Source organism: Armigeres subalbatus, unplaced genomic scaffold (genome assembly GCF_024139115.2).
Source record: "Armigeres subalbatus isolate Guangzhou_Male unplaced genomic scaffold, GZ_Asu_2 Contig2026, whole genome shotgun sequence".
Classification (NCBI taxonomy): Eukaryota; Metazoa; Arthropoda; class Insecta; order Diptera; family Culicidae; genus Armigeres; species Armigeres subalbatus.
The window spans coordinates 1-67,932 of NW_026942865.1; the positions used below are offsets into that span (position 1 = coordinate 1).

Here is a 67,932-nt window from a genome sequence, read left to right on the forward strand (position 1 = left end):
ATACAAGCCCTCCGGCGGTTCACGGCCAGGAGAGGAAATGTGCAGATGTGTACTCCGACAACGGTACAAACTTTGTCGGAGCGCGAAACAAGCTGAAGGCGTTGGGCGAGTTACTGAGAAGGAAAGATCATCAAGAAAATGTAGCGAGGCACTGTTCGGAACAAGGAACACGATGGCACTTTAATCCGCCAAGTGCCCCCCACTTTGGAGGCCTGTGGGAAGCCGCTGTACGATCCGCTAAATTTCATCTAATGAAGGTAGTAGGAGAAAGTCCATTATCACCGGAAGATTTCAACACGCTACTCATTCAGGTAGAAGGTTGTCTTAATTCCCGACCGTTGACACCAATTTCGGACGACCCCACTGATCTGGAGCCGTTAACACCATCCCATTTTTTAATTGGCTCAAACCTACAGAACTTGCCGGATACAGATTTCGAAAATGTTCCGATTAACCGTCTGAACCGCTTTCAGTTTCTGCAAAAACTGCTCCAAGATTTTTGGAAGAGATGGCGGCGTGAGTATTTGTGCTTGCTTCAAAGAAGAAACAAGCGTTGGAAGTCACCAATTCAAATCCAGGTTGGAAAATTGGTCGTTATCAAGGAAGATAACCAACCTCCGATGAAATGGAGAATGGGTCGTATAATTGCCACGCATCCGGGCGCTGACGGAATAGTAAGGGTGGTTACTTTAAAGACGTCCGGCGGTATTTTCAAACGCGCAGTGGAAAAACTTTGTTTCTTACCGGCTTTGGAGCCAATGTGTAGTCAGCTAGCCCAATGATTGAAAAACCCCACTTCCCATCCTTTCCCGTCGAAGAGGAAATTTTATTCTCATTTCAGAAATTGAAGCAATTTCTGGGTGGGTGAGGATGTTGCGTAATCACATTGCCAAATCCAACGCGAAATACAACCCTAGCATCGGGATTCAACTGCGATCCTCACTTTGTTGCTGCACCACAAAACAATGGGTTTTCAATCGTCCAGCTACGAAACTGTCCAGCTACAGAAAGCGAAAGTGATCTGGCTGATGTAAATATTCGCTCGTACCTATCAATACCGTCTGTGCGATAAGATGAGAGCTGCAGTCGTTAGCTGAGAACGTTGAGAGGTGCCTTATCTGGGATTGCAGTGGTGGGTATGTTGGCGGAGATATAATCAGCGTATAGGAGAGGGATATTTCTGTCTCTGAATGACTCTGCGGATGACGGGTTGTGACAGTCAGTCAAATTCGGTTATCCAACCCAACAACAGGCACGCGGTTACAGGCCTTCGCACGGCCCAACTTTTATTCGTATTTAAGTTAAGAACGAAATTTGTTAGTTGTAAGCGAAATAAATTTTAATTGTGTAATGGTTGTGATTTAGTTAAATATAGTGATTTTTAATTTGTCCGCGAGTGTGTTGTTAATTGAATCAGAAGGAATCCATATCCGGAAATTATCAGTGCCGGTAAACCAACTGTTCGCCCAGTTCAAAAAAATTTGTCCTCTGCCAAGTTGACCGATCGAGTGTTGGGGAGCCACCCACTTATCGAAGGAGCTAATTACTCGGTTCCACAACACATCCCTAACCAAGTAGATACAATCCAAATATTGATTACCACAACTTCCCGAAAAATGCCACGCAAATTGAAGCTTGAATACGGTTTTGTGGACATAAAAGTGAGTAGAAGCAGAACCAAGGTATTTCTTCAGAGCATTTTGAACCTGAGCCCTTCGATTCGAGGTATCAAACCCGGTATGATGTTGTAGGTGCAAAATTAGTCAGGTATCTAGTACCGCATAGTCTACACCGTATCGAATGCTAACGGCCAACGATGCATAAACTTCGTAGCCTCCCGCGGAATGGTAGTCCGAAGCACCTTCTTTCCCCGCAAGAATATCCACAAGGCCACATGAAGATCACCTAACCAAGAAACGGAAAACCAATTCGACCTTGTTCTAATCGACGGTAAATTCTTCTCCGACATCACGAACGTCCGCACTTACCGCAGTGCAAATATTGTATCCGACCACTACCTCGTTGCAGTATGCCTGCGTTCAAAACTCTCGAGGGTGTACAACACGCGTCGAAGACTAGCCCAAGGATACATGCAGCAGCTGGAAGTGCCACTTCCAACGTAAAAGCAGCTAGGCGCAACGTCTCTTGAAGATGTCTGGAGAGATATTTGATCCGCCATTGGAAGCACGGATCAGAGAAACGACTGGTATGTAGGCGAATGTGAGCAGTTAGTTGAAGAGAAGAATGCAGCATGGGCGAGATTGCTGCAACACCGCACGAGGGCGAACGAGGCACGATATAAATGGGCGTGGAACAGACAAAATTAGATTTTCCGGAGGAAAAGGCGTTAGCAGGAAGATTGAGACCGTGAAGAGACGGAGCAACTGTACCGCACTAATAATACACGAAAGTTCTATGAGAAGTTAAACCGTTCACGTAAGGGCCACGTGCCACAGCCTGATATGTGTAAGGACATGAACGGGAACCTTCTTACGAATAAGCGTGACGTGATCCAAAGGAGGCGGCAGCACTACGAAGGACACCTGAATGGCGATGTGGCAGACGAAGATGGCGGTATGGTGATGGACCTGGGAGAACGCGCGCAGGACATAATTTTACCGGCTCCGGATCTCCAGGAAATCCAGGAGGAGATTGGCCGGCTGAAGAACAACAAAGCCCCTGGGTTCGACCAACTACAAGGAGAGCTATTTAAACACGGTGGTGAGGCACGGGCTAGAGCGCTGCACTGGGCCATTACCAAGATTTGAGAGGAGGAAATTTTCCGCAGGAGTGGATGGAAGGTGTCGTGTATCCCATCTACAAAAAGGGTGATAAGCTGTATTGTAGCAACTACCGCGCAATCACATTGCTGAACGCCGCCTACAAGGTACTCTCCCAAATTTTATGCCATCGACTAGCCAATTGCAAGGGAGTTCGTGGGGCAGTACCAGGCAGGTTTTATGGGCGAACGCTCCACCACGGACCAGGTGTTCGCCATTCGCCAAGTACTGCAGAAATGCTGCGAATACAACATGCCCACACATTCCCATGCCCACACTTCAAAGCCGCATATGATACAATCGATCGGGACCAGCTATGGCAGCTAATGGACGAACACGGATTTCCGGATAAACTGACACGGTTGATCAAAGCGACGATGGATCGGGTGATGTGCGTAGTTCGAGTTTCAGGGGCATTCTCGAGTCCCTTCGAAACCCGCAGAGGGTTACGGCAAGGTGATGGTCTTTCGTGTCTGCTATTCGACATCGCTTTGGAAGGGGTAATACGAAGAGCAGGGATTACAACGAGTGGTGCAATTTTCAATGACAATCTATAAAACGCTCATTAGACCGGTAGTCCTCTACGGACAAGAGACCTGGACGATGCTCGTGGAGGATCAACGCGCAACTTGGAGTTTTCGAAAGAATGTGCTGCGTACCGTCTATGGTGGGGTGCAGATGGCGGACGGCACGTGGAGGAGGCGAATGAACCACGAGTTGCATGAGCTGCTGGGAGAAGCATCCATCGTTCAGACCGCGAAAATCGGATGACTGCGGTCGGCCGGGCACGTAGCCAGAATGTCGGACAGTAACCCGGTGAAAATGGTTCTTGACAACGATCCGACGGGCACAAGAAGGCGAGGTGCGCAGCGGGCAAGGTGGATCGATCAGGTGGAAGATGACTTGCGGACCCTCCGTAGACTGCGTGGTTGGCGACGTGTAGTTATGGACCGAGCCGATTTCTATATGTAACAGACTCTTATATACCGCACAGGCCACTTCGGCCTTAGTCTGAATAAATAATAATAATGCTTTGTTTGGAAAACAAAGTTCCCCTAAAATAGCACATTTTGCCCAAGAAAATTTTATTATTAGAATTTTTAAACTTCAAATACTATCAATAAGAAATCTATAAATGCCCTATATTTGCTTGAGTAAATAAGGACTTAATAGTTAGAAACAAAGCAATTCTAATTACGTATTTAATTATTAGTTTTATTTCCAGAAGTTTTGAATAAACAAATTGATAATAATTATACACAGCATAGAAGTTGTCGTTTTCAATTTCAATACCTATGTAAATGTAAATACGTTACGATTATGCAAGTCCTACGTCTACTCGCGGTTATGTTAAAAACATTACCCATTGCCCGTTTTGTTATTATATGTTCCAACAACGCTGCACCTGGACTGGGAAAAATTAGCGAGGAAAAAATAATGCTAACTGAATTATGCACGGAGAAATGAAATAATGATTCAAAAAGCTGAGGTACATTTTACGGAATATTTTTATGAATCTACTTAGATCCACCTAAGATTTATATACGTAACAAAAGAGTAAAAGTTACTGAAGCTAATTATATAAATAACAGCTGACACAATCTGTTACCCTGAGAGGTGTATTAAACGGTGTACTGTTGAAAAACTATAAAAGCTGATATAGCACTTTAAATGAAGAGATAGCGATTTGCACTCTTCTACGACAAAATGTTTTCTCGAAGCACCAACAACTTTGCAGAGCATTGGTAAAGATTAAAATGGAAAAGAGAGAGTTTCGTCGATAATGCCGATGTCCCACTTTTTTCAAAACCATCAAACTGTGCGTTGGAGGATCAGAACTTTCTTGCCGATACATGCAGCTTATATTTATACATCTACAAAGCCCATTGTCGAACCCCACCACGTCCTAGGCCCACAACTCGCAGTGGCCTGAGGATGGAAGCAAAGAAACTTCATAGTCAACTATCGTACTAAAATTTTACGGGTTGGATAATAACTGTGGAAGTGCTTAGAGAACACTAAGCTGCGATGAGGCAATATCCCAGTGGGGGATGAAGTGCAAATTAGAAGAAGAAGAAAAAGAAGACGAAGTGCTCCGAAAGCAACCCGCTCTACCGTAAACTCCTTTACCATCTCGATTTCATCGTCATCGTAACCATTTTTTCTTTTATTTGGTATTTTCAAGTGGAATAGGGGAAGTGGGGGTAGCACGCCCATAGGGGTTAAAACGCGCCACCCCTGAATAAGGTTAAATATCCCCATTTTGATTATTTTCAATAGTCTATACGATAAAGCAATGAAAATATTGCCATTGGATACATATATTTCATGATTTTTCTCTAGTTATACATGAAAAACTCGAAAAAACGATTTTTGCGTGTTTTGATGCAATTCTAGCTCGGTGGAATTTAGTCTTTCTGTCGCTGTTATACATTGATAAATTAATAATTGAGCCATGAGCCATGCTGCTTACTCGTGTTCTTTATGTTCCACACGAAATCGTCGTCAAAAATGGTTTTAAAACGATTTTATGGGCCTTCAAACTTCTGAGGTCGGTGTGGGGCATTACGCCCATGCTCATTTCGTATGACCGAAACAGCTGAAACATTCGGTTAATTGCCTTAATGTAGGCAATTAAAATGAAAATCAGTACGATAAGCACATGCGCGTTTTAACCCATTAACTGGCGCATCTCACCCCGCATGATTTCAAAATCATTTTTTTTCGGGTGCTTTTTGAAAATCAAATTTCTGTGCAATAAAATGGACAATTAGATATCTGTTATCGGTAGTCAGTCGCAGATATGCTGTTCTTCAGTATGCGCTGATGAAAACTGGCTGAAATAGTGGTTTTCATTGATAAAAATGGCATTTTCCTTAACGTGGGCGTCCTACCCCCAGTTCCCCTATAATGTGATGATACTGACACAGTCATTCTAGTGATTGGTTTTGTTAAGTTTGACGCTGTAATCGGTTTGCAAATCAAATTCTTTAGTCTGTTGTTGATTTCTATTACTCTCATCCAAGATTTAGACTCAAGATGGCATGAGGGCTCTTCAACATCGTTTACTCAACCTATCTCTGTTAATGCGGATAAAGCTTCCATCTTCACTTTATTCCAATGTTTATACTGGCCTGCGAAGTAGCAATCAATTTGAATTGCTATTGAGATGGTAAGCCGTCTACAATATACTTCAGACTTTATTTAAACACCGCATCGGAATGTTCCTTTCTTCTTTTGAAACGTTCTTGCTACCAATATCCGCGCCTATAAAAATGGCCGTTTTATTAGTTGTAAATGTTCAACCCAACAGACACCGTCGTTGTCGCTGCCGATCGTAAGACTTAATTTTCATGTCCCCAATTGAACTTAAAATGTTTGGCTTACGGGTGTCGCTGTAGTACCGACCGACCGACTTCTATTATGACGAGGAAAAAAACTGCCGCCTCAAAGTTCTAACGCCGCCGGAAGGAAGCAAAAGCAAAGCGTCGGCGGAACAGCAACCAACAGCACACAGCACGCTGACAGTAACGATGGGCCGTATTTTAATTATTTTCCTCTATCCGCTTCTATCTCTTGTCGTTTCAGGGCACGCACATTTGACCGACTTCAATATCGCGACCCGGCTGCCACCGGATGGGTTGGCCTGCAGCATGTCTGGCACCAAGCCGTACATGGCCCCGGAGGTGTTCATGTGTGCCTTAGAGGAGATCGGTGAGTATCATGGGCCATGTGTGCGTGTCAGTCACGAAGATGGGGGAAAACTACTGTGGAAAATGCCATAAATATGGATTATTACGATCCGGACTGAAATGGGGCTACAAACTGAAAAAAAAACTGGAATATGAATGAAAATCTAGACGAATGGTAATGGGAATACGTGCGCACATGGGCTTTCACAACGGGGAATGGGCCTCCACGGTTATTACTTCGGATCGAGTATGCCCACACAGAGAGCTAACGAGTGCTCCAGCAGCATGGGATTGTGTATATGTTGTGCGCCGTGCGGAGCCCGGAAGCGATATTAAATTTTTGCATTTTAATTTAATAAACAAGCGATGTCGAACGATGATAATGATACGGAATAGCTTCCGCATCCGTAAGTTTCCGCGGGCAATATTTGCAGCTGGAGGCAGTCGAGGAAATTGATGCTTTGAAGTTTGGCAAAATCGATGGTTTGTGTGGGCGGGGAATTTGATTAAGTAGCGCTTCGACGTAGATGAATTAATTATGGGTGTTTAGTTTAAAATTAATATATTTGAACAGCAGCATTAGCATAATAATAATTTTGCCATGCCATGCCTAAGATCATAAGATTTCAATAATAATTCTTGGTAGATTTGACAGGACATTAGCATACTGAGCTGCAAATAGCAACCGATTGCCTTCACAACCTTCCAAAACTGATGAATTCGTTGAATTCGCAATCAACGGGCATCAAAGAGAACACACTTCTGAATTGAGTATATAATATGTATGGAAGAACTAGCTTTGAATTATTTATAAGCAACAACATAATAATATCCTTGCTGGACTGTCAGTGGAGGACATACAGAATTTTAGTGCAATATTTTTTTATTCCTCAAACCATTGTTGTAATGACGAAAATGGAATTGGTCTTGGTTCAGTCAAGATGAATATAGTAGTAGGTGCTCCAACCTGCCAAGTTTATGGAAGAGAAGAAGGCGGGGGTGAAAAATTCATTTTCGGTGCAAAACGACAACAAACCGGCTGGCTTTCCCATACTAAAATCCAAGATGGCTGAATCGTGAATTTGGCAGATTGGAACACCTAGTGGTGTATTCATCTTGGGTTCAGTCTTCAGATTTTTTTTCCTAATGAACATTTGCTATCCAACTTTTATGCTAGCTATAAACTTTAATCATGACAGATGGATTTTATATTATAATCGAAGTAGGCTTGAATTCTAGTTTGTTTTGCTATCTGTTAAAAAATTTCACTTACGGATAAAATAAATGCTACAAATCGTGGTAAATTTATTGTGGTATATTTGTTTTATTTTCGCCTTTCTCGTATACTAAGTATACGTAAAGGCTCTATGATCGCTCCCAAAAAAACTTTTTATAGAAGGCCCGGAGACCCATAGTGTTATATACCGATCGACTCAGTTTGACGAATTGAGGTGATGTCTGTGTGTGTGTGTCTGCTCAACAGACTTCCTGGGTTGGACATCCAGAAAGTGCGGAGTTAGGGACCACCTCCAACAGCAAACGAGGAAGGCAGGACTACATCCCCGACCCGCTAAACCGTTTCCATTGCCGCCGAGCCCATCGTCCCTTCGGTACAACCAGAAAGTAATGCTTCAAAGGGGGGCCAGTGCACAATGCACCCTCGAGGTTAACTGCGTGTCCTTGCAGCACGGAACATCGTGACTCGCTGTTTTAGAAGAACACCATGGTATCGTGCCAGCGCATTGCCAGCTTTCCAGGTGGCCTTATCACGCCCTATGTCCTCGGAAGGTGGGAAGGGTCGACTTCGAGGCTGCTTCCTTCTGCACGGCACGCATCAAGAATGGTGATGCCGCGTGCACTCCGAATTGACCTCAGAGGGACAGAGGGACTTGCAGACGCGGTGCCTCCGCCTGCTCCAGCCTTGACGAGGACTCCTTTCCGTCCATGAAGCCGACTCCGAACCCTTGGACCACCTCTTATTTACGCCTGAACTAGCCATTCCTCGAGTCCACGCGCCACCTTCTATGTAGCTCCGAGACGATTTGGACGATAGCCGATAAAAAGGCGTTCCAGCCAACTACATCTTTACACATCCTCCGAACTAGGTTGTCCGGAGTAGTGTCCAGACCACATGTGGCAAGCATGTGATCACGCATTGTGCGAAAACGTGGGCACACGAACAACACGTGTTCCACCGTTTCCTCTAAACCTGCGCACACCGGATACTCAGGCGAGTCTGAGTGTCCGAACCGGTATAAATAATGTCTGTAAGAACCGGGGTCAGGTGGTTCCTATGTGTCCATCTACTCTTAGTCAAAACTGTCCCACGCACGCTGCTATTTGACCATTGAGGCCAACCTGACAGTCCTACGGATGCCTCTCGTGCCGCGCATTTCGAAGCACTCTATGTCTTCACCGATAATGATGTCAATAGGCATCATACCGGTGATGACTCAAAGTGCATCGTGCGGCACGGCACTGTACGCGCTCGCAACTCTTAGGCACATGAGCCTATACATACTTTCTAACTTCGTTCTGTAGCAGTTAATACGCAGGGCCATGCCCCAAGCTGGCCCCCCCCAGTGACCTCAGTGTGGAAAGAACGAAACTAGGCAGAAGCTTGCGCTTGCTTGCATAAACCGTCAGCGAAGCCGACGATTACCACGCCCACCGGGAACTTGAACCTCAAAACACCGTTGTAAATGACGTTCCATAACACCGGACCCAGTATGGAACCTTGCGGAACCCTGAGGTTATGTCAACGCAGTTCCGACCCGCCTCCCTGTCGTATACCAGTACTCGATTCTGGAAGTAGCTTCCGAGAATCATGTACAGGTACTCGGGAATTCCAAGACGCAGGAGCGCATCTGCAATAGCTGCCCAACTGGTACTATTGAATGCATTCCTCATGTCGAGAGTCACTACTGCACAATAGCGAAATCCCCTCCTCTTACGCTGGGTAGCTATCTCCGCGGATTTGGTAACCGACAAGATAGCGTCTACGATCGACTTACCCTTTCGGAAGCCAAACTGGTTACTCGATAGACCATCCGCACCCTCCGTGCGTATCAACAACCTGTTGAGGATGATCTTCTCGAGCATCTTCCCCGCCGTATCAAGCAGGCATTTTGGTCTATATGCCGACGGATGCTCCGGTGGTTTTCTCGCCTTTGGCAATAAGACCAAGCTCTGCCTTTTCTATGCTTCAGGGAAGACTCCCTCGTCCAGGCATCTCTGCATGACAGATCTCGGAATACCATCCGGTCCTGGCGCCTTACCTACACTAAGGGACTGTGCAATCCCCGCAAGTTCCGCCACAGTTACTCTTCCCTCGGCGGCAACCCTGGCCTCTGGCAGCTCCACAAAGTGAGGCCTGGGACTTGGGTCGTGACGTGGGAAAAGCCCCGCGATGATCCTCTCCAGCATCTCTGGAGACCGCTCTGTAGGGGCCATCGCCCCACGTGTCTTGGCCATTACGACCCTATAGGCGTCACCCCATGGATTCGCGTTGGCAATTTGACACAGGCCCTCGAAGCAGGATTTTTTGCTTGTCTCAGTCTTCAGAGTGGCTCTAGCAGCCACGAACGGCACCCGTCATTCAACACGCTCCTCTTCTGTGCATGCTTGCTGCATCCACCTCCTTGCCCGTAGGCAGGCGCGGCGCAGGTTCGCAATTGCTTGAGTCCACCAGTAAGCCGGTGGCATCCCATTCCTAGGGTGAACTTTCCTAGGCATGGTCGCATCGCATGCACGCGAGAGTATTGTTACCAGCTGCTCGCCGCTCAGACTGAGAGTATTGTGCTCGCGGCGGAGCGCTTCCTTAAACACCTCATCGTTGAAGTATGATGTCTTCTACATACGAGGGCTAGGCCTCACCCCTTCTTCCGTCCGTTGAATGCTGGTCGTATGGTCGATACTGTAGCGAACCGCCAGGTGGTAGCTGTGAGTGTAGCCATCATCTACCCTCCAGTTAGAACTACTCGTTTGGCCAGGGCTCCAGAACGTAACGTCGATAATCGACTCGGCCCCGTTCCAGCTGTAGCTACTTTTGGTACCGACATTAGCCAAGTCCACATTCAACATAGCCAGTGATTCCAGCAGGATCTGTCCCCGTTGATTCGTGGATCGGCTTCCCCATGAAGTCCCCCGCTATTACCACCGGCCTACGCCCCATCAAGTTAGGCGTCAAACAATCTAGCATTCGACCGAACTGCTCGATTGACCATCGAGGAGGCGCATAGCAGCTGCAGAAGAAGACCCCATTGATTTTGGCAATGATGAAGCCCTCGTGTGTCGAAGACACCAACTCTTGGACTGGGTATTTCCCCGTTGTCCATATCGCCGCCATTTTAGACCCATCGGTGACCCAATTACCGTTCCTGGCGAGTACCCGGTAAGGATCTGCTATGATGGCGATATCCGTCCCCCATTCAGCAACTGTCTGACACAGCAGTTGCTGGGCTGCATCACAGTGATTCAGGTTTAGTTGCGTTACCTGCACTGTGATTTTTCAGCACGCTTAAACACCGGGCACTTCGAACCCCCCATGGGGTGCTTGCTGTTCGCAGTTTTGCTAGAACAAATCAAACAATTGGGAGGGCAGTATGTTCCTCCAAAGCTGTGGCAGAGCTTGCTTCTGTCAGGACCTTTGCAGTCCCATTCCAGGAACGGTTCCAGGCACTTGAAGCAAACTTCGGGTTGCTCGTATATGCCCACAGGGCATACCGACCATCCCACCTTGACGCTCCCTAACTTGACTACCTTGGAAGCGTGCGCTGCAGATAGCCGGACCAATGCTACCTGTCTCCCTGCCGGACCTTTCCGTAGTCGAATGGCTGCGGTGGGCGTCTCCACTTCACACTGTTGTGACGAGCTCTTCGACTTCGATGATCTCGTCCAGGTCTTTAATCCTTCGATTCACCTCCGTCGTGAGTGCCCTCTCGCCTAGGACTTCCTTCGCCAACTTCTTGTAGGTGGCGCCCTTTGCGAGACGCCCCGCTTCAGCTCGAGGATCATATCGCCCATATGGGTACGTCTTATTCGACGTACATCGGTGCCGTGTTCACCGAGCTTGACGACACTTCTCATTGCCTTCAGGACGTCCGAGTACTTAGCCTCGTCCGTTTTGATGACTAGGGCATCACCCCTGTAGCGATTGGCGCCTACCCTAGACTTCTTGCTACCCTCATTCGCATGGGCCTGCTTTTCGGCCCTTGACGTCTTCGGTTTCCTCTTGTTCTTGACCAGGGTCCAGGAGGCGTCATACCCCTCTATTTCCCTGGTCTGGTGCGGCTGATAGCTCTCAGCCTGTTGTAACCACTTACCACCGTCTTTCCTGGGTGGACGGACCTTTCCAGGTCCTACCTCCCCGGGTTTTGGGGGTACCTGGCTGGGGCTCAGCTTTACAGCTCCACTACCCTTGTTCGGGGTAGTAACCCTCCGCGTTTTGGAGCGGCCCCCAGGGAGCTAATCCCCTGGAGACTGTCTCCCCCGTTTTTGTGTCTGCTCCGTTGGAGCAGTGACCCCGACGTGCTGGGTAGACTTTGGCACCACCGTCTTCGCTGGCACGCCCTCGGTCGATTCGACCTTGCCCGAGTCGGCGAATCCTTGGGCCTCAGTCTGGGTAGACCTCGAATCAACGGATTTCACGGGTTTACACATCGACTTTCAAAGTTTCAGCAAGCTCCTCTTGGGGTCCTTACTGATATTATGCTTCGATGACGTAAAGTCGATGATGGCGTCCAGCTGTTCCGTCGCCACCTCGAAGGCCGAAAGCCCATCGCGTTTGCGGTTCATCGCCCCCACAAGCCATGGGCCGTCCATAACCTCTACCGGCGTAGCCTGGGAGATGGTTAGGTGACCCACGCTGGTGCTGCGCACTGGGCTGCCGACTATTGCCTATGACCTCCTAGGCGGAGACCTGAAAGGTTGTCACCTACACTACTACCACTAATTGAAGAATTGACTTGGTTTTCCATTTTGGTCCCACGAGTTGCTCGGGAAAAGAGGTCCACCACGCCAGAGCCCAGCATGACGCGGTAAGGGACAATTGCTGTGGAGGGTGCCCAGGTACCCCACAGGCTCCGTTAAAGGCCTAGCTCATTATTTCACCCCCCTGGCCATGCATCCGCTCGGCACGGGTCGCTTAACGCCTTGGGATTAGGGGTTAGGGACGATGGTCCCGTTGGTCGCACCACCTCACTCTAGCTGATGTTAGAAGGACAACAGTGCCCAGGCTGCACTACCAGCTAAGTACAAAACCCTTAACAGGCGGTCGATTGTCATCAGAAGAACCGTGGAAGCGTGAGATTGGAACTTGTGAGGACCAGAGCTGTGTAGGTCGCTCCTTCTCAGATGTCAACTCACCATTTTGGCAGCCCGTGTGTATGTGTGTGTGTGTGAGTGTGTATCTGTGCGCACCCACCCAAAAAAATGAAGCAAAAGTGTCACTCATTTTTCAGATACTTATCCTTAACCGATTTGTTTGCAACAAGTTTCATTCGATGCAAAATATTGTCCCATTGTTTCCCATTGAAAATTGGACAGACCGGACTATGGACTCAAAAGTAAGGGTCAAAATACATTTTTTAATAATGCACGCGAAAGGTTAGGTGGATTATTCAGGGTTTTATATATTATGTGGAGTGTGTCGGTGAACCTCCGGTGGTCTATGGCAGCCACTCTCGTCAGCGGCTTTCTCGAGCCGCAGGCCAGGGCGCCTTTACTCCGCATTCGACGACCGCTAAGACCAGTGACATCCTTGAGCCGCACAATCTGGCCACCATCGTCGCAAAAGCAACACACGGCGGCAGCAATCCATCGGCCTTTATCGATTACCATGATTACCATCGCAGGCGAAGTCGAAGCGTCCAAGTTACCATCCGAAGAGTGTAACACGTTATTCGATTGATAACCAAAGTGTTGTCTATCCCAAATTTGTCGATTTATGGTTTGTGTTACGGTGGATAATGCCGAACCCATCTAGGCGGTGTAACGGGATGGATTTTTGACAACCCGGTCACCGCGGTGGTTATATAGTGTATGAACTAGAGGCCTGAATAAGAGAAACGCGGATAGAACATATGTCTCTGCCAACACTGCAGTGAATCTCACTGCCAATTATGTACGGAAAAGGACACGGAAAGGATGGTTAGCTGCGGCGGCTGCAAAACGTGGTGGCATTTTGAGTGCGTTGGTGTCAACGACAGCATTGCGGAGCCGGACAGAACATTCACTTGTCCGAATTGCCAGCAGCCTTCGCTGGTCATTCCTACGGTCGTGGAAAATCCCGACAGCAAGTCGTATAAATCGGTTAGTTCATCCGGCAGGACCATGTTCCAGTGCTCGAGCGAAGAGAGCACTACTACAGTTAGACAAGCTGGAGGCACAGACAGCTCTAGCTCTGAAGCGTTTGGAATTAGAGAACGAGAAGCTGCAGTTGGAAGAAGAAATACCTGAGAAGTCGTTTCAATTGCGGGAAGAGATGGTGTCGGACGATAGAAGCGATACACGGAGCGAGCTCTCGGAGCGCAACTCTCGCAGGAAAGCAACACTCGAACAAAACGGATACCGGCATTCCGATTGAAACCACGACGACGTCCAGAATAGAAGAAAGTCAGGGCGGCGATTTGCAGCCGACTGGAGTCATTTTGGACAGGATATTAATCTTGAAGATAGTGCTAGGGCAGTTCCGCTAGGAGGTATGATAGGGAGAACATCAGAGGTCGTTAAACATACAGGCGCAATTAGAAAGTCAATATTGCCCGTTGCTCCCCCTGTGTCTTCCTCACCTATTTTGAGCGGGAACAAAAGATACTCTCTTGAATTCGTTTCTCCACCTCCCATTCTTGATAGTTCTCTGAATAATCTCAATAACAATGACATTACGAACTCCTTGCCTATCTCCAGTCAAATTATCAGTTGACTTGATAGTGTAAATCGTGGTGTTACTTCTAACAGAGTGGCTGCAAATCCGCCCGTTAGGGAAGGACTTTTGTCAAAGCGGTTCGAGCCATTGCCTAGTAAAGCCTGTCCACGTTAAATTTCGGACACTCATTATCCAATGCTATTTTTTGAAGTTTTCACAAACCACTGAGAAGATTAATTTACATTACAGCTGAATCTCTCCGCTTTATGTGATTCTTCGAGCATATTTTCATTCTTGTCAAAGTGATGAAATGTCTACAAATCAATTGGACATTGTCTCAGTGTCCGAAATTTAACGTGGACAGGCTTTAGTCATCAACAGGGTTGTAAATGTTCGGCAGCACTGGATGAAGGTGATGTTTTTTATATCATGTTTTTATTTTCTTCCTGCTTTGAAATCAACCTCACATTCCCGGAGAGGCAGAAAAGTAAACAACAGAACTCACATCACCCACTGCGCCGCGAAGATGAAATTTACCACAGCAAAATGTACACATTCACCCAGCAAATTAAAAAAAATCACCACGCGTTTAAATGGGCCACTCACAGTCATACGGTAAGGCGCGAACATAGCAGCTTGTCAGAGCGACTTGTGAGTGGCTGAATGCGAAATTGAACGGTCAGTGTTAGAAATGATTTTTCGGCTGTACCCAGTCGCACTCACCACGGCGGCGATGAAGGCGACTGCAGATTATACTGAGATCCATGTTTTTCACTGCATTGACTGTGAAATATTTCTACCCTGGTCATCAAGAACTGCCGCCGGCGGTTCTTCAGTCGGAGCGATACCATGGGGAGAGGGTGTCAACCATAACAAGGCAACCAATGCTGGATCCAAAAATGGGATCCAGGCCGAATGGCTGAGGTCCAAGTCCGCAACAAATCGCAGCCAGGCAGGTAATATCCAAGGATCTGCTGACTGACTGAGCTTTTCATCAGCTCGTTTATCAACTCTACCGACGCGTGTGGGTACTCAGACGCGGAGAATCTGGCTAGGTTGCAAAGGTGCTTGAAAGAAAATGCTCTTGAGGCGGTGGGCAGTCGATTACTGCTCCCGTCTTCGGGGCCCAGTGTTATTGCTACACTAGAGACTCTTTACGGTAGACCAGAGGTACTAATATATACGCTGCTGCAGAAAGTACGTGGAACTCCGGCTCCGAAGCAGGATCGAAGCAGGATTGGAGACTTTGATTGGATATGGGATGGCGGTGCAAAGCCTCAGCGATCACCTAGTGGCAGGAGGGCACCAAGCCCACCTCGATAACCCGATGCTGCTGTTCGAGTTAGTGGACCTAGCAGGCATGAAGCTAGACTGGTCACTGTATAAACAACGGTGTACGGTCGTGAATATACTGTCATTCTCGCAATACATGGCAACTTTGGTGAGAGCAGCGACGGACGTAACTCTACACTGCGAACCGAAGCATCCACAACAGTTGCAGCAACGCGGTAACAAAGATATGAATTTTTGTGGCGCGCGTTCCACTGAAGAGGCAACTAAAGTGCCGCGGGAAGAAGATGTCATCTGCAAAGACAAGACGGAATCACAGTGCCCCCTGTGCGTAATCTATAAGGACCCTAATCATCGAGTGAGAAACTGTACCGTGTTTGCGAGGAAAATGTTGGACGAGCGTTGGAAACCCACGGAACTTCTGAGATGGTGTGGTATCTGCTTGGGTTTTCATGGCAAGCGTCCGTGCAGAACTCGGCAGGAGTGCGAGATCGATGGATGTCAGCTTCGGCAAGAGAAAATGGAATCGAAACCAGGCCAGTCTAGCGCGATTCCCAACCACCACTTTGTTGGGAAAGCGGCACTGTTTCGTATTATTCCGGTGGAGATGCACGGCAATGATCGGTCTGTGACAGCCTACGCGTTTCTGGACGACGGATCGGCAAAGACCTTGGTGGACGAGGAGATCGCGAAGGAGCTGGGAGTGACTGGTGAAACGCTGCCGCTGTGTCTGTAGTGGACTGCCAACGTAAAACGAATCGAAGCGAATTCACAGCAAGTTGCATTAGAAATATCAGGCGAAGGCGGCGAAGCTTGATTTCTCTTGAGAGACGTGCGGACGGTACGCAAGCTGGATCTGCCACGACAATCACTGCGTTACTCGGAGTTAGCACAGGGATTGCTGATTAAAGGATACAGAACGCTCTGCCTCGAATCCTCATCGGAAACGACAACGCGCATGTTACAGCGATGCTGAAGGTTCGGGAAGGCCAGCCAGGAGAACCTATCGCAGCTAAATCGCGACTCGGGTGGACCGTCCACGGATCCCAAATCGGAGGTGTTACTCACGTGCACAGCTTCCATATTTGTGAATGCCGGGATGACAAGAAGACGCTGCAGGATCTATTGAAGCAGTACTTTGCGGTAGAAAGCCTGGGTGTCGACATTGTGACATATCCGGAGTCGGAGGAAGTGCGGCAGATACTGGAAAATACTACGAAACGAGTAGGGCAACGGTTCGAGACCGGACTGTTATGGAAGTACGAATGTTTTGAGTTCCCGGACAGTTACGCAATGGCGGTTCAACGGCTGAAATGTTCGGCGTATTAGTAGAGACCCAGTGGTTGGCGAGAGTGTTCTGCAGCAGTGGTCCGAATATCAGGCAAAGCGTTACATCCATAAAGCGACCCCGAGGGAGCTCGAGGAAGCAGATCCGAAGCGGACGTGGTATCTACCGCTAGGAATCGCTATTAATCCTAAAAAACCTTCGAAAATTCGAATATCTTGCGACGCGGCGTCTAAAGTAGACGGCATCTCGCTAAACACGATGCTCTTAAAAGTACCGGACCTACTGAACACGCTATTGGATGTCCTCTTCGGATTTCTAGAAAAACGAATCGCTATTTGCGCCAATCTGAAGGAAATGTTCCATCAAATTCAGATTCGGCCGGAAGATCGCCACTCTCAACGTTTACTATGGAGAGAAGATTCAACTAAATCGCCGGACGTGTACCTTATATGGATGTCGCGACGTTCGGAGCAGCATGTTCACCCTGTTCGGCACAGTTTGTTAAGAACCGAAACGCCAAAGAGCATTCGTTGAAGTATCCGAAAGCGGCTGATACCATAGTACGGAAACACTACATGGATGATTATCTCGACAGCGTGGACACGATCGAGGAAGCAGTGAAGATAGCATTGGAATTTAGGCATGTTCACTCCCTCGGGGGATTCCACTTGCGAAACTGGCTGTCAAATTCCAAATTGTACATTTTCGTCGATGCCAGTGAAGAAGCGTACGCATGCGTAGCGTATTTCCGGGTGGAGTTTCCAGGTGGAGTGGAGCTTGCGTTAGTTGGAGGGAAATCAAAAGTAGCGCCTCTGAATACAGTATCGATCCCACGACTCGAACTGGTGGCTGCAACGTTTGGAGTACGGTTCCTGAAATCCATTCGGAACGGGCATTCGCTAAAAACCGACAAAGCTGTTTTATGGAGTGACTCCGAGACTGTGCTGGCATGGATAAATGCAGATCATAGGAACTATCGACAGTTCGTCGCATGTCGCGTGGGTGAAAAACTGTCTAAGTGGGACGTTGGGCAATGGCGATGGGTGCCGACTAAGGAAAACCAGGGGAAAACCCGCCTATCTCCTAGTGACTTATGGTTTAGAGGACCAGCTTTCTTGTGTTTGCCGGAAGAGAAATGGCCCAATGAAGTGGAGCCGTCAAAACAGACGACGATGGAAGAGTTGCGGCCATGTCTCGTGCATACGGAGACGACTGTGGATTTGGTGATCGACTGGGCGCGCTTCTCCAATTGGACACGTTTACTACGTTCTGTGGCATTTGCTCTCCGATTTTCCCAAAATCTTCGAAAAAAGGTGAATAAGCAGTCGACGACGGCTGGACCGTTGACATAGCAAGAGCTGGTGCTAGCGGAGCTGGTTATATTCCGCTTGGTGCAAAGCGAGCAATATTCCGACGAAGTAGCCGTCTTACACAAGGAGCGAAATCAGCAGATGATGCCGAGTTCAGCAATCTTGGAGCGTACGAGTAAGATCCGAAATTTAACGCCGTACATAAACGACGACGGAGTGCTTCGGTCGGAATCGAGAATCTCCGCTGCGACGTTCGTGTCACATGAAACCAGATTTGCGATCATCCTTCCGAAGGAACACTTAGTGACCCGACTGCTACTACAATGGTATCATCGGAGATGGCTACACGCAAACGGGGAGACGGTAGTGAATGAAGTGAGACAACGCTTCCCTCCGTGTTCAGGTGCGCAAGGCGGTAAAATCTTGTCATGAGTGCAAAGTGAAAATGGCGGTTTCAGAAGTTCCCCGAATGGCTCCACTTCCTGCGGCGAGACTAAAACCGTACGAGCGTCCATTTTCTCACGTGGGCCTCGACTACTTCGGACCGATCGCAGTTCGGGTAAACAGGAGCACGGTGAAGAGATGGATAGCATCAAGATGAATACACAGCTAGGTGTTTCAATGTGCTCAATTTATGGACGAGAAGAAGGCGGGGGTGAAAAATTCATTTTCGGTGCACAACATAAACAAACCGGCTGGCTCTCCTATACTAAAATCCAAGATGGCTGAATCATGAATTTGGCAGATTGGAACACCTAGTGGTGTATTCATCTTGGATAGCATTGTTTACTTGCCTCACTACGCGTGCCGTTCATCTGGAGATAGCCCATTCGCTTTCTACCGACTCTACTACTGCCACTTCCACTCAACCAATCAAAACTGTCAAAACATACTTCAAAATATTTATAAAATAATTTGACACTTTAAACTAAAGATTGAATTCAATCTGCATAAAAAAAATAAAAAATTCAACCCCCGCCAACAAAGCCGACATCTGTTCCACACACCGTAATCACTTTTCCGGCGGTACTCGGAGCTGCCATCTCCCATTCACCTCTCCGAATCCTAATGCAAATGCATCGTCCCCCAAACTGCGTCCGTATGCACGCTGATATATTGCCGCACGCTCAACATGGATCCATTTTTCATCCGTCCTGGCCGTTGATATTATTGTTGTCCAAAGCTGTTATGCTAACTAATCCTATTTGGAATCCCCTCGTTATGCTCCTTCGAGCTGGCTCACTAAGGCACATGGCTCAGCCAGCTAGCACCGAACCCAATATTGAAAACCGGTCAAGAGTCCGGAAAAAATGCAACGTCAACCAGCACACACAACACGTCCTGGAACGATAAATATGGAACCTGGTGTTTGTCGTCGAAGTATGGACGAATGTGGGCGGTGCAGGTAAAAAGTGCATTTTTCATTCGGACAGCCAGCCCGACCCTTTGGATGGGAAAGTTTATTTTCACAGGTGAAAATGCAAATGAAGAAGCAGTTGTTGCAACATTGACCACCGACTAAAAAAAACGTAATTCATCTCTTCTGCTGTGGGACGGAACTTCTCTTACGCGCTGGAATTTCCGCCAGTCATGTTTCCCACACCAACCCATACCGGGGCAAATCAAAATCCATCCAGGTTCACATAAATACCAAAACCGCGGGAAAAACTATCCTCCGGGAAATCTGCTCCAGTGTGTTTTTCCATTTTTCTCGCTGCGAGTATTCCAAGCGCGCCAGCACCAGACGCAGCCTCGTAAAGTGAATTAAATCCCACCGGCGGGCGCTGGCTTTGAAGTGCATTAGGAAATGAGGCCAAATGGATTTGTTGCGAAGTGGTTTTCCGGCATGCATGGGTGAGGCAGAGTGGCCCGAACCCATCGTCGTCGTAGTCGTCCCTTTAACGGACAACTTTTTCCCTTTGTTCTTCACTTGTTTGGGAAATATGACGAGTGCTCTTTGTTTTTGGTTGTTGTTCACGGAAACAGGACACACGGGAGCGGCCAAAAGGTTGAAGCTTTTTACCGATGGGAACGAAACGGTGGTATTAAGTCGAGTGGGTGAAAGGTACAAGCATCCTTATTGAACATCGGTGGAAGCCACGAGGAAAACTTTGGTTTCTGTGGAATTGTTGACCCTTCAAAGAAGCACAATGCAACTAGCTATATGCCGCTTTTATTGGAAGTTTGGAAGGGAATTCCGGAAAATTATAGAGTGGGTTATTGGAGAACTAAATCAAACAGTTTGGTACGATGTTTGATATGGTTCGTCGAAAGTTGGATTATGCTTTAGACTTCGTTCTAGTTCTTTGTTATAGGCTGACTTTATAAACTTTATAAAGAAGATTTAAACGTTGTTGAACGAAAGCGAGTTGGATACCGAATGGAATGGATTTTGATTGGATTGGAATGACCTGAACTGACCTGGACTGTACCTGGACTGATTTGGATTGGACGGATTGGATTTGGACTGACCTGGACTGACCTGGACTGACCTGGACCGACTGATCGATGGACTGGACCTGGACCGATTTGACTGGACCTGGACTGACTGGACTGGACTTGGACTGACTGGACCGGACTGAACCGACTGGAACTGGGATTTGATCTGGATCTGGACCGACCTTTGGATTGACTGGACTGACCTGGACCGGAATCTGACTTGACCTGGACTGGATTTGGACTGACCTGGACTGACCTGACCGACCTTTGACTGGACCTGACTGGACTGACGGACTGACTTTGATCGGACTGGACCTTGACCGGATTGATCGGATCTGGACTGGACCTGGACTGACCTGGACTGACCTTGACTTGGATCTGGACTGACCTGGACTCTGACCTGGACTGACCTGGACTGATCTTGACTGGATCTGGACTGACCTGACTGGATCTGGACTGGACTGGACCGATCTGACTGACCTGGACTGATCTGGACTGGACTGACTGACCTTGGAAATGACCTTTTGAACTGACTCGGATCGGACTGACCTGACTGGATCTGGACTGGATCTGACTGATCTGGACTGACCTGACTGACCTGGACTTGATCGACCTGACCGACCTGGACTGATCTGACTGGACCTGGACTGACCTTGACTGGATCTGACTGGACTCTGACTGACTTGACTGGACTGACCGGACTGACTTTGACTGACTGGACTGACCTGGACCGATCTGGACTGGACCTGGACTGACTGGACCTGACCTGGATCTGGACTGACTGGACTGACCTGACTGGATCTGGACCGACCTGGACTGACTGGACTGGATCTGGACTGGATCGACTGACCTGGACTCTGACCTGGACTGGATCTGACTGACTGACTGACTGGATCTGGACCTGACTGGACTGGACTGGATCTGGACTGGAATCTGACTGGATCTTGACTGACCTGGACTGACCTGACCGATCGATCTGGATCGACTGACCTGACTGGACCTGGACTGACTGGACTGACCTGGACTGACTGACTGGACTGACGATCTGGACTGATCTGGACTGACCTGGACTGACCTGGACTGGACCTGGACTGGACTTGGACTGACCGACCTGGATTGACCTGGACTGACCTGACTGGACCTGGACTGACCTGGAACGGATCTACCTGACTGGACTTGACCTGATCGACCTGACCGACCTGGGACTGGACCTGGACTGACTCTGGACTGACCTGGACTGGATCTTGGACTGACCTGGACTGACCTGGACTGATCTGACTGGACTGACCGACCTGACTCGACCTGGATTGACTGGACTGACCTGACGACTGGACTGACCTGACTGGACTGACTGACTGACCTTTGGACTGGATCTGATCGGACCTGGACTTGACCTGACTGACCTGGACCGACCTGACTGGACTGGACTGGACCTGACTGGACTTGACTGGACCTTGGACTGACCTTGACCTGACCTGGACTGGACTTGACTGGATTGGACTGGACTTGATCTGACCTGGACTGATCTTGGACTGGATCTGGACTGACCTGGACTGGATCTGACTGGATCTGGACTGGATCTTGGACTGACCTGGACTGACCTGGACTGACCTGGACTGGATCCTGGACTGACCTGGACTGATCTGGACTGATCTGACTGACTTGGACTGGACTGACTGATCTTGGATCGACCTTGGACTGATCTGGACTGGATCTGGACCTGGACTGACCTGGACTGGATCTGGACTGGATCTGACTGACCTGGACTGACCTTGGACTGACTGACCGACCTGGACTGACCTGGACTGACTGGATCGATCTGGACTGATCTGGACTGGATCTGGACTGATCTGGACTGGATCTGGACTGGATCTGACCGGACCTGGACTGGACCTGGATCTGACCTGACTGGATCTGGGACTGGACTCGACTGGACCGACCTGGACTGACCTGACTGGACCTGGACTGGATCTGGACCGATCTGGACTGACCTGGACTGGATCTGGACCGATCTGGATCTGACCTGACTGGACTGACTCCACCGGATCTGGACCGACCTGGACTGACCTGACTGGATCTGGACTGATCTGACTGGATCTGGACTGACCTGACTGGAACCTGACTGATCTGGCCTGACCTGACTGACCTGGATTGATCTGACCGATCTGGACTGGACTTGACTTGACCTGACTGGATCTTGGACTGACCTGGACTGGACCTGGACTGGACTTGGACGGATCTGGACTGGATCTGACGGACTGACTGACTGACTGGACCTGATCTGACCTGACCTGGATCGACTGGACTGGATCTGACTGACTGGACTGACTCTGACTGATCTGGACTGGATCTTGACTGACTTGGACTGACCTGGACTGGACTTGGACTGATCTGGACTGGACCTGACCTGACCTGGACTGACCTGACTGGATCTTGACTGACCTGACTGACCTGGACTGGATCTGGACTGACCTGGACTGGACTTGGACTGGATCTGGACTGGATCTGACTGGATCTGGACTGGATCTGGACTGGATCTGGACTGGATCTGGACTGACCTGGACTGACCTGACTGGACTGGACTGACTGGACTGATCTGGACTGGATCTGGACTGGATCTGACTGACCTGACTGACCTGACTGACCTGGACTGACTGGATCTGACCCGACCTGACCTGACTGACTTGGAAACGACCTGGAACGATCTGGAAACCGACCTGGATCTGGATCTGACTGACTGGACTGATCTGACCTGACTTGGACTGGATCTGGACTGACTGGACTGGATCTGACTGGACTGGATCTGACCTGGACTGGATCTGACCGACCTGGACTGACCTGGACCGGATCTGGACTGACCTGGACTGGATCCTGACTGACCTGGACTGACCTGGACTGATCTGGACTGGATCTGGACTGGACCTGACTGGACCTGGACCGACTTGGACTGGATCTGGACTGACCTGGCCTGGATCTGGACTGACCTGGACTGGATCTGGACTGACCTGACTGGATCTGGACTGACCTGACTGACTGGACTGGATCTGGACTGGATCTGGACTGGATCTGGACTGGATCCTGGACTGACCTGGACCGGACTTGGAAACGATCTTGACCTGACCGATCTGGACTGGACCTGGACTGACCTGACTGGATCTGACGACCTGGACTGATCCTGGACTGGACCTGGACTGGATCTGGACTGACTGGACTGACCTGGACTGACCTGGACTGGACTGGACTGGATCTGACTGACCTGACTGGACCTGGACCTGGACTGGACCTGACTGATCTGGACTGACCTGGACTGACCTGGACCGATCTGACTGGACTGACTTGGACTGGACCTGGACTGACCTGACTGGATCTGACCTGGACCGACTGGACTGGATCTGACCTGACTGACTGGACCTGACCGATCTGGACTGATCTTGGACTGGATCTGGACCTGGATCTGACTGACCTGACTGACCTGGACTGACCTGGACTGGATCCTGGACTGGACCTGGACTGACCTGACTGGATCTGGACTGACCTGGACTGACCTGGACTGGACTGGACTGGATCTGGACTGACCTGGACCTGACCTGGACTGATCTGACTGACCTGACCGACCTGGACTGACCTGGACTGGATCTGGACTGACCTGGACTGGATCTGACTGGATCTGGACTGGATCTGACTGACCTGGACTGACCTGAGGATTGACCTGGACTGATCTGACTGACCTGACTTGACTGGACTGGACTGACTTGACTGACCTGGACTGGATCTGGACTGACCTTGGACTGACCTGGACTGGACTTGGACTGGATCTGGACTGGATCTGGACTGACTGGACTGGATCTTGGACTGGATCTGGACCTGCTGGACTGACCTGGACCGGATCTGGACCGACCTGACTTGGATCTTGATCTGGACTGGACCTTGGACTGGACCTGAAACGGATCTGGACTGATCCTGACTGACCTGGACTGGATCTTGACTGACTGGACTGGATCTTGGACTCGATCTGGACTGACCTTGACTGGATCTGGACTGACCTTGGACTGGATCTGACTGACCTGGACTGACCTGGACTGGATCTGGACTGACCTGGACTGACTGGACTTGACTGGACTGACTGGACTGATTGACTGACTCTGGACTGACTGGACTGATCTGACTGGACTTGGACGATCTGACTGGATCTGGACTGACTGACTGGATCTGAACCGATCTGGATCTGGACTGACCTGACTGGATCTGGACTGGATCTGACTGGATCTGACCTGACCTGGACTTGACTGGACTGACCTTGGACTGGATCTGACTGACCTGGACTGGACCTGGACTGGATCTGACCGACTGACTGACCTGGACTGGATCTGACTTGGACTGGATTGACTGACCTGGATCTGGACCTGACTGACTGGACTGACTGATCTGGACTTGGACTGGATCTGGACCTGACTGACCTTGACTGACTGGACTGACTCAATGATCTGGACTGACCTGACTGGATCTGGACTGGATCTGGACTGGATCTTGACTGGACTGGATCTGACCGACCTGGACTGGATCTGACCGACCTTGGACTGGATCTTGAACTGACCTGGCCTGACCTGACTCGGATCCTGGACTGGATCTTGACTGACCTGGACTGACCTGACCGACCTGACTTGACTGACCTCTGGACTGATCTGACTGGATCTGGACTGACCTGACTGGATCTGGACTGGACCTGGACTGACCTGGACCGATCTGACTGACCTGGACCGATCTTGACCGATCTGACTGACTCTGACTGGATCTGGACTGATTGACTGGATCTGACTGGATCTGGACTGGATCTGGACTGACCTGACTGATCTGGACTGACCTTGACTGGATCTGACTGGATCTGACTGACCTGGACTGGATCTGGATCTGACTGGATCTGACTGGATCTGGACTGACGACTCCTGGACTGGACCTGGACTGGATCTTGACTAGACCTGGACTGATCTGGACTGACTTGGACTGGATCCTGACTGATCTGACTCGATCTGACTGGATCTGGACTGGATCTGACTGGATCTGGACGATCTGGATCTGGACTGACCTGCCTGACCTGACTGACTGGGACTGACCTGGACTGGACTGATTGGACTGATCTGGACTGACTGACTGGACTGACTGGATCTGGACTGGATCTGGACTGACCTGGACTGACTCTGACTGCCTGGATCGACTGGATTGACCTGACTGACTCGACCTGGACTGGACTGGACTGGATCTGACTGGATCTGGACTTGACTTCGACTGATCCTGGACTGACCTGGACTGGATCGGACTGACCTGGACTGGATGACTGGACTTGGACTGATCTGGACTGGATCTGGACTGATCTGACTGACTCTGACTTGACTGACTGACTGACCGGGACTGACTGGATCGACTGGACTGGATCCTGACCGACCTGACCTTGGACTTGGACTCGACTCTGGACTGGACTGGACTGACGGATCTGGCCTGGATCTGACTGATCTGACTGGGATCTGACTCTGGATCTAATTGACCTGACTGACTGGACTTGACTTGACCTGGACTGACTTGGACTGGACTTGACTGGATCTGACTGACTGACTGGATCTGACCGACCTGACTGACTCCTGGACTGGATCTGGACTGACTTGGACTGACTGGACTTGGACCGATGGACTGACCTGGACCGATCTGACTGGACTGACTCCTGACTGGATCCTGAAACCGACCTGACTGGATCTGGATCTGACTGGATCTGGACTGATCTGGACTGACTGGACCGACCTGGACTGGATCTGGACTGACTGATCTGGACTGATCGACTGACCTGACTGAATTGACGATCTGACTGGATCTGACCTGACTCGATCTGGACTGACGGACTGATCTGGACTGACCTGGACTGGATCTGGACTGATCTGACTGGATCTGGACTGGATCTGGACTGACCTGACTGGATCTGGACTGGACCTGGACTGGATCTGGACTGGATCTGGACTGACCTGACTGGATCTGGACCGGATCTGGACTGGATCTGGACTGACCTGACTGGACTTGGACTGACTTGGACTGGACTTGGACTGATTGGACTGGATCTGGACTGACCTTGACTGGACTGGATCTGACTTGATCTGACCGACCTGACTGGACTGACTTGACTGACTGGACTGGATCTGGACTGGACTGACTGGACTGGACTGACCTGAACGGATCTTGACTGGACTTGACTGGATCTGGACCGATCTGGACTGACCTGGACTGGATCTGGACTGGACCTGACTGACCTGGACTGGATCTGGACTGACCTTGACTGACTTGGGACTGGATCTTGACTGACCTGGACCGATCCTGGACCGATTCTGACTGACTGGATCTGACCTGACTGACTGGATCTGACTGGATCTGGACTGGATCTGACTGGATCTGACTGACTGGACTCGACTTGGACTGGATCTGGACTGACCTGGACTGATCTGGACTGATCTGGACTGACTGACTGACTTGGACTGATCTGGACTGATCTGGACTGGATCTGACTGGATCTGACTGGATCTGGACTGATCTGGACTGGATCTGACTGACTGGACTGACTGATCTGGACTGACCTGACTGACTTGGACTGACCTGGACTGACTTGGACTGATCTGGACTGACCTGGACTGGACTGGATCTGGACTGACCTTGACTGGATCTGGACCTGATGACCTGACTGGATCTGGACTCGACCTGGACTTGACTTGACCGACTGGATCTGGATCTTGGACTGGATCTGGATCGACCTGGACTGACTTGGAACGACCTGGACTGACTTGACTGACTTGACTGGATCTGGACTGACCTGGACTGACCTGACTGACCTGGACTGGATCTGGATCGGATCTGACTGGACTGACTGACTGGACTGGATCTGACTGATTTGACTGGATTTGACTGGATCTGACTGATTTGACTGACCTGACCGATCTGGACTGACGACTTGGATCTGGATTTGACCTGACTGACCTGACCGATCTGACTGACTGACTGGACTCGACCTGACTGGATTTGGACCTGGACTGACTCTGGACTGACCTGGACTGATCTGACCGACCTGACCGACTGACTGATCTGACTGACCTGACTGATCTGGACCGACCTGGACTGACTTGACTGACTTGACTGGATCTGACTGATCTGGACTGGATCTGGACTGGATCTGACTGGATCTGGACTGACCTGACTGGATTTGACTGACTCTGACTGGATTGACTGGACTGGACTGGATCTGGACTTTGACTCTGGACTGGACTTGACTGATCTTGACTGGATTTGACTGATCTGGACTGACCTGGACTGGATCTTGACTGACCTGGACTGGATCTTGGACTGACCTGGACCTGACTGGATCTGACCGACTGGACCGACTGATCTTGACTGGATCTGGACTGACTGGACTGACGATCTGGACTGGATCTGGACTGACTTTGGACTTGACTGGATCTGGACCGATCTGGACTGACTCGGACTGGATTTGGACTCGATCTGGACTGGATCTGACTGGATTGACCTGGACTGACCTGGACTGACCTGACTGATTTGACTGACCTGGACTGATCTGGATCGACCTGACTGGATCTGGACTGATTTGACTGATCTGGACTGACCTGGACTGACTGACTGATCGACTTGATCGATTTGACTGATTTGACCTGATTCTGGACTGGACTTGACCGACCTGACTGACTTGACTGGACTGGACTTGGATCTGACTGACCTGACTGATCTTGACTGACTGGATTGGACCGACTTGACTGGATCTGGACTGACTTGGACTGGATCTGGACTGACTCACCGATCTGGACTCGATCTGGACTGGATCTGACTGGATCTGACTGACTGACTGACTGGACTGGATTTGGACTGACCTGGACTGACTTGACTGACTCTGGATTGATCTGGACTGGATCTTGACTCGACTCTGACCGATCATGGACCGACTGACCTGGACTGATCTGACTGGACTTTGGACCTGGACTGGATCTTGGACTGGACTGACCCGACTGATCTGGATCTGACTGACCTGGAACGGACTGGACTGACTGGATCTTGGACTGGATCTGACTGGATCTGGATCTGATTTGGGACTGGATCGACCTGGACTGATCTGGGACTTTGACCTGGATCGATCTGGACTTGGATCTGGACTGATTGACTGATCTGACTGGATCTGGACTTTTGATCGGACTGACCTGGACTGACCTGGACTGGATCTGGACTGGATCTGACTGGATCTGACTGACCTTGACTGATCTGGACTGGATCTGACTGACCTGACCGATCTGGACTGGATCTGACTGACTGGACTGGATCTGGACTTGACCTGGACTGGATCTGGACTGACCTGGACCGGACTTGACTGATCTTGGACTTGGCCTTGACTGATCTTGGACTGGACTCTGACTGACTTGACTGGACCTGACTGGACTGGATCTGACTGGACCGACTGGACTGGACTGACTGACCGACTGGACTGGATCTGGACTGGATCTGGACTGGATCTGGACTGGATCTGACTGGACCTGGACTTGGATCTGGACCGACCTGACTGGACCTGACTGACCTGACTGATCTGGACTGATCCTGGACTGACCTGACTGACCTGGACCGACCTGACCGACTCTGGACTGATCTGGACTGGATCTGACTGACCTGGACTGACCTGGACCGACTGGACCGACCTTGACCGATCGGACTGGACTGACTGGACTTTGGACTGGATCTGACTGACCTGACTGGATCTGGACTGGATCTGACTTGGACTGACTTGGACTGACTTGGACTGACCTGACTGACTTGGACTGGATCTGGACTGACCTGACTGGATCTGGACTGACCTGGACTGACCTGGACTGGATCTTGACTGGACCTGGACTGACCTGGACTGACCTGACTGGATCTGACTGACCTGGACTGACCTGACTGATCTGGACTGGATCTGGACTGGACCTGGACTGGATCTGGACTGGACCTTGGACTGGATCTGGACTGATCTGGACTGGATCTGACTGGACTGGATCGACTGGATCTGGACTGACTGATCTGGACTGATCTTGACTGGATCGACTGGACTTGACTGACCGACTGGACTGACCTGGACTGATCTGGACTGGACCTGGACTGACCTGGACTGACCGACTCTGGACCGATCTGGACTGATCTGGACTTGGATCTGACCGACTGGATCTGGACTGACCTGGATCTGACTGGACTGGACCTGGACTGGATCTGACTGGATCTGGACTGGATCTGACTGGATCTTGGACTGACCTCTGGACTGGATCTGGACTGACCTGACTGGATCTGGACTGGACTTGGACTGGATCTTGGACTGGATCTGACTGACCTGGATCTGACTCTGGACCTGGACTTGGACTGGATCTGGACTGACCTGGATCGACTGGACTGGACCTGACCGATCTGGACTGGATCTGGACTGGATCTGGACTGGATCTGGACTGACCTGACTGACCTGGACTGGATCTGGACTGATCTGGACTGGACTGGATCTGGACTGACCTGGACTGACCTGACTGATCTGGACTGGATCTGGACTGGATCTTGGACCGACCTGGACTGACCTGGACTGACCTGACTGGATCTGACTGGATCTGGACTGGACCTGACTGACCTGGACTGACCTGGACTGATCTGACTGACCTGGACTGGATCTGGACTGGACTGACTGACCTGGACTGGATCTTGGAATTGACTGGATCTGACCTGACTGACTCGACTGACCTGACTGGATCTGATCGACCTGGACTGACTTGGACTGGATCTGACTGGACTGGATCTGACTGGATCTGGACTGACCTGGACTGGACTCTGGACTGACCTGGACTGGATCGACTGATCTGGACTGGATCTGACTGACCTGGACTGGATCTGGACTGATCTGACTGGATCTGGACTGACCTGGACTGACTGATCTGGACTGGATCTGGACTGGACTGGACTGATCTGGACTGACTCTGGACCGGATCTGGACTGACCTGACTGGACCTGGACTGGATCGGACTGGACTTGACTGGATCTGGACTGATCTGACCGATCTGGACTGGATCTGACTGACCTGGACTGGATCTGACTGACTGGACTTGGGATCTGGACTGACGGATCTGGACTGACCTGGACTGACTGGATCTGGACTGACCTGGACTGGATCTGACTGACCTGACTGACCTGGACTGATCTGACTGATCTGGACTGACTGGGATTGATCTGGACTGGATCTTGGACTGGATCTTGGACTGGATCGACTGGATCTGGACTGACTTGGACTGGATCTGGACTGGATCTGGACTGGATCTTGACTGGATCGGACTGGACTGACTGGATCTGACCTGGATCTGACTGGATCTGGACTGATCTGACTGACCTGACTGGATCTGACTGGATCTGGACTGGATCTGGACTGACCTGGAAACTGGATCGACTTTGGACTGGACTGGATCTGGACTGGATCTGACTGACCTGGACTGATCTGGACTGATCTGGACTGGACCTGACTGGATCTGGACTGACTGGACTGGACCTGACTTGACCTGGACTGGACTTGACTGACTTGACCGATCCTGGACTGGATCTGGACTGACCTGACTGGATCTGGACTGATCTGACTGATCTGGACTGGATCTGGACTGGACTGATCTGGATCTGGACTGACTGACCTGGACTGGATCTGGACTGACCTGGACTGATCTGGACTGATCTGGACTGACCTGACTGACTTGGACTGGATCTGGACTGGATCTGGACTGATCTGACCGGATCTTGACTGGACTGGACCGATCTGGACTGACCTGGACTGACCTGGACTGGATCTGGACTGGATCTGACTGATCTGGACTGACCTGACTGACCTGGACTGGATTCGACTCGACTGGACCGGATCTGGACTGGATCTGGATGGACTGGCCTGGACCTGACTGACCTGACCTGACTGGACTGACTGGACTGACCTGACCGACCTGGACTGATCTGGACTGGATCTTGACTGACCTGGACTGACTGGATCTGACCTGACTGACCTGACTGATCTGGACCGACTGGATCTGACTGGATCTGGACTGACCTGATCTTGACTGGATCTGGACTGACTCTGGACTGACCTGGACTGGACTGGAACTGGATCGATCTGACTCTGGACTGGACTGACCTGGACCTGACCGATCTGGACCTGACCTGACCGACCTGGACTGACTGACCTGACTGGATCTGACTGACCTGGACTGGATCTGGACTGACCTGGACTGGATGGACTGGACCTGGACTGACCTGGACTGACCTGACTGACCTGGACTTGGATCTGGACTGACCTGACTGGATCTGACTGGATCTGGACTGGATCTGACTGAACCTGACTGACCGACTGACCTGATCTGACCTGGACTGACCTGGACTGGATCTGGACTGGATCTGGACTGACCTGACCGATCTGACGGATCTGACCGATCTGGACTCGACTGGACGGACCTGACTTGGATTTGACTGACCTGACCGACCTGGACCGGATCTGACCGACTGACTGGACCGACCTGGACTGGATCTGGACTGATCTGACTGACTGACCTGACCGACTGGACTGGATCTGGACTGGATCTGACTGGATCTTGGACTGACCTGACTGGATCTGGACTGACCTGGAATGACTGGACTCTGACTGACCTGACTGACCTGACTGATCTGGACTGGATCTGGACTGGATCTGGACTGGATCTGGACTGATCTGGACTGACTGACTGGACTGACTGGACTGGATCTGACTGACCTGGACTGACCTGGACTGGATCTGACTGGATCTTGGACTGGATCTGGACTGACTTGGATCGACTGGACTGGATCTGGACCGGATCTTGACTGACTCTGGACTGACCTGACTGGATCGGACTGACTCGGACTGGATCTTGGACTGGACTGACCGACAATCTGACCGATCTGACCGATCTGGACTGGATCGACTGACCGATCTGGACTCGGATCTGGACTGACCTGACTGGATCTGGACTGGATCTGGACTGGATCTGGACCGACTTGGACTGGGATCCTGACTGGATCGACTTGGACTGACTGACCTTGGACCGACCTGACTGACTGGATCTGGACTGGATCTGGACTGATCTGGACTGGATCTTGGACTGACCTGGACTGACTTGGACTGACTTGACTGGATCTGGACTGACCTGGACTGACCTGACTGACTTGGACTGATCTGGACTGGATCTGGACTGACCTGGACTGACCTGGACTGGATCTGGACTGACCTGGACTGACCTGACTGGATCTGGACTGACCTGGACTGGATCTGACTGATTTGACTGACCTGACTGGACCTGGACTGACTGACTGGATCGGACTGACCTGGACTGGATCTGGACTGGATCTGGACTGACCTGACTGGATCTGGACTGGACTGGACTGGATCTGGACTGGATCTTGGACTGGACCTGACTGGATCTGGACTGATCCTGACTGACCTGGACTGATCTGGACTGGATCTGGACTGATCTGACTGGACTGGATCTGGACTGACCTGGACTGATCTGGACTGGATCTGGACTGGACCTGGACTGGATCTGGATCGGACCTGGACTGACCTGGACTGGATCTGGACTGGATCTGGACTGGATCTGGACTGATCTGGACTGGATCTGACTGACTGGACTGATCGGACTGATCGGACTGGATCTGACTGATCTGACTTGGACCGACTGACTGACTGGATCGACTGGATCTGGACTGACCTGACCGATCCTGGACTGACCTGGACTGACTTGACTGGACTTGGACCGATCTGACTGAACCTGACTGGATCTGGACTGGATCTGGACTGATCTGGACTGGATCTGGACTGACTGGACTGACTGACTGGACTGACTGACTCGACTGGATCTGGACTGGATTTGACTGGATCTGGACTGACCTGGACTGGATCTGACTGGACTTGACTGACCTGACTGGATCTGGACTGACCTGGACTGGACCTGGACTGGATCTGGACTGACCTGGACTGGATTTGGACTGGATCTGGACTGATTCTGACTCCGACTGACCTGACCTTTGGACCTGAATCTTGATCTGGACTGATCTGGACTGACTTGGACTGACCTGACCGACTGGACTGACCTGACCGACTTGACCGACTGGACCGACCTTGACTGACTGGACCGACCTGGACTGACTGGATCGATCTGGACTGGACCTGGACTGGATCTGGACTGATCTGGACTGGATCTGGACTGATCTGGATCGATCTGACTGACCTGGACTGACTGACTCGATCTGGACTGGACCTGGACTGGACCTGACTGGATCTGGACTGGATCTGGACTGACCTGACTGACCTGGACTGACCTGGACTGGATCTGACTGACTTGGACTGACCTGACTGGATCTGGACTGGATCTGGACTGACTGGACTGACTGGATCTGGACTGACTGACTGGATTTGACTGACTGGATCTGGACTGGATCTGGACTGACCTGGACTGACCTGGACTGACCTGGACTGACCTGGACTGACCTTGACTGGATCTGGACTGGACTGACTGGACTGGATCTGACTGGACTGACCTGGACTGATTGACTGGATCTGGACTGGATCTGGACTAGATCTGGACTGGATCTGGACTGACTGTTTTCTGCCTTGGATCTGGATCTGACTTGATTTGGATTGGATTTGGATTGCTTTTGGATTGGATTTGGATTGGATTTGGATTGGATTTGGATTGGATTTGGATTGGATTTCTGTTCGTCTGTTTCTTCTGTTCTTCTGTTCTTCTGTTCTTCTGTTCTTCTGTTCTTCTGTTCTTCTGTTCTTCTGTTCTTCTGTTCTTCTGTTCTTCTGATTTTCTGTTCTTCTGTTCTTCTGATTTTCTGTTCTTCTGTTTTTTGTTCTCCTGTTTTCCTGTTCTTCTGTTCTTCTGTTCTTCTGTTCTTCTATTCTTCTGTTCTTCTGTTCTTCTGTTCTTCTGTTTTGTGTTCTTCTGTTCTTCTGTTCTTCTATTCATCTGTTCTTATTTCCTTCTGTTCTTCTATCCTTCTGTTCTTCTGTTTTTTTTTTTCTTCTGTTCTTCTGTTTTTCTGTTCTTCTGTTCTTCTGTTCTTCTGTTCTTCTGTTCTTCTTTTAACCTGTTCTTCTGTTCTTTTGTTCTTCTTTTTTCAGTTCTACTATTCTCCAACTGATTCTAATCAAATAATTAGAATCTGAAAATGAAATCGTACTCTTGGAGTTCATGTTCTCCTGGTTGATTTTCTAGAATTTGTTTGTTTCAATTTTCTCTAAATTAACTTTTATTTTCTATTTCCAGCCGGCTACAGCTACCCAGTTGACTGGTGGTCCCTGGGCATTGTTGCCTACGAGATGCGCTCAGGAATACGCCCGTTCGTGGTCCACTCGTCGACGCCCCTTGTGGAGGTGAAAAACGTTCTGAACACCCAGCCGCACTTTCCCCGGAACTGGAGCGACAACTTTATCGATCTGCTCGGAAAGGTAGGAAGTAATTAAATAATAAACACAAACAAAGCTGCTTACCAACGCCCGGTGGATGGGGCTTGCAATATTGTTTCCTGAAAATCATTGCAAAGGCACACAAAGCGCCAACAATTACTTTCCAACAAATTATAAATAACCCTGGAGCAGTTGCACTGGTGGAACCATAGTCCGTACGAAGTCGCTCCGGTGCATTGAAATGCAATTATCTGCAATTATTTTCCATTTCCGTAATTCATGAACCTTGATTATCTTTACCTCCCGGTACCTTTGGCATTTCCGTTGCAAAGTTGGCTTCTCGAGTAACAATCGTGCACGGTGGCGAATCGAAAGACGACGAGCGCTGTGAATCCTGCCACAGGAAATCACCTCCATTGTGTGTCTAAACTTCGTCGTAGACTGACAGGAAGGTAGCAGCAAATGCAATTGTTGCACTTGATCCGCCCAAGCCACGCGATGTGTTCAACTTCTCCATAATGGCCCGTTTACATATGAGCTAGTTGTAGCAGACAATGCACTGTCCGACAATACTAGCACGATATTAGCATCATGTAAACAGGAATTGTCCTCGCTAATAAGCGTTTACATTGCGCTAATATCGCGCTAGTATTGTCGGATAGGGCATTGTCCGCTAGAACTAGCTCATATGTAAACGGGTCATAATTACCGTTCGCAGTCGGCTGTTGCGAGTTTCGTTGGCTTCCGTTTGAATTGTTGCGCCCTTCTCCGATATAAATGGCTTTGGGCAATGGAAGGTAGATGTTCACGGTCGCTTCTGGGAATTAAATTATGAAGTCGATTTCCGGAAGTTGCGTGCCGAGATAATCAAAGGGATGATAACTTGCGATGAATTATTTAAAGTTGAATTATTTGATAGTTTAATCGGGAAAGTTTTGCATTATGCCAAATGATCAATTTCTTAAAGGTATTTTCTCTTTTTTTTTCGTTCAGCTACTCAACGTCCACCCGGGAGCTCGAATCAGCAGCCAGCGAGAACTTCAGCAAACCAAACTCCTTCGGGGTACCAAATTCGAGCGGATTCTGGCCAAGCAAACGAATCCCTTGTTCAAACCATCGAAGGATCACTTGAACTGCGATCCCAGCCTTGAGCTGGAGGAGATGATCATCGAAACCAAGCCGCTCCACAAGAAGAAAAAACGACTCGCCAAGCAGCGGTCCATCCATCGGGACAGTCAAAACGCGAACCAGGGCCAGCTGAGCCCGCTGGATAGTCAACTGTTGAAGGAGTTCCTGGTGTACAACCGGTTCAAGGAACAAAAGCGGAGAGCGATGGAGAAGAAGGAAACCGAGTGGCAGCAGGAGCTGGATCAGGCGATGGCCAGCTCAGAGGCGGATGGGACGGCCACGGTGGGACGATCGGAGTCCGTTCCGGCCCGTTTGGCCACGATTAGCGAAGCACAGCCGGACAACGGATCGACCAACAATGGTACCGCGCGATCAATCAACAGCAGTGGGACAAAGTCGGTGTCCAAGCAGGCAGACAGCTTGGACTACATCGATCGGACGCCTTCGCCAAAACCGAGCATATAGTAGTAGTGGTGTGGCGCGTTTTACGTTGCGAGATTACGAATGTTTTGTCCGTTGTTTGTTTAGGTCGTTGCCTGTTGCGGCATCGAGCGTTGTGATAAATCGAAGGTCTCTCGTGTGCTTTTGCGTTCTCGAATTCTGGAGTATATTCAATGTGTTACCCGAGAAAAAAATTGTCAGTAATGCGCTCATAGATTGCGATTTGTTTAGAATTTAAAATTCAGTATATTTTGTGTCACGTTTGTAGTTCGGCGCACGAAAATCATACGGAAATAACGAGACTGAGTACATTTAGTGAGATAAACAGCAAACAAAAATTGTCACAGTCCGGCACATATTAGCAACATCTAATGATTAACATCAGTTTCCAGTAGCGTAGAAGCATAGTTCTCAGCATCGGTAAACAATAATCGTCGAAATAACCGGTAGTGTTTAAAAGTAGTAAGAAATACAATCATCACTCGCTAGGCCGCTAGAATGCACACTCACTCACTAAATGACGCACATTACTCGCTGATTGTTCATAGAAGTTGCTACACACACACACATGCATATACGATAGGTCACCGAGATATAACCGACAGTAAGCAAAAAACAATCAAGTGTAGGCTTGAACAAGTGGATCAAAACGAATTATACACTCAGGCAAATGAACATACGAAATACATAAGGCAATAATTATGAAGGTATAAGATTTTCGAGAATCGTTGAACTATAAGTCACCCATGCTTTTCATTGGGAGCTCTTCAAATTTCATTATGGAACGTATGTGGTCCATTCATTTCATATGATGAATTTCATAAGACACTTTTTGGTATTTCGTTCACAACTGGTTTGAAGGAAATCGTAAGGCATCTTATGAAAGGCATCATGCACCTTAATCGGACAGGGAACGCGTTTCAGTCAAGAGAGCCATATACGCTCCCATATTGTAAAGCATTTCAAGTCGTGCGGTTGCGTTTTACATCGAGGTGGTTTGAAACAAAGATTAAGTTAAAGTGTTCAAAAGTGTCAAGGGTGAAATATGAAGTTTACACTGAATATATATACAAAAAAACAGTTTTAATTCGAATATGAATAGTAACAAGTAAATGCAATCAACGACTCGAAGACATTTTGGAACGCGTTTGACACCACATATTTGTTCAAGTACCCCCTCGATGCCATGATGTAACCACAAAACGAGTTTGAAATGAATGCATGCATGCCTGAATGAATCAGAATCTGTAATTACTTTTTGACGTTAAGCACATTGAAGAAAATTTCCATTATACACGAATTAGAAATTCATAATGCAGCATAATGAATGCATATTTATACAGTAAAACCCAATGATAAATTCATAGATCTGCATTATGAATTGATTAAGATTCTATATACAAATTAAGAAGTTCATAAGGCATGATTATGGCCTCCGAATATTACATCCGCAATTCATAAGGTAGGGTTATGGATTGATTAATGTCTAGCGTACAGCGTTCATAATGCTTCATGGTTATTTCATAAATGAGCCTTAGGAAAATGTTATGTTTTGTATTGACCACGAAAATCTAATTCATAATGAGTCCTTTTGAATTTCAAGTTCAAAACTTGTGGCAAATTTCCAAAAGGCAGCATTATGATATTCGATAGTCAATTTGCCTGAGTGTAGTCAAAAGGACAAAGTAGGCGATTGTTGACATAGCATTCGACATCCGTCGAGCTTGACGTTGATAAATGAAGGCGCATGTTACTGCGATTGAATATTAATCAGTGGGGGAGCCATTGTCGTGCCCCACCATCATCATCGCTTGGCGAGGAGGGACACGTATTTTGGGTGAAATAATCGTCAATTCGTTTTTTCTGGTAACGAAATCAAAATCGGATCAAATATAAAGGTATAAACTGTTGAGCATTATTTAAACCAGTGAAATGTTTTTGTCCCTGCAATTTATTGGGTGGAACAAAAAGAACTGATCCCGAGGCAACAGAGAAAATATAAAAAGTAAATATTCGTAGCAGCGTGAAATTTAATCGTTTTATCGGAATGATACACAACAGAGTGGTTGCAGTTCCATGCAGTGAACGTTCCCCACTTATATGAAAGATAAGGTAAGTGGTTTCATTTCCAACCTGAAATTCCCTACTGTTCAATCTTACTAATTTATTAGCAAAGCGCAGCTTCGGTACGTTTGGAATTGGTCACGGTACTCTGCATATATTCGATCGTTAATCGAATTTGCAGCAGCCAGCTGCCGCTTCACTGAGCATACGTTTCAATCCGATTCGATTATTTCGGTCGCCGGTATGTAAATAACGAGCAAATTTGCAGCGGAGCGATTCGTTGGCGTGCTCGTTCACAGTAGTGGACACAAAATCGATGAAAAAGTTTTTATTTATTTTGTTTGCATTTATTCGTAACAAACACACTAGAAATTCTGTCTATCTTAAGCATGGAAGCAATCGCTTAATAATATCAAGAATTCTTACACCGTTTCTTCGCTCCATACTGTTCTTGTTTATTACGTATGCATGACTCTAAAAGTGGCAACAGTTTTTTTTTGCAATCAAACCATTTTGCAGGCAAGTTAAATTGGGCCAAATTGTGGGAATTGCTTAATGAATTGCAAATGACGAGTTTGGCAAAGGGAATCGAAAACGATAAACTTGTTATGTACGCTGCAAAAAATCCACACAATAATAATTGGCCAAAGTCTATTAATTTAACTCAATGAACAGTACTGCACACATAACACATAACAATCAAATACATAAAATGTATGTGTGGTCTCTAATATGCAGTTATTGAATTCATGTGTGGGTTCTAATTGAGTATATTTTTGTCCCCAAATTGCAAAAAAGTGGAAAAAAACAAATATGAAGAATTTTCTCAGTGTTCGGGGAAAGTTTCGGGAAAATAAAATAATGTACCAACATTGCCTTTCATTTCCATCTAGAAGTCGATACACTCTGAGGAAAATCTATGCTAACTGCTTTTCTCCTGGTTGACCCCACGTTCGTTTACGTGCAATTTATCCAGTTTTCCACGAGCGGTAATGGCCGCTACTTTGCCTGCGGTTTAGTCTCTGATTTGACGTTTGTGGAGGTCAACTGCACCCATCGCTCCGAGCATTCTGACCAATGTGGCATATAAGAAGGTGTTGATTAGGTGAATTTAAGCATTCTTATATACCACATTGATCAAAATGCTCCAACGGTAGGTGCTATTGACATCCATAGACGTCAAATCAGAGACTAACCCGCAGGCAAACTGGCAACCTTTACCGCTCGTGGAAAACTGGATACTCGTTTAGTATAACATCCGTATCCTCGCCGTGTAACGATTTAATCTTGCATAGATTACTTTTTTACTCTAGCTTAGTATAAACTGTCAGTGCTTAAGAAGAACCAAAATTCGGAACTAGGGGCCGTCCAGAAATTACCTGGTTATATAGATGGGAAGGGGGGGGGGAAGTTCTCGAACCACGTGTTTTTTACGTGAAAAGCTTTTGGTGAATTACAACAGCGGTGTAAAAAATTCAAATCAATAAATAACTGAGTCTTAATTTCCACAAAGAATTTTGGAATGCATTTTATTTATTTTCAGGCTAAGGCCGGCGTGGCCTGTGGAGTGTTTAGAAGTCTTCTCCATTCAGCTCGGTCCATGGCTGTACATCGCCAACCACACAGTCTTCGAAGGGTCCGCAAATCGTCTTCCACTTGATCGATCCACATTGAGTGCTGTGCACCTCGCTTTCTTGTTCCCGTCGGATCGTTGTCGAGAACCATTTTCACCAGATTGCTGCCTGACATTCTGGCTACGTGCCCAGCCATCCGCAGTCTTCCGATTTTCGCGGTGTGAACGATGGATGGTTCTCCCAACAGCTGATGCAACTCGTGGTTCATTTGCCTCCTCCACATACCGTCCGCCATCTGCACCCCACCATAGATGGTACGCAGCAATTTCCTTTTGAAAACTCCTAGTACGCGTTGGTCCTCCACGAGCATCGTCCAGGTCTCGTGTCCGTAGAGTACTACCGGTCTAATGAGCGTTTTGTAGATTGTCAGTTTGGTACGGCGGCGAACTCTATTCGATCGGAGCGTCTTGCGGAGTCCAAAGTATGTACGATTTCCAGCCACTATACGTCTCTGAATTTCTCTGCTGGTATCACTTTCGGCAGTCACCAGTGAGCCCAAGTACACACATTTTCCACCTCGATTTCGTCACCACCGATGCAAACTCGCGGTGGGTGGCTCACATTGTCTTCTCTTGAACGTCTTCCTATCATGTACTTCGTCTTCGACGTGTTGATGACTAGTCCGATCCGCTTGGCTTCCCTCTTCAGTCTGATGTAGGCTTCCTCCATCTTCTCAAAGTTACGTGCCATAATATCTATGTCGTCGGCGAAGCCAAATAGTTGGAGGGACTTATTGAAAATTGTACCACTCGTGTTAATCCTTGCTCTTCGTATTACCCCTTCCAAACCGATGTTGAATAGCAGACACGAAATACCATCACCTTGCCGTAACCCTCTGCGGGTTTCGAAGGGACTCGAGAATGCCCCTGAAACTCGAACTACGCACATCACCCGATCCATCGTCGCTTTGATCAACCGTGTCAGTTTATCCGGAGATCCGTTCTCGTGCAAAAGCTGCCATAGCTGGTCCCGATCGATTGTATCATATGCGGCTTTGAAGTCGATGAATAGATGATGTGTGGGCACGTTGTATTCGCGGCACTTCTGCAGTACTTGGCGAATGGCGAACACCTGGTCCGTGGTGGAGCGTTCGCCCATAAAACCCGCCTGGTACTGCCCCACGAACTCCCTTGCAGTTGGTGCTAGTCGACGGCATAAAATTTGGGAGAGTACCTTGTAGGCGGCGTACAACAATGTGATTGCGCGGTAGTTGCTACAATCCAGCTTATCGCCCTTTTTGTAGATGGGACACACGACACCTTCCATCCACTCCTGCGGCAAAACTTCCTCCTCCCAAATCTTGGTAATGACCCAGTGCAGCGCTCTAGCCAGTGCCTCACCACCGTGTTTAAACAGCTCTCCTGGTAGTTGGTCAACCCCAGGAGCTTTGTTGTTCTTCAGCCGGCCAATCTCCTCCTGGATTTCTTGGAGATCCGGAGCCGGTAGAATTATGTCCTGCGCGCGTTCCCCCAGGTCCATCACCATACCGCCATCTTCGTCTGCCACATCGCCATTCAGGTGCTCTTCGTAGTGCTGCCGCCACCTTTGGATCACCTCACGCTCGTTCATAAGAAGGTTCCCGTTTATGTCCTTACACATATCAGGCTGTAGCACGTGGCCCTTACGTGAACGGTTCAACTTCTCATAGAACTTTCGTGTGTTATTAGCGCGGTACAGTTGCTCCGTCTCTTCACGGTCTCGATCTTCCTGCTGACGCTTATTCCTCCGGAAAATCGAGTTCTGTCTGTTCCGCGCCTGTTTATATCGTGCCTCGTTCGCCCTCGTGCGGTGTTGCAGCAATCTCGCCCATGCTGCATTCTTCTCTTCTACTAACTGCTCACATTCGCCGTCATACCAGTCGTTTCTCTGATCCGGGGGCACCGTGCCTAGTGCAGCGGTTGCGGTGCTACCAATGGCGGATCGAATATCTCTCCAGCCATCTTCAAGAGACGCTGCGCCTAGCTGCTCTTCCGTTGGGAGTGCCAATTTGTAACTACCGATGGACATCCACACGTCCTGAGGTGGTGACGTCCATACGCCCAGGCCAGCTCACCTTCTCAGTTACCTCAGGGTCGGCTTTGGACCGGGGAAAACCGAGTAACCCTATACTTACCTCCTGCTGTCTATAGCGAACCAGGGAGAGGCCTATAATTGTGTTGGGGATTGGTCATGTACTAGTTATATAAAACAAAATGCATACTCGAGACATCAAATCTATATTCTAAGACAAGGGGGGGGGGGGGTTACAATGTTCTGTTTCTTACAATGCTTGTTTTTCGTTGGGCCCATTGTTGCTGGAGGAGAGATCACGTTGTTGGGGGAGAGATGACGGAGACATACCTGGGACCACGTGTCCGATGTTGTGGTACTCGTAGAATGAGCGACGCTTGATGATCTGACGGCAATTCTTGGACTTTACGCGCCGCCGGGCGGCGGATTGGCCACTGTCAATTCGCAGAGATGCGTGCCGTGGCAAACACGGCTATTATTTGCAGGGTTGAAGAATATTCGCTGTACCGTTGACAAGGTAGGCACAGGAATGTGGGTATCCGGTTGTTTGTTAATCCGGGGGCCACGCGTGGAAGCGACGTCGCGTGAGCCGGAACGTCCCGTTGAGGTGGAGTGGACTTTCATGCCGAAGCTAACGGCGGTGGCAGATCAGAAATCACTGAGCGAACAACACACGAAATTCTCCCTCCAAACTCCACCAACTCCACTTGTTTCCATTATATCACCCACTTCAACCAATATTTTATTGTCAGGAACTATTGCACAAAACGTGTGGTTGGCTTCCTATACCGGACTTCAGTGCCCGAGCTCAAGCGCACCATCTCTCTTCTTCCCTCCATCATCCTCGACACCTCCCCTCTCCTCCCCTCCATCATCCTGCTCCATTATATAGTCCTCCATTCCTCGGCAAAATGCCAAATTTAGTATTGTCGTACTCTAAGCTGCTCCCCATTCGGTTCAGTTTACATATAACGAGGGGTTCATGATTTTTATAAACTAGATTTAAATTTAATTTTCTTCAGGGGTTCTCAAATACTTCTCTTAACTAATGTTTATGTTTTTTTTCATCTATCGGCAATTTATCATAATATAATTTATTTATTTAACTAACTAATTTAAATACCTTTCATTGTTACCGATTCTGTCGGTAACAAATTCCAGCTGCTGCGCGTATTCTTGGGCTAGTCTACAGTCTTGTAGCCGCCCAATATTAAGCCGCGGCGTCCGACTTCGGCGCGTGTTGTACACCGTCGAGAGTTTTGAGCGCAGGCATACTGCAACGAGGTAGTGGTCGGATCCAATATTCGCACTGCGGTAAGTGCGGACGTTCGTGATGTCGGAGAAGAATTTACCGTCGATTAGAACGTGGTCGATTTGGTTTCCCGTTTCTTGGTTAGGTGATCTCCATGTGGCCTTGTGGATATTTTTGCGGGGAAAGAAGGTGCTTCGAACTACCATTCCGCGGGAGGCTGCGAAGTTTATGCATCGTTGGCAGTTGTCATTCGATACGGTGTGCAGACTATCCGGTCCGATGACCGGTCTATACATTTCCTCCCTTCCTACCTGCGCGTTCATGTCACCGATGACGATTTTGACGTCCCGCAGTGGGCATCCATCGTATGTCTGCTCCAGCTGTGCATAGAACGCTTCTTTCTCGTCGTCGGGTCTCCCTTCGTGTGGGCAGTGCACGTTGATGATGCTATAGTTGAAGAAACGGCCTTTAATCCTCAGCTTGCACATCCTTGCGTTGATTGGCTGCCACCCAATCACGCGTTGGCGCATCTTACCCAGCACTATGAAGCCGGTTCCCAGCTCGTTGGTGGTGCCACAGCTTTGGTAGAAGGTAGCCGCTCGATGCCCGCTTTTCCACACTTTCTGTCCTGTCCAGCAAATCTCCTGCAGCGCCACGATGTCGAAGTTGCGGGGATGTAATTCATCGTAGATCACCCTGTCGCAACCTGCGAAACCTAATGACTTGTAAGGCTTGTACGCGACAAAATCTGGACACCTTTAAACACGTATAACTTTTGAAATAGAACATCAACAAGTGAAATATTTCGTAGATTGATGAATGTATGTGTGTACTTTCTGAAAATATATTTCTTATAAGTGTTACAAGTTCGTAGTGAAAAATGGCGTCGAAGAAATTGTAGGTTCGGAAAGAATTGTGTCGCCATTGAAATTCGGGTCTCTCGATCCAGAAACTGACTAAAAACATTTTGTTTTCATGTGAACACTGCTCAAAGCGTTTTAAAATATGTCGATGCTTGTTTGACAATATCTAAAACATCAGAGAGTGGATCAAAAACGGATTTTATGAGCCACCAGAAGGATACGAGCTCGAAACAGATTCTACTGAGGATGTCAAATCATTCGGCACGTATTATTTCTTAGAAAATTCAAATGTCACCAAGTTTCGTGCATACATCGAAGCATCGATAAGGAATGAAGCCATTTGAAGTGAAAAACGTACCGAAATAAACCAACAGCAGTTTATTTTAATTCTTAAAGTTATGTGTCCAGATTTTGTCGCGAACAAGCCTTAGTTCCATGTTCCAAGCTTCCAATCGTGACCCTTTATTCGTCGCCTAGGTCTTTGCTAATTATATCGAGTCGCATTATCTCTTATATTGTTCGTAATTATTGGTTTTCTAGGCGGCTTATTGGGCCTGCGCATACCTCCTGTCTCGCCGGAGGGCCATCGTGTCAGGGCTGTTTAACGCCCACCTAACACCAGGACTTGGGCTCATCGGCCTTACTGGAATTAAATAAAACTTACTCAAATCATAAGTGCATCTTAATAAGACATGTAGTGGAATTCATGAGAAAACATATAAAATAATATCTATTTACTCTTCTAGTGAATTCTACTCAAAACGAATGTATGAAAAATATATGAGTGGGGTTCTCAGAGTGAAATGTATGTTTATTAACAATCGCTAATTGCAGAAGCATTATGAGAACGATTTGCAAAAAATATGTTCGAGTGTGAATTAATTTTCGACTCCTTTTTTGCTGGTCCGCTTCTAGTGGACGGGATATCAACTACAGGGACAACATGAGAAAAAAAATTATCGAAGTTTCACTTAAAATTTAAGTACATGGCCAAACGTAAATTCACTTAAATTTTATTTCATTTTCTAGTGAATTAAGATTAATGAGTGCCATCACTAATGAATCATTTAACTTTTACACCCGAAACTACATTTGCTTCTAAGTGAAAATTATTTTGAGTGTGGGAATGCGCCACCATCTACCAGTTCATCGTCTGTGGCAGCTTCTTCTCCCTTCGTAGTAGATACCTAAGTGCGTTCGGCCACAGAGTTTACGACAGAAGAACAGCACTTCGTTTTCAGCAGATCGGAACTGTTAGAAACTTCCATCTCGGATAAAATCTGTTACTCAAGGTGAACTCGCTCCGATTTGACGACCCAGGAAACACATTTGAGCAGCGAAACTTCGAACTACTCGTATTGTTCCTCGAGTCCTTGGTGCCAATAGTTGAAGGGATGCGGAAGTGACGGATCAACAGCGCGTACTTACCATCAGGCCTCGTTTCTGCCGATCAGCGATGTGCAATCTCAATGTCATTCCAATCCTAACTTCGAGAACAAGAATGCGGATCGAAGTTGGAAGTTACTACTATGGAATTTGGTTCAAAAACACCGGATTTATTTATTGTAAATTTTCCGATTCACGAAGATGATTAACGAGTTTTCTTCCGCGGTAAACACTACTTTTTGACAGATCCACGTGGGCTGCCAGTTAACATATTTCTGGTTGTCAGAGTTGCCAGAAACATGGAAAATTGAAGTTAGGTTGATTATTTTAAAAATTTTGTTTTGACTGCTCTCACTGTGAAAATCACAATTTTACGCTGAGAAAAAACTTTCAGATCAAACATTTTGCAGTCAAATTAAACATTTCAGCACTTAATATTACTAAATTTCTCTCACTTTTAAAAACAAGATTAGAAAATGTTAAAATCACAACTTGTTTTGGTTCTGTGTATGAAAAAATATTATGAATATCTAGATAGTTCTGTTAGAGATAAAAAGATTGTTGATTTAGGAAATGAATAAAACTTGTATTGCGCGAAACAGAGTTGTCCTATACAGTTGGCAAAAAAAGTTGTTCTTTTAGTTTAAACTATTTTTAGCAATTAAATAAAATTCATTCATTCAGAAAACTCAACATTCATCTATTAGTTGAACTCACTGAATAATTTTTTTTTTGTTAAAAATTGTGAAAAATAAAATAGCAGAGTTTTTGCTCACTGTGTAGGGCAACTCTGGTGCTAGATTGATTCTCTCCGTTTCAGTTCCTTGTCCATTCCGACCTTTTGATCTTATTGATCCTTAGTTTCTTTCGACCTTTTGTCCCGTTCGACGATCTGTCCGTTTCGACCTTTTGTCTCGTTTGACGTTTTGTCCTTTCGATCTTTTGTCCCTTTCGACCATTTGTCACTTCGATCTTTTGTCGTTCGACGTTTTGTCTTTCGACCTTTTGTCCTTTCGACCTTTTGTCCCTAACCCTATTTGAATATATTGTTACCGAACGGTAACTATTTTGGCAATTGGTGTGGGGTCGTAGGGCTAAAATTTGTATAGCTAGAGATCAACGGGCAATTTAAAATTGGCTCGTTTGGCTGCGGTGAGTGTTGCTACCAAAAGCGCTGATAACGAGTGATGAAGGAGATAAAAGTGGTAGCTATGCGAGGCATGTAGCGAGAGTGAGAACCAGGATCAAGAATAAGAGATATTGGCGGGAATTTTTTGGAATTTTTGGATGGATCGGGCATTGTTCGTAAGGTCTTTCGATGGTGCGGTTATATTTTCACCAACGGAAAATTGTTTTTTGTTCGGGTTAAATTTCAAACCAAAACGGTTTATTTCTGGAGGATATTATACTCCAAGTGCAACAGTGTTTCGATTATACCGCGAACGGAGGCATACAAGCGAAAATAACGAAAAGCCACGTCGCCATTGTGCTCCGTCTGGCTAAACGATAGCACGGACCTACCACGCCAACGTGGCTTCTGGCCCGACCTTTTGACGTCAGTACCCGCTGGGTATAGGCCATTTCATGCTGCCATCGACATTCGACTGGCCGTCTACGAGACGCTGAATACATCCGCCGTGAACCCCGTCATCCGATAGGCCACCCGCCAACCGCAAAGCTGTCCATCGTCGCCTCTACGCTCCTGCAAACCAAGCATTCCTGGCCATCACCGTCCCTCGGCAGATGAACGAACCAACCAACCAGCATCCAAGCCATTCCTCGCCGACGCCGCCGCCGTCCTGCCACGAGACTGTATTCTGCCGCTGCAAAGCCCGTTTCTTCACCTCCCGCCTCCTGCCAACCAAGCCGTATCAGCCATAGCCGTTCCTCAGCCGGTTAGCACCGAAGCTATTACTCGCAGCCGTCAACGCCGTTTTCCTACAAGCCTTTATTCTGTCGCGGCAAAGCCCATTTTGGACACGACGCTACTGCGACCGCCACCCAGCCACCATTATTGCAAAGCCTGCGGTAATCGAAGCCATTCCTAGCTGTTAGCCGTCCTTCGGCCACCGCTGTTCCCGCTTTCGCTGGAGTTTTCCGGCCGCTAACAACAACTGGCCGTGGCGCGGACGAGCATTGTTCGCTTTGCTCACCGGAACCATCTCTTCGGCGGCATTTCTCGTCACCCGTAGCCACCGAATAAATTATCAAAAGGTAAATCAATATTTTCTTATTAGGACCACCCCACCGAAAACACCCCCATCCAAACAACGCCCTGGGACCCGGGAGAAAAGAGGCCTTGCGCGCCCACCCCGGAAGCTGCCGTTGGCTATAGACCAGCAGCTTGGGGCTTAGGCACGTCCCCTTCTGGGACGGAGCAAGACTCCCGGGGTCAAATATAGTTTCAATATATTTAAGCTTGGAATGACGAAAAAAGCTAGAGTCGTGGTTGTAGATCACATATTCTGAACTCAAGAATGGTTTGAATGATCTACAGTGTTGACCCGATTTTGTCTATCTCCGATTTTATCATGTTTTCGACACGATTTTATCACGTTTTCTACCCGATTTTGTAACCCCCAAAAGAATTCAAAACTTTGGTTGTTCTTTTTATTTTCATAAATAATACCGCAAACAAAAATGATTTTCATGAAATAACTTTAACCGCCTGTGATTTATTATGAATAACTTCTGAGTACCTGGAAGGATTATGTAAGCATTTTTGGCAAGAAATAACGAGTACCGCCAAGCAAGCGAGTACCTACCGTTCACGTATTTAGCCTTTCCAAGGCATACACACTGATACATATTTGATCGGGGTACGGCCAAACTACACTAAGCGGCTTTTTAACTGACTTATAATTTCCGATGTCTTTTGTATTGAAGTTAATTATTTCACTACCTTTCAAAGAAGTTTTATAAATTCGAAAATATTTTCTAATTATGAACATTACGAAATTTTTCGTCCAATCCCTTTGTCACCTTTCATATTCAGAGTGGTTCTACACGCCGGGTCGTTTGTACCCGGATTTTTTCGATGTTAGCAGTTGTCAAAATCTGGGTATGTCAACAAAATGGATCTGAGTCAGACGAACCCGAAATTTGGGGACTTAAACATTTTCGGATACAGCAACATGGCGTCGGCCGGCGTAGAAGTCTCATGCTCGATTAAAATGTTCGGGTTTTGCACTGAATGCAACAAGAAACAGGTAAGAATAGTTAAATTTATCATGGCGAGATATTGTCGGCATAGCCGGAAAATAAAATGCGTTGGGAAAACTGTTTTATTTAACGTTTTTTACACAATATTAATTTTTTGCAGCGAATATAGCTGGGTACCGGTTACCCAGATTTTCTCGCTTGAACGGTAACCCAGATTTGAGTCAAGGTACCCATACCCAGATTAGAGTAACCACGGTTTTGCCGAATCTGGGTCACTTTGACATAATTTTGGGTAGATCCAGCTTTGATCTAAGAGGGCTTCAATAGATTACGTAAACGCGGATAGAAAATATGATTCTGCCAACACTGCAGTCAATCTTCTTCATCAAAGACCAACACATGAAAAGAAAGAAATGGTTTATGTAAACAAAATCTCACAATCCGCTATTTGATGTGTCCACATCACATAACAATAGATTCCAATGATCAATGCAATTTTATTTCATAATCTATAAATGACCTGCATATTTTATTGCAAACTAATCATTAAAATTTGTTTATTCAAAAATGGTATAAAATCGAATTTAGCCGTTTTCAGTATTTGAGCCAACATATTGGCTGCTTGACAGGTCTCCTGCTCGATTGGCTGCTGTTTTTTGACGGTTCGATTGGCGGCACATACCTATCCACCAGAGTCTATTATATACGTTTCTCTTATTCAGGCCTCTAGTCCATAGCATGCGCAAATGGAACCACGAAATCTCGCTTAACTTTTCAAAAGGATCTAAGTAACATTTTTGCCTTTCTCGTATATTTTCATGTATTAATTTGAATATTGCAATCAACAGACCAAATATGAAAGCTTTTGATTGCAGAAATGATCGTCAGTTTTACATTGAATACTGATCTAATTTCTTGATAGGTAGTGGTCCTGTTGTTTTCTAATTTTTGGGGAAGAGACAGCAAATATTCGTACAATAACCTATAGTTTGGAGATGCGCATTTCACAAATACTGTTGTAGATTTGTTTTTGGACACAAACGATTAGGGTAACAAACCTAATAGCGAAGGAACTAAGCAAGTTAAACCGCACTATTTGTTTGGATACATCAAGTCTGTACTTAATTTCACTTACCTTCAATGTGTATACGAAAGATTGAAGTTCAAGCGAAAAGTGCTTCAATCGTACCAGAATCCATCATTGTTACCTAAAATGATACCTCCAGTTATTGGTACAGTGTTTCAATCAAAGTTTCAATAGTTGCGGTATTTCCTATTTTGTGTTCCTATAGTTGCGAATCCCATAGTTTTCGTATGGGACTCGCAACTATTGGTGCAAAGCAGATAGAAGGATATAATATTTTAGTGACACTTTACCGTTTTTAATGCAATTCCTTGTTTGCTTTTGGTTCGTGTAATGACAATTGAGATAATAAACTATAGAGGAATGTTCCTCTATGGTTTATTAACTCTATTGTAATGACAGGTCAAGAAGATGATAGACTATATGGGTTCCTGAGTTTAGAGCGAAGATTATGTAAAAACAACACTACCGCATCTGTAGGAACACACACGACTATCGCAACTTTTACCCTACCTATTAGGCTTTCAGCGATCGTGTACGTACACGCACGTTTCACTCACACTTTTACTCGGTTTGTTTGCAACCACGAGCAACTGTCACGGCAAAATCAAATGGGATTGTTTGCAACCACAACCGTGCGTTCGTGTTGGTGAGAAATGTCGGCGAGACCCTAATTTTCAATTTCGAACACGAAATGCCGTTGTCGTTAGTAGGCCCTGTGTTCATTTTACAGCCGATGTGAACACGTGCTTTCGAATTGGGTAACACGTGAAACTGATTACATATAAGAATTCTTTCGCGAATATTTCTACCACAATATGGATTTGGACGCTGCTCAAAATAAAAGTAATTCGGAACAATCTCAAACTGAAACCCGTTTATGTTAATAACCGTTCTTATTACCAGAAACTACGCGCTTGGAGGAGGAAGTGCGAGAAGCCACCGCCATGCTGGAGGAACAACACGCTTCCTATGAAAAAGATCTAAAGCAGTTCTACGCGGTGAAAGCCAAGGAAATCGCCTTGGAGCTAAAATTCGAAAGCTGGAAGCAGTTGTACCGCAAACAGGAAGCCGAACTAGATCAAAAATTCGCCCGTATGCGCGAAATAAAGCTCAACATTTGGGACGATCGAGAGAAATTCTGCGATGATTCATCCACCTTCGTCCGGCAGTTCTCGCTGCCGAGCACTTTGATTCAGCTGAGGCGTGCGGAGCGGCAAGCGGAAGACGGTTATGATGCCCGTCAATGGTTGGTGAAGCATTTCGATTACGAAGCCCGTTTGGAACAGGAAGCCCACCTGCAGAAAATGGCGCAGGTCGACGAGGAGATTGCCGAGCTTCAGCAGCGGGAAGCGGAACTGGACGACGAGGAACGGGAACTGGCCCCCGGTCTGGAAACTGTTCGGCGGCTGCAGGAAGCGGTGACCAATTCTGTAAGCTGCCTGGAGGAGATTCAGGAAAACATCAAAGTGATTCAGAATCGCAAGAGGAGCTCGATGGTTGGGGCCTTCGAGGCGAGGGAAGTGAGGTCAATTTTGAAAAGGCCTTCCTTTCTGGATAGGAAAATTGAACGCAAACAAGTGCGTTTCGAGTAGATTGAATTAATTAATAAACATGAGTGTGAAAACATTTATTCCTTGACGGCAGCCACGTCCTGCTACCTAATTAGCGTAGCGTTCACAATAAAATAATCTGTAGCTAGATTTCTGTGGAGTCCCACTGGTTTTTCAAAATCAGAACTATTTAGTGATTATTTTACACATTTTCTGAGAATTCTGATATTTAATGGATAATGGATACCATGTAATTAAATGAAATCTGCGGAAACTATTGAGTAACAGATTGAAGTTGTAAATAATTCCGCTCGTGAGTAATGTCAGCCGTTTAAATAATGAAAAACTCAAAATTTAAACTTTTTCAGGAATCTTTTTGTCAACCTGTGCAATATTAACATATTTTTTTCAATTAGCACAAACATTCCGGAAAATGCTTCCTCAGTAATTGGAGACGTTCCGAATTTTCAAAATATTGATATTTGATTCGATGCGATAATCGAACTAAATGTATCGAGATATCATATACTTATTATTTCTACCAATAAAGCTATATATGTGGACAAATAATCAGAAGGAATAAATTTTGGCTGTTACGCCCTTTTCAAATGTTGGTCTAGATTTTAGTTATAGGAAAATCCGGAAAATCTAATAGTGCTGTTGTTTTATTTTCATGCTAATTTTATTTCCTATCATAACATTGTCATAAAAGTTTAACTCTCTATTAAATAGTTAGTCAAGAAAAATCACCAATTCAATTTTCCTTTTACGACGGAATTGTACACTGAAAACAGCTTTGCGGTTAAAATTACCATTCTGATGGTTTAAATTAAATGCACAACGCCACTTGATTTGTGCAGACTACATAGTTCAGTTATTTCAAACGAAAAAAGTTGTAAATTTTACTATGGATGCAAAGAATGGGATGACAGCGAAAATACCATGCCCATGGTCAGCGGAACTATACTGTATAGTGAAATTGACAATTATCGCGTGTTTATATTGACGATTATTGTGTGGTAAATAGAGAACCAAAACAAACAACCAAAGTAAAAAACCAAAATCCAACCAATCCACGATCTGTTTAAATATCTTTATTTTTAAAAATTACATCTAAATTGCAGTTAATAAATTTGACCCGGTACTTCGGCACTTCGGTCCATATTTAGTTGAAAGATTATGTCGAAAATCATTCTTTTTGGAAAGGCAATGCTATTCTGCTGTTGACGAGTTGCGTTCACAATGACACATTCTTCGGACAGGTCCACCGGAGCACTAATTTTTCAAACTCAATATTTTACATTATCTATGAGTTCCCCATATTTTCCAATACCTAAACCATCAAATAAAATATTTGGTAGGATAATATTTTAGCGAAAATTAAGTTTTTGACTAACAATTAGTATAATTGATAATAATAAAGAGTGACGGCTGTTTAGACATATTTTCCCAAATTGACTGTAATTTGGGTTCTGATGCATCAATTTGCACTATGTTCTCACCTATTCAAAGATGAAGAAGTATAGAATCAGTGCCCTATGTAAAATTTGATTTAAAATTGTAAGAAATCTGAATTTTGACAAAGTGAAATTTGTCACAAAAAAAACGTTGTAACGTCACGAAAAATGGACTGTTTTTAATTCTCTGAGAAATACATATGAGCCTTAAATTTAAAATTTTGTATGCTCTTTGTACTCGAAAAAAGCTTTGTTTTGGTGGTATCAGAAATAAAATCGGTGGTAAATAGCCTGAGTTTCACCTAGGTGAAGTTTGCGTTGTAACGTCACGGAAGAAGGTTCCTCATGCCTACGGAGCTTGTAAGGTATCCGGACAAATTGGCTCGATTTGTGTTCAGCTACAGGTTAAACATATCGATATAAATATAGAAGGCAAATTTTCAATCGATGTGACATAGGGTGAAGTAGTATCGTAGTAGTAGATATCGCTTATTTCCGTCAGTATTTGCGAGACATTTGAAAAATCTGTTGAATTATTCTCTGTAAAGGGAATAAAGCGGGTACTGACAAGAATATACAACACAATACTTTTTTTTATGCAGTAAATAAATAAAAAAGATATTTGGCCACAGTACAAACAGCTATATTGACTTTTAATTATATTTAACTTCAGCGAATTAAGAAAATAATTAAACTCTTTTAGTGGGATGTATTCACCTGTCAGAAGACGAGTTAGTACTAAACAATTCCACTACGGTCATCTTCAGTGTCGACTCGAGGCTTACAGTTGAGGTCGAAATACGTATCTGTAAAGATTACAACGTGGTGGAATTACATGAAAGGTTCAGGGAATTGTTTCAAAGCTCGATGAAATGCGTTTTGTCCTGTCAGACCCCGATGGCATCGAAATTTGCTATCGAATGCCTTTGCATTACATGCAGAAGCAATAAAATCGTGAACGACTAGGGGGAATGACGGCTTTGGCAGGTTTTGTTCTATTATTGGCAGGGGTTTTTTTTATGACTGACTAGGCTCAAATTTGGTCGACAAAAACCCCCCTGCCAATAATAGAACAAAACCTGCCAAAGCCGTCTTTCCCCCTACTTCGATCAATATTAAAAACATATAATGAAATTAATCAATAAATAAACTGTCGCAATCCATTCAATGATGAACTTATAGTTATGAAAAAATCACTTAAAAAAATCTATCCTGAAATCTCAGTGAGCTCATTCGGTTTCACCGTGTCGAATGATTTATTCTAAAATATCGCGTACACTAAATTATCAACTATACTGCCTATGATCGCATATCGGTCCAAGCTTTGCTAGATTTCCTATTCATATGGGACAATGATGGTGGGCAGTATACCTCGGCCTGGTTTTTGAAATCTGTTCTGCTGGAAGAAATACTGCCCAGCAGAGGTCCAAAGGTGCCAGTTTAGTTAGGAACAGCATTATGCAACCATCAATGTGAGATTTCTCGATGTAGAAGTCTGGGCGTTAGTAAGTCGTTGCAGTTGTATCCATAGCCTCCCGGGGCTCAGAAACCTCAAACCGCATTGAGAGTGACTATGTGCGTTCATGCGTCTGATACCAAATGAAATGTGGCGTTTAAATTAATAAATTTTCTCAACGGTGGTGTTGATAAACAATGTACTTATAACTAATGTTAGATTTCTCGAAGTGTCTTGTATTTCACGTGGAATAGACCATAAATAAATACAATACGTTCGGAATATGATGTCTAATTGTGCACACTTCCTTATAATTATTATAATAAAATGTATCATTAGATTTCAAATGTATTTTTTCATAAAATTTTAAATTTCTGTTATCCCGCAATATTTACATAAGACCAAACACTATGCATTATGCTAGAGCGATCAACTTTTTGTTTCTACTCGGTGGAATCTTACAAACCCAAAATATGTGTTCCCCTTTGCAAATTTGGGCATTGGAATTAACGCAGGATTTCATCTAATACATTATCAAACATTATATCTTTTTCATTTTGGTACAATACCATACTATACGGATCGAAAACTCATGTTAAAATTGATTTTAAAGTGGTATACTTTTTCGTGACGTTACAACGCATTGAAAAACCTGTTTTTAGAGCACCTTGCGTTGTAACGTCACGAAATGTTGATGTCGAATAAAACGAACATAACCCGCATTTAAGGCATATTACCCCGTAGGGTCATGCATTATCCTCATATATTTGAAAGGTGTTCATTATTTTTGGAGTGAAATACCAACCAGAGCAGAGAATTAACCATGTTTAAGTCGGGGTACAAAATCACGAATTCACGTGCGTTGTAACGTCACGCAGCCAATTGTATCCCAGAAAGCAATTTTCCCGCGCACATTGGCACATTGTTTATATATCTATTCGATCCGAAATTTTATAAGGATTAAGAATATGTAATAATATGCATATGTATACTGATGTTTTATGCAAGTTTTCTTCAAAAAACCATTTGAAAGTACGTCAAAACGTTGTAACGTCACGCCGGAATGTGTCATAAGCATTCTGAATATTCCTCAAGCTTAGATCTTCTGTGGTATTCTGAAAACTGCAAATAAATAATAAAAATAGTTATCTCTGGTAAACATAACAGAGGCAACAACCTACCAACTGATTTTTCCGGAGACTTGAGAGTGCGAATCGAAGATTTTTTTTTCTTCAATGATGGTATCGACTGCAATGGAAGAGTATTTTCTGCCTTTATTATTAGCGTAAACAGCGTGATAAGAAACCACTTACCTCAATTCGAGTTACAGAAATCATCATGAGAATTTAGTTATAAATAGTTTGGTAAAAAATAGTTATCCATTTTCTAATAAACCGGATTTTGGATGTGAAAAGCAAAAGTATTTTCCTTCTCGAGAGCGCCAGCACCAGCGAAGTGAATAAAAATGGCGTTCTCAACTTTTTTTCAGGTCTCTACGACAGCGGCACTATTAATTGTTGTTAAGAATACCATGCATCATCGACAGCATAGTATATTTTACAAATAAGTAGTTAATTTGATCGTTATTTGAGTCGAAATAAATACATTACAAAATAGTTGCTTTAAAAGCAGCTCCATAGTTACAATTACTACAATATTCATTTCAGTGTAGCAGGGCGCTAGTGTGTGTGTGTTCAAAACTAGGTAACTGTCTTATTTTGGACCCCTAGAGGAAGTGCACCGCAATACATGCTTATATCTATTGAAATACAGGTTCGATATGGGCGGAAATGACACCATTTCAAAGATGAAAGTCTTATTTATGAAATAGAAATTCGAAATGAGCATCAGTTATTGATAAATCAGTGAAATTTACCATTTTCTGAAATGAAAATATTCTTCGTTTTGGACAGTGCAACATATCTTGGACCCCCAAATGTACACATTTTGGACATCCCCAATTTAATCTCTTTAAAGTCGAATTTCCAATTTACCCTGGTCAATTGAGCCGAAGCCAAGTCTTATCTTTCGATTGGAATGCATCAATAAGAATTCCTGCCTTTCAAATTCACAATTTCGACAAAAACTTGTTGTGTACGTTCTGAGATTTTCAGTGATTTATACTTTTAAGCGTAACGCATTGTAACGCTCGCCTTCTTGAACAAACTAATTTCCTCGAAATTTCATCTAAATATCGCTTTTTCGCACGGGAAACCAGTGAAACAGATGCTGAACAATATTAATTTCCTTAAGCCAATGGGGAAATTAGCAGCGGCATTGTTTTTAGTTCAGAAATCAGAAAAATGTCGCCAGGAGGGTCCAAATCAAGTTGGCTACTCTATAAGACAATTGTGTAATTGATGTATTACATTCTGAAGAAAGATAAAGATATCATCTGGACATAATCTTTAATCAAATTCATGAATTATTTTTGTGTGTTCTAGAAAGGAAGATCAGCAATAGTCATAGTTAATTTAATTTTAAAATGATGATTTTATTTTTTTTATTTTTTGAAGCGGATTGATTGGAGTATTAACTTAAAAAAAGGCAATTATATTGTGTCTAAAGTTGACAAACAAAAAAGGCCATATTTTCAAGAAGATTTTATAGATTACTTATAAATGTAATTTCCAATGTTTTAAATCCATGGAGCGGAAAAATTATCTATATATATAAAAACCAATCTATGTATGTATGTTCGCTAACTACTTCTGAACCACTAGGCCGAATCCACCCAAATTTGGTACACACGTTCTCTATCCTCAGGGGAAGTTAACAAAGGGGGTGGGAGGGTCATTTAGGAAAGGGGGAGGGGTTTTGTTTAGAAAACGAACAATTATGTGTAACTTTCATCTCCCAGGACCGATTTCAACCAAATTTTGTACACATATTCACTATAAGGAAACAATCATATGAGAGATTTTGGGAAGGGGGGAGGGTATGGGGGAGGGGTATTGTTCAGAAAACGGGTAATTTAGAGAAAATTCTGAACCCCTGCACCGATTTCAACGAACTATTATACACACATTCTCTACCCTGAGGAAAAGATAACAAATGGGGGTGGCGCGGACATTGCAAAAGAGGGAGGGTATGGGGGAGGGTTGTCTTTATAAAACGAGCAATTCAGTGTTACACCCAACTTCCAGTACCCATATCAACCAAATATTGTACACGTATTCACTAAGAGAAGTCGATCACATGGAAGTGTAATTTGGGAAAGAGGGAGGGGTCTGGGGAGGGTATTGTTCAGAAAACAGGCAATTCAGTGTTTCTTTTGAACCCCTGGACCGCTTTCATCCAAATTTGGTACACATTCTCTATCCTAAGGAGAAAATAACAAAGGGGTGGGATGATCATTGGGAAAAGGGGAGGGTAAGGGGAAGGGTTGTCTTTAGAAAAAGAGCAATTCAGTGTAACACCCAACTCCCAGGACCAATTTCAGCCAAATTTGGTGCACACATTTTCTATTCTAAGGAGAAGATAACAAAGAAGGTGGGAGGGTCATTTTGGAAAAGGGAAAGTTATGGGGGGAAGGGTTGTCTTTAAAAATGAGCAATTCAGTGTAACTCCCAGGATAAATTCCAACCAGATTTGGTACACTTATTCTCTATTTTTGGAAGATGTTTATTGAAAAGGTAGGGCCAAACAAAGATATAAAAATATATTGATACAAAGGTTCAATTCTATGAGCGGTAGATCTACCTCTGTGGGTTTCGTGCTACAGCATTGGACATTTTAATTCTATAATTTACTTTTCAGTCCCTAGCAAAGCCGGATACATATAGCTATTAGCTATCTATATATCTCGGATACTTATTCAACGTATGTGACGTATGTGATTTTGTAAACAAAAATTTAAACGTTGATTTCTGCAATCTGATAGCACTCCCACGCAAACTATCGCCACATACAGGTAGGGGAGGTTTCGGCTACATGTTCGTTGTATTGGTTTGCGTGGGAGTGTCATCATATTTGACAAATCGACGTATGCATCTTTGTTTACAAAATCACATACGTCGTTTTGAATAAGTTGCCGAGATATATAAAACTCAATGTTTGTATGTTTGTGTGTGTGCTCCAGCCTAACTTCTGAACCCATTATTGTATTGTTTAGTTATCGATCAATTCAACCATTTATCGAAATCATGGTTTGCCCAACGTAAAAAGCAATGATTAATGTGTTTCCTTCTGGATGGTGAATGTGATCCCTTCTTTAAAAATAGACGTTTGCTCGGAATAAGGCATCGGTGGATGTTTGTCCTTCTTTAGAAATAGACGTTTGCCCGGAATATGGCGATTATGGATTCGCTCCCTTTTCCAAAATCAGTCAATGTTTTCAAATGAAATCTGCCTTCTTTTGATCAAATGATGAAGTATCGATAAGATAACGCAATTATCCTGTTGACCAATTGGTTTATTCATTTTCCGATTGTGAAAAAAAAAACTGCGAATCAAACTGGCAATTCCGAGCAAGGCCGGGTACATAAAGCTAGTTTTATTATAAAAATTGATTATATTGCAGCATGAGCAGACCATTATTGATCGTTTGCGCTATGATTTCGATTGTTGCCAGATAGCGTGTTGGATATTTTCTATTTCATTTGTATGGGAGCCCCCTTTCCAAAAGGGGAGGGGTCGAGAAGCCACCACAGAAACATTTATTGCCTTTCGAAACCTCCACATGCCAGATTTGGTTCCATTTGCTTGATTAATGTTCGGGTTATGAAGAAATTTGTGATTAATTTGTATAGCAGCCCCCCCCTTCCAAAGAAGAACACGAATCATCTCAAAAACCTTCCCCGGCCCTAAAAACCTCTGCATACAAATTTTTCACGTCAATCGGTTCAGTAGTTTCCGAGTTTATAAGTCAGCGTTTGTTTAAAGTATATTTTTATTATTCCTTTAAGTTACTGAATACTATAGTTCTTAATTTTTTTTGTACTTTTTGTGTTCTTGTTATGAACACAAGAAAGCTTTAGATTCTATGGAGAATGGTTACCTCACGAATTTATCGTATTCTTAATTCCTCCTTAATTTGAAGAGCATTCAGTTTGCCTAAATCTATTGTCAGAAAGTCTAGGAGATTAAATATTGCGTGCATAAAGAATTCTTCTGAATGCAATTGCAATTCGCATCAAATCTATGTGGTGTAAATTACACCGAATCTATTTTATTACGACGGAGATGAATTGAATTATGTTACTGGAGCATTTAAAACTCCAGCAATTTATCTATTCATTGAATACTATTATTGCTCCAAATACCTTGTTTTAGAAACACACCTGCAAAAAATCTCATAGATGATCAGATCTGCTTCAAAAGTTGGATGTTACTTTTCAATTTCTCATCTAGGGAATATTGATATTATTCTGCGAAGGACTTCTTTCTTAAAGCTTATGCATTATAACAATAACTTTTTGTTTAAGAATTCAGCAGTGTGTAAAATCCATGAGCCAAAATTAAGTTATAATTTAAAATATTTATTGGATTCAGTTACGTCTATCTGATTTTGGTAAATTCAATATTCAATCAATATTTTTTTTGTTTGGTGTGATAAAGAATGATTGCATCTTGCACCTGAAGCAAGAATCGCGGTTCTAGCTTTTAAAACAATTGAGTTATTAACGAAATCCAAAATCAATTAAATGAAATCGATCAATGCAGTAGCGCCCTTGTAATTCTAAAGGCGAGAATTATATATTCATGTAGGGACTCGGTTCTCATGTACATGTACCCCAGGGGGTAACTTTAATGGCCCCAAGGGATACTTTGGTACATTGCGTAATGGCGGATGTATTCCAACTTTAATATAAACTTACCGATGAAGTTTTGTTAATTTCTTGATGCTCAGTAACCTCAAGAGGCTCGAATTCCTCCTGTCAAGAGGCTCGAAAATATTTTTTCAAGAGCAGAGAAATCTTCTTTTAAGATGCTTTGAACCATTCTTTCAAAAAGTTAGAACGCATGCGGTCAAGCAAATCGGAAGCCTCCTTTCAAGAGGCTCGGAAGCCTTCTTTCAAGAGGCTCGGCAGCCTCCTTTCAAAAGGCTCGGAAGCCTCCTTTCAAGAGGCTCGGAAGCCTCCTTTCAAGAGGCTCGGAAGCCTCCTTTCAAGAGGCTCGGAAGCCTCCTTTCAAGAGGCTCGGAAGCCTCCTTTCAAGAGGCCCGGAAGCCTCCTTTCAAGAGGCTCGGAAGCCTCCTTTCAAGAGGCTCGGAAGCCTCCTTTCAAGAGGCTCGGAAGCCTCCTTTCAAGAGGCCCGGAAGCCTCCTTTCAAGAGGCTCGGAAGCCTCCTTTCAAGAGGCCTGGAAGCCTCCTTTCAAGAGGCTCGGAAGCCTCCTTTCAAGAGGCTCGGAAGCCTCCTTTCAAGAGGCTCGGAAGCCTCCTTTCAAGAGGCTCAGGCCTCCTTTCAAGAGGCTCAAGCCTCCTTTCAAGAGGCCTCAGAAGCCTCCTTTCAAGAGGCTCGGAAGCCTTTTTTCAAGAGGCTCGGAAGCCTTCTTTCAAAAGGCTCGGAGCCTCCTTTCAAGAGGCTCGGAAGCCTCCTTTCAAGAGGCTCGGAAGCCTCCTTTTAAGAGGCTCGGAAGCCTCCTTTCAAGAGGCTCGGAAGCCTTCTTTCAAGAGGCTCGGAAGCCTCCTTTCAAGAGGCTCGGAAGCCTTCTTTCAAGAGGCTCGGAAGCCTCCTTTCAAGAGGCTCGGAAGCCTCCTTTCAAGAGGCTCGGAAGCCCCCATTCAGGAGGCTCGGAAGCCTCCTTTCAAGAGGCTCGGAAGCCTTCTTTCAAGAGGCTCGGAAGCCTCCTTTCAAGAGGCTCGGAAGCCTCCTTTCAAGAGGCTCGGCAGCCTCTTTTCATGAGGCTCGGAAGCCTCCTTTCAAGAGGCTCGGAAGCCTCCTTTCAAGAGGCTCGGAAGCCCCCTTTCAAGAGGCTCGGAAGCCTCCTTTCAAGAGGCTCGGAAGCCTCCTTTCAAGAGGCTCGGAAGCCTCCTTTCAAGAGGCTCGGAAGCCTCCTCTCAAGAGGCCCGGAAGCCTCCTTTCAAGAGGCTCGGAAGCCTCCTTTCAAGAGGCTCGGAAGCCTCCTTTCAAGAGGCTCGGAAGCCTCCTTTTAAGAGGCGTGGAAGCCACCTTTCAAAAGGCTCGGAAGACTTTTTTTAAGAGGCTCGGAAACCTCCTTTCAAGAGGTTCGGAAGCCTCTTTTCAAGGGGCTCGGAAGCCTCCTTTCAAGAGGCTCGGAAGCCCCCATTCAGGAGGCTCGGAAGCCTCCTTTCAAGAGGCTCGGAAGCCTTCTTTCAAGAGGCTCGGAAGCCTCCTTTCAAGAGGCTCGGAAGCCTCCTTTCAAGAGGCTCGGCAGCCTCCTTTTAAGAGGCTCGGAAGCCTCCTTTCAAGAGGCTCGGAAGCCTCCTTTCAAGAGGCTCGGAAGCCCCCATTCAGGAGGCTCGGAAGCCTCCTTTCAAGAGGCTCGGAAGCCTTCTTTCATAAGGTGCGGAAGCCTTCTTTCAAGAGGCTCGGAAGCCTCCTTTCAAGAGGCTCGGCAGCCTCCTTTCATGAGGCTCGAAAGACTCCTTTCAAGAGGCTCGGAAGCCTCCTTTCAAGAGGCTCGGAAGCCTCCTTTCAAGAGGCTCGGAAGCCTCCTTTCAAGAGGCTCGGAAGCCTCCTTTCAAGAGGCGCGAAAGCCTTCTTTCAAGAGGCTCAAGCCTTCTTTCAAGAGGCTCAGGAAGCCTCCTTTCAAGAGGCTCGGAAGCCTCCTTTCAAGAGGCTCAGGAAGCCTCCTTTCAAGAGGCCTGGAAGCCTCCTTTCAAGAGGCCTGGAAGCCTCCTTTCAAGAGGCCAGGAAGCCTCCTTTCAAGAGGCTCGAAGCCTCCTTTCAAGAGGCTCAGAAGCCTCCTTTCAAGAGGCCCAGCCTCCTTTCAAGAGGCCTGGAAGCCTCCTTTCAAGAGGCTCAGAAGCCTCCTTTCAAGAGGCCTGAAGCCTCCTTTCAAGAGGCTCAGAAGCCTCCTTTCAAGAGGCCTGGAAGCCTCCTTTCAAGAGGCTCAAGCCTCCTTTCAAGAGGCTCAGAAGCCTCCTTTCAAGAGGCTCGGCAGCCTCCTTTCTAGAGGCCTGGCAGCCTCCTTCCAAGAGGCTCGGCAGCCTCCTTTCAATAGGTTCGGAATCCTCCATTCAAGAGGCTTGGAAGTCTCCTTTTCAGAGGCTTGGAAGCCTCCTTTCAAGAGGCGCAGCAGCCTCCTTTCAACAGGCTGGAAGCCTCCTTTCAAGAGGCTTGGAAGCCTCCTTTCAAGAGGCGCAGCAGCCTTTTTTAAGAGGCTCGGAAGCCTTATTTCAAGAGGCTCAGAAGTCTACTTTCAAGAGGCCTGGAAGCCCCCATTCAGGAGGCTCAGAAGCCTGCTTTCAAGATGCTTGGAAGCCTGCTTTCAAGATGCTTGGAAGCCTCCTTTCAAGAGAATCTGAGGCTCGGAAGCTTACTTTAAAGAGGTTCGGAAACCTCCTTTTAAGAGGCTCGGAAGCCTCCTTTCAAGAGGCTCGGAAGCCTCCTTTCAAGAGGCTCGGAAGCCCCCATTCAGGAGGCTCGGAAGCCTCCTTTCAAGAGGCTCGGAAGCCTTCTTTCAAAAGGTGCGGAAGCCTTCTTTCAAGAGGCTCGGAAGCCTCCTTTCAAGAGGCTCGGCAGCCTCCTTTCATGAGGCTCGAAAGCCTCCTTTCAAGAGGCTCGGAAGCCTCCTTTCAAGAGGCTCGGAAGCCTCCTTTCAAGAGGCTCGGAAGCCTCCTTTCAAGAGGCTCGGAAGCCTCCTTTCAAGAGGCTCGGAAGCCTCCTTTCAAGAGGCTCGAAAGCCTTCTTTCAAGAGGCTCGGAAGCCTTCTTTCAAGAGGCTCGGAAGCCTCCTTTCAAGAGGCTCGGAAGCCTCCTTTCAAGAGCCAAGGAAGCCTCCTTTCAAGGGGCTGGAAGCCTCCTTTCAAGAGGCTCAGAAGCCTCCTTTCAAGAGGCTCGGAAGCCTCCTTTCAAGAGGCTCAGAAGCCTCCTTTCAAGAGCCGCGCAAGCCTCCTTTCAAGAGGCTCGGAAGCCTCCTTTCAAGAGGCTCGGAAGCCTCCTTTCAAGAGGCTCGGAAGCCTCCTTTCAAGAGGCTCGGAAGCCTCCTTTCAAGAGGCTCGGAAGCCTCCTTTCAAGAGGCTCGGAAGCCTCTTTTCAAGAGGGTCAAGCCTGCTTTCAGGAGGCTCGGAAGCCTCCTTTCAAGAGGCTCGGAAGCCTCCTCTCAAGAGGCGTGGAAGCCTCCTTTCAAGAGGCTCGGCAGCCTCCTTTCTAGAGGCTCGGCAGCCTCCTTCCAAGAGGCTCGGCAGCCTCCTTTCAAGAGGCTCGGAAGCCTCCTTTCAAGAGGCTCGGAAGCCTCCTTTCAAGAGGCTCGGAAGCCTCCTTTCAAGAGGCTTGGAAGCCTCCTTTCAAGAGGCCTCGGAAGCCTCCTTTCAAGAGGCTCGGAAGCCTCCTTTCAAGAGGCTCGGAAGCCTCCTTTCAAGAGGCTCGGAAGCCTCCTTTCAAGAGGCTCGGAAGCCTCCTTTCAAGAGGCTCGGAAGCCTCCTTTCAAGAGGCTCGGAAGCCTGCTTTCAAGAAGCTCGGAAGCGTCCATTCAAGAGGTTCGAAAGCCTCCTTTCAAGAAGCACGCTTATTTATGGGGAATAACGCCAACGAGGGACCTTGATGAATGCAAGAATGCGAAGGGGTACCTCTCAAGAAAAAGGTTGAGATCTACTGATGTATGGTGTACGAAAACATCTTAGAGCAATGATCATATTTCAAAGCTGTTTTGTTCTACCTTGGGCGGTTGAAAAGAAAATGCAATAGTGCGTGATCGAACGTGTTTGGATGCGCAGAATGCTCTCGAGATACGCGTTATTTTGTTCTGCCATATGCGGTCGAAAAGAAAATAATTAGTGCGTGATCGAACGTGTTCTACTTTGTGCGGTCGAAAAACAAATTAGTGTGTGATTGGAAGCGCAGAACGATCTCGAGATCAGTGTTATTTTGTTCTGCCTTGTGCGGCCAAGAAAAGGATTGTTTAGTGTGCGATCGAACGCGTTTAGAAGTGTAGATCCATTTTGAAATTCGCGTTATTTTGCTCTGCTTAGAGTGTTACACACTGCATTCTGGTTGCTAAAACAAACCTAGCTACACTTTCTACTCCTACGTCCAATATCCCTGTGATTTCTCGTGAAAGTGCAGATGACTCGTCGACTTCCATCAAAGCGAGTATCACGTACCGTGGCGCATCGAAATCCGTACACTTAAGCACCTTAGTACATGAAAAAGTCATTAGAAAATAGGAATCGAATGTAAATAAAACGTTTGTCATTGACACAGAAGCATGAAGGCTTCTACTTTTGAAGTGTTTCACATTTACTCATTAAAAATTACGAAATACATGATAAAATAATGAATAAAATCAACTACTCCTGACTCGAAATCCGTCCACCGTGGGCGGATTTCGAATCAAAGGATCAAAATCCGTACAGCTATTTTTAGGCTAAATATTTAAATTGAAGCAGTCTGATTGACTAAACTACCACTGTCAATAGTTCAATATGCACCTTGAGAAGCGATCCCTTCGATTTGTATTCCGCTTACCTTATGAAATGATTCGCAATTAACAATTAAAACACAATTACTTTTGGTGCAATTATGCTCTACACGAAAACAAAATGGCGGCAAAAACTCCGCGTTTAGTGGGTAGCGATTTGTTTTTGATTTTTGTTGTTTTAATTTCAAAGATTTCTTTCCATTTCTATGCCCTAACTGCTTACTGCCAAGTATCTGCACAGGATAAGATCAATTATGTCTACATTAATAACCTTTAAACCCCTTTAATTTATTGATATCTCATGAGGTGGACGGATTTCGGTGCTGTACGGATTTCGGTCCCACACGGTAAACATTTTTCTACTTATTCATCAATTGACCTGCATTCGGACACGGCCGGCTTGATTTTTGGTCATTAGTTTTTACACATTGATGATGAGGTTACTCCCAAATAGCCAGGGTTGTGCTGAATCATTCTCATACGATAATTATTGGAATTATGATTTGATAACTTCTCAGGTGTGAAAAGTAGGCGAGTTGTCATCGGCGATATCAATTAAAGTTCAAAAGTAGCATTCACCAATGCTTCGAATCGAGATACAATTATCAAACGATTTTTACTCTCTAGCGAGTCATTTTGGATTTGTTATCGCTTGAAAGTGTTGTTCAACCTCGATTATTTGAAAAATTTACTTTTATCGTCCTTTTCAAATTTTGGTCTAAAAATGATATACATCACCAGGGTTCGTAATGCTCACTCAATCCCAGGAGGATAAACAACGATTACAGATTCACCCTGGGCTTGACAAATTCTTGCTTTGGTCTCATCGAACAGAAAAGCCGAAAACCTGTGCATTACATACAGCTACGTAGTTCAATGTCTCCTTTGCGTACAACCAGAACGGGCTGCACTATTGAGTTTTCCTTTTTCTTTCTTCATTCTTTCTTTTTTCTTTCCTATTATTTTTTCCTTCTATCCTTTTCGTCTTTCTTCTTCCTTAACTCATCTTTCTTCTCACTTATTCCTTCTTACATTTCACTTCTTCCTTCTCATTTTTTACTTCCACCTTTACTACGTTTCACTTCTCTCTTCTCAGTTCTCACTTCTCGTTTCTCTCTTTTCACTTCTCACTTCCAACTTTTCACTTCACAAGTTTCCGCATGGATATTGAAAAATCCCGTGAAAATCCCGTAGGAAAATTTCCAACGAATTTTCCGCACAAAAAAATGGCCTTCTGCTATCCGATTCGATGATGTTTTCAACGTTTTGTCTTGAAAAAGAGCTAAGTGACTTTTTTGTTTGTCATTTCTATTTTGTCTTGAAAGCACTGCTTTGGATGTTTGCTAGGTCTGTGGGCCCCTATGAGGAAGACCACCCCGCCCCTTGGTAGCACTCAGGTACAACAAAAATGATGGCAGTCTGACGGGACAGACAAAGCCAAACTAAGACACTTCTGGTGGAGCTGCATGATGCAGAAGTTTGCGAAGTTCAACGGATCCCCAAGATGGTCGGAAAAAAACAGGATTAACACCTGCTTGCTACCCGGGCAGAAGCCATGAACTGAATAACAAAACATTATATAGACTTGAATGATATAAGAGATAAAAGAAATGGCAACAATATCAAAAATTTGCGCTGAAAAATCATTTCAATATCAATATATGCTATGGATAAGTCTATCCCCAATAGATCTACACATCTACGGAAGTGTCGAAATGGAGAGGTGACTTTCCTCCCATATTTCTGATCTGTATAACTGTGTCGCAAAACTAGGATCAAACGAGTATCATGATTAGCTTTTAATTTTACACCTGATCCAAGGCAGATATTCTGAATTCGCCATCTTGTGCCATCATCTTTTGATGCAGCAACTTCCGGCAGAATGCCTCTTATTTCCAAAGGAGACCGGATTTTACGCACGTTGCCCGCCGTCGATCTTCCCCGTGGTTCTTCAACGTTTTTTTTCGATTTTGGATTTTGGAGTCGGATTAGACGTTTCTGGGAATTACCTATATCCTGGATCACTGCAGAGTGGCGGAGAACATGACCTCACCAGACGAGTAAAAAACTACTCATCAATGCCAAAATTCACGAAAATAAAGACTAAAAAATCCACAAATTGCCCTTCACCTACAACTTCGGGTTAAATTCTTCACGCCTGTCGTATCATTTATATCTATCATCGTATTCTAACGGAACTGTCTAATCTAAACTGTTGCCTCTAATTCTCGCATATTGTTACGCATGTGCCTTTCTGTTTGGATTCTATATATCGATATCGAAGCCCCAACCAGCAATTCGAACCAGTTCCGCACTTATCATACAGAAAGCAGATGTGTAAAATCCTCCAAGGACACAATCAATAATGGTTGTTGGCTAAAGGCTGTCGGCTATTTGTGTAATAAAGGCGAACATTGTGGCTTTTCCGGAAGCGAGAATGAGCGGGTGAAAAGCCCGTTTACCGAGCTGCCATTAATCGCAAAAGCAATTAGTGCCAACCAACGACGATAAAGGCACAGATATGGAATGTTTGCACTAGAATTCGAAGCATTTGTGGGTTGGGTTCTAAGAGAGCGAACGAGCCAGCCAGCTCAGCGCCGCGTGTTGACTTTCGCTAATTACTGGATAATAGAGGATGCGAAGAGCTTAGACCGGAGTAAACATTGCATTGTTTGATCAGTTGCCTTTGTTGAATCTATCGAGCGGCGGCGATTGATACTGATTCTATTTTAACTTA

The 67,932-nt window shown here is 46.2% G+C and overlaps 1 protein-coding gene across 1 annotated transcript; it reads left to right on the forward strand.

The window, feature by feature from the left end:
• The first annotated feature begins 6,287 nt into the window (after positions 1-6,287).
• Positions 6,288-51,172, forward strand: LOC134203638 (serine/threonine-protein kinase 32B-like). The gene is made up of 5 exons (XM_062678521.1): positions 6,288-6,494; positions 35,021-35,202; positions 36,154-37,333; positions 38,402-38,841; positions 51,091-51,172. The coding sequence occupies exons 1-3, from the start codon at positions 6,314-6,316 to the stop codon at positions 36,751-36,753; spliced, it is 963 nt and encodes a 320-aa protein (XP_062534505.1). The 5' UTR covers positions 6,288-6,313; the 3' UTR covers positions 36,754-37,333; positions 38,402-38,841; positions 51,091-51,172.
• Positions 51,173-67,932: the final 16,760 nt, after the last annotated feature.

Bases quoted from the DNA above. Each gene is read 5' to 3' on its own strand.
- LOC134203638 (XM_062678521.1), top strand. From the start codon at position 6,314: ATGGGCCGTATTTTAATTATTTTCCTCTATCCGCTTCTATCTCTTGTC. The intron at 6,495-35,020 runs GTGAGTATCATG...TTCTATTTCCAG, and splicing joins GTGTGCCTTAGAGGAGATCG to CCGGCTACAGCTACCCAGTT. The intron at 35,203-36,153 runs GTAGGAAGTAAT...TTTTTCGTTCAG, and splicing joins TTATCGATCTGCTCGGAAAG to CTACTCAACGTCCACCCGGG.